We start from the raw sequence: 72089 nt of genomic DNA, 5'->3' as shown, positions 1-72089 counted from the left end.
GGTGACAAATGTCTTTAAACAAACGCGGGCACCTGAGAAACGCCAAGACAGGCCTCCATCATATTAGTATGGTTATAAAGACTCACTTAGAATATAACAGTGAATTGTTTAGAAATAAACATAAGTACAGCTTTCGACTATAACCACAATTGTTTGGATACTTTAAACGAAGCTTTTACCACACAAGTATTAGGGTTTTAATACTACTATTTTACACATCAGAAAATATAGGATTTTCTGGGGAAACGATTTTATACAATTTCGAAAACGATAAACTAACACTCACAAGCAACTATACTTGATTGAAAACGAAACTTACAACAATTTTGACAAGAAAATATTGGATTTTCTGGTTTTTCCAACTATCGCAGATTTTTATACAAAATGCTTATGAACTCACCAACACATTTTATGTTGATGCTTTTTAAACGACTTGAATTTTCAGGAAATCGGTAAGCAGGTTTGTGAGCCGCGGATGTTGAATTATTTTGAACTTATTCATTATTGTTTCTTCTGTGTAATTCAAAAACATAAACATGATGTAAAACGATGCAAGTTTGATATATTGATGTATGATGTTTGGATTTGATATGTTTCATTTATATTCAATTGTTATGATACTGCACAATGAAGTCACCCGCCTCCGGACGTTTCCGCCGTCTAGTTTGGGGTTGTGACACTCTAAGCAGTACTGCATCTTTAACTGCTCCAAGAACATTTCCCAAGAAATTTTCAGGGCTTCTCCATGTGGCATCGTGTTTGCCAATAACTTTCACCAGCTTAAAACTCCGGTCTTTAGTTGTCTGACCGCAAAAACAGTTTTGTGCTTGTCGCTACAGTTGCAGCTTTCAAATACCATCTCCATTTCGGAGATCCAGTCTATAATCCACCATGTTTTGGGCTTCCAGCAAGACTTGGCGGTTTGGCACCCAGGAAATTCTTATACATAGGCCCATCTCTGTTGATTTCCCTCTCCAGTTTATTCCTTTCTGCCACTATGGGTTCCACTTGACTGACAGTACGACTGTAATTTCCTTCCTCTGACTGACTATCATTTAATTCAGGTTGTTTAACAGGCATTGAAGGTTCATTCATGTTGTTCAGCAATAGTTGCCTCATTTCTTCCCTTTGTTCAACCATCATTGTCTGAATCATGGCTTGTACTCCAGCCATTGTGACTCGCTCTGATGCGGCTTCTACTATTGGCACCTACTCAATCACTTGCGGTTGAGGTTGCTGATTCCTATTCGCGTTTCCAGCTCCACTTCGGGTTCTTGCCATTTTGATCTATACACCAAATAAGGCGAATTTAGATCTTTATTCACCATAAAATTTTAAATTCTCCTTATCACTTCGAAACGTTTACATGCTAGTTTTAATATCGTAGTCGTACGCTTAGAATCCTAAACACATAATGTTTCCAGATCCGGTCGACAACATACCATAGATCCGAACAAATAATTGCATATATGGCAAACATATAACATTTAACACATAAAAGTATTTTAGGCATCTTTACTAAAATATACTAGTGGTCGTGTCTAAAATATGGTAGACACTCATCTCACGATCATCACTTAGCATTCTAAGTTTAAGTCTAGAAATCCTACAAATTCCTAATTCGCTTAAACTAATGCTCTGATACCAACTGTGACATCCCCAAATTTCTCGGCCAGAAAAGACCGATTTATTTTATGCTTTTAAAATAAAATCAGAGTAATCTTTTTAAAAGATATTGCGGAATTTGTCCCAAAAACAAAACATGATAAAAATTTATCAAACATTTCTTAAAGAAATATATATTTTCATTATATATCAAAACCTCGGGATGTCATGTTCCGATATAGACCAAAAGCATAAACAATATATTATAAGCCTTACAACAGATATTTACATCTACTGGCCTATAATCCAAAAATCCCTCATCATCATCCAACTATGTTCCGGGTCCACTACCTGTAATATAAAAAATTGAGTGGGTCAGGCTTAGGAGCCTGGTGAGCATATAGGGCTTTCAACCCACAAATAATAATAAATTTATTAAATTCATCAACCAAAAATAAATTTATTAATTTCATCAACCAACAATAACCCGGATTACTCGTTTCCGTTATCCTCACTTTACGTCCCTAAACACCTATCATAAGGGACCTAGTCTAAGGATTTTCATCGGGGTGACAACACTGCTTTAGGGATTCCTCAGCAATTTATGTCAAATAAGGTGACCATGTGGGGGATGGAGTATACAATTGAACATGAAGTTCACAAACACCTACAGGTTGCGAGCCTGCTAGCGTTCCACTGGACTGTCTAGAAAGGTCTGTGGTCATCATCTATACTCCGCTAGATGACTGAAACAACAGCAATATCGAGGCCTCTCATCATTTTAACACACATCAATTATTTCATCTACCCATATTTTACCCAACATATTTGTAGATAAAAATAAATATACAGTTTAAAACTTGTATAAGACATTTATTCAACACCCATCTCAAATAAACAAACAATATAATTACACATAGCATGTATTTTATAGAAAATACATCATATTTATGTGTAAGATGAAAGTGACTACACACTCACTTTATTTAACGATAATCGGGCAGCACTTCGTTTCTTAAAACGATCGTTTCCGATAAAACCGGGATGTTTTCCCAAAAACCGGACTTCACGTGGGCAGAGTTTCGTCTCGAAAAACTCTTTTGTCAGGATCTTCGGGCTTGCTTACGATGCTAGGATGATATAATAGGCTTGGGGGTATTTATTGTAACAAAAAGGAAAGTAGAGGGTGAGAGGAGTGAAAATTTGTAACATAAATACGGCTGGCTTCGATCACTATTTATAGTGGATGAACATTCGAGTTACGTTAGGCGTAAGTTTAGGGTACGCGGGGCGTACTCCTTATTCAACCAGTACGCGGGGCGTACATCATGTACGTTGGGCATACGAAGGGATCATATCGGACGCGTCAAGGCTAGGACACGTGTCTCTCATGCGAAGGAGTAGGGAGGATGACTGACTCCAGAACACTTACACGAGTACGCTGGGCGTACTCCGAATTTTTAAACTTCAAAAATTCGTAACTTTCGCATACGATCTCCGTTTTTGACGTTCTTTATATACACGCGTAGGTGAGACCGTGCTCTACAACTTACGTTTAGACTCGTCGGCTAATTTTGATTTTATTTATAAATTTATATTTTTAACAGGCCGGGACAGGAAAAGTCCGTTAAAAATTCATAACTTCTTCATCTTACGTCCGTTTTCGTCTGTCTTTTTACCGTTGAACTACTATTAACAAGATATTTGATTCTTGTTTAGGTTGTTTCGGCTAAAAATCATTTGATCTAAAATTCGAGTTTCGGGCTGCATATTGTTAAGCTGAAACTTAAAAAATCATAACTTCCTCATACGAAGTCAGATTTGGACATTCTTTTTATGCACGCTCTCGGTTTAACGTATACTACGACTTTCATTTAGATCGCTAAGGATAAAAAGCACTTTATCGAAAATTCACTTTTTACGTCATACAGCGTCGTGCCGGTTCTGTCGCGAAACTTCGACATGTCATAACTTCTTCGTTATAACTCGGATTTCGGTATTCTTTATATCTCCGGAATCCTTGTTTCAACCACTAAAACTTTCTTTATAGATATCGGCTTTATCTAATATTTTATTTTTTATGCTTATTTTTATCCTTAATTCATTAAATTATAATAATTAAGTATAAAACACATAATACTCAAATAATACATGTTATTATTTCAAAACCAATTACAAAGGTTGGCCTAGACTATTACATCATCATTAATGCCTAGCCTAGAAACACGAGCGTTACACAATTCATATCAAATCATTTCAAACATAGCTTTACTAATATGCCATGTATCCTAGAGGGAAAATCCATATGTACTCACTTGTCTGGTTAGTGACAACTATATTTAACTTTGGCCTTTAGGCTAGTGTTGCCTCTCATTCAGACAAAATACCAAGTTCTACAAAACTTGTACATATTTACTAGGAGCTTAACTATCATATCTCCATAATGATCATTCACCTTACAACTAATTAATCTCGGTAAACATTTGTTACCAAGCTAATAAAGCCCATAATATAACTGCTAAACAACTTAACCCCGTAAGTCGTTAGTCTGGACTCACATATCTGCTAATTCCATAATTTAGGGTTTATAACACTCGTTAACCAAACCAAGAATTCCACTATCGAATTAATCTATCAAGATTACCACCGAGTCCACAATAGCATCACATCATGAACTCTAATAACCAATTCGGGTCCTAACAACCGTTCACAATTAACATTATGTGAACATCTTTACATTCTATCAGAATGAGGGGATACCTTAGCTCATTCAGCAATCATACCCTCGTAAACTGATCTCATGATTCTTCCATGTAATTCGTTATCGTCCCTTACCAATTGTGGTTTCGATACAAAAAAAACTATCGAAGAAATCATTTCATTCTATATATATTAGGTTGAAACGCACACTTACACGTCTCTTCACCTTCATGGACACACTAATTTGGATGGGTTTTCTAACATCTATACACACTAGTTATGGAAGCGTAAACATAATAAAACCTTATGTGTACATGCACCCTAATAGATCTAGGTTTATTCTCTTATAGTGTAAGGCCCGTAAATTCGGGCTAGACGTTTAAGACATAGTAAATAATCTTAGGTAAAGATGTAGTAGTCGTAATGACGATCTCGTAGATATAAGGAACGCTTAAACATGACTTCGTATGAAGAAGCTACGCTTCTTCGAAGTTTCGCGATCAAACCAACACAGCTATGTGTGTCATCAAAAGTGAATCGGGGATATATTACTTATTAGCCTAATTATTCTAAATGAAAGTCGTAGTAATCGTAAAGGTGATAACGTACATATAAAAACACCTAAATCTGACTTCGTATGAGGAAGTAATGATTTTTCGAAGTTTCAGCGCAACAGAGGAATCGAAATTTGGATCGGTCAATTTTTAGGCAAAACAATCCAAACAAGAATTAAAGATCTCGTGAATAGGAGTCTGTCAATATAAATACAGTCGAGAATGGATGTCGTATAGAAAATTTATGATTTTTATTCAAATTTTAATAGTCCAAGCCCTCTAAAAATATAACTTTAAAAATAAAGTGAGAATTAGCTGATGAAGTCTAAATGAAAGTTGTAGTGCCCGTCGATACCTACGCATGGATATAAAGAACGTAAAAAACGGAGATCGTATGAGGGATATGATTTTATAAAGTTTTTCGAGAAGCCTCACACGCAGGTAGGTTGCACGACGAGCACCTTCTAGAAGCAGGGGGTGTGGACCAGGAGAAATTTGACACGTGTCTGCAGGCCGCATGATCGACGTTGCCATAGTTTGCGGCACGCCTTGCCTGTGTTTTGTCTATAAATAGCAAGCTTCAACTCCTCACTTCCTCACACCCATCCAGACCTTCTCTGTGGAAATTTCCACCCTTTAGTCCCACATTTCTTTAGATTTTAGGGATATTTAGCCAAGCCCTGAGGTGTTAGAAAATCCGACAAATAGAAGCTTTCGTGCTGGAGTTCTGCTTGCGACTTTCCACTTTTCGCTAAGAAATCTATGTAAGCTAAGATGCACTTACTAAACTTCAAGTGTAACTTATATTTATACTCATAGTCGTTATTGTGAGTCTATAAATAAGATTTATCAGTAATTCAATGTCATAATACTGATTGATCTACTTACGTGGGTGATGTCTAGGCTAGATTTAGTGAGGTGTTTAAAGTGGAATTTCCAGACGTTGGTGATCAATCAGAGACTAATGACTATGAAGGGTTTCTTGATCTGGGATTCATGCCACAAGTTGTTGTTCCTGTTGTTCTGTAGAATGTCATATACACTGATTCTCACTTTGAGGGGGAGATTCCTCAAGGAACAAACAACGACATAGAGTCTGATGATGATCAGCCTAATCCTCGAAAGAGCAAGGCTTCCTTCTCAGGGGGAGCCCATGACGCTAAAACTGGAAGTTCTTCTGCTGATGATCCTTCAACACATCCTCCTTCCAAGAAAAGTAATCTTATTGTTGATCTGAATGAATTGGCTAAAGTATGGGGCATAATTGTTGAGGAAATAAGAGAAATCATGATAGAGAATAATGCCGCAATTCGAGAAAGAAAAGAAGCCAGAAAAAGAGAACGTCTGTCCTCCAAACTTGCTCAGGCTCTAGTTTCCGTTGGTGAAAGTGTTGATGTTCAAAGCACGAATGATCAAGTCAAGAAAATCCAGCTATTCAATAATAGTGTGGACAAACAACATAGGGTTTCAGAGCTGAATGATAGGATCAACAAAAAGAAGTTTGGAGATGTTCTGACTCGTAAACTAAAGCCTGATCCCATTATCAGGGTGAGATGCACCAAACCAAGGAACGAGTCTCTGAAGCTTCACTTGGTCAGAAAGAAGATTGCGTATGAATACACTGAGGTTGTATTTCCTCACGAGTTAGTCAAATTTGGCTACAACGAGTGGATACAAATTCAGGAACTAATAGAAAAACATAAAGGTATTCATGCTCAAGAGGTGAAGTTAGAAATTTAACAGCTACTCAACAAAATCAAGAAGCTGAATCTTGTGTCATCAACTGGTCCTTCTAGACCATCCTCCACAGGAAGAATAGGTGCCCTCACACAGTCCAAGAATACTAAGTTTCTTCTTCCATATGGCACTCGTTACACAACAATGAACTGCCAGTGGATGTTGAACCAGTTCTATACATGTTCATTCAAGAACCAGAGCATGGCATATTCTATCTTGATAGTCAAAATCACTTGTACTTTCAACGCACTGATGATCTTCATGATGCACCCATTGATCATTTGTTTCATCTTCGCATGGAAGGACTTAGTCATATAGAACTAGAAAGAGGATATCGTGTGTTGATCTCTCTGGAGCTTAGTAAAAGATTGGAAGAGCTTAAAATTGATGAATTCAGATGGGTTAAGCCTGAGATTTTGAAAGAAACCGACAAGTTCTATAATGGTTCTTTTGATGACTCTGAAGAAGAAGATTAATTTTGACATCATCAGATAGGGGGAGATTGTAAGGTCACACCTTATGATATGATGAGTCAAACACTCTACACGCTAACTGTCAGCGTCAGCATCAACATCACCATCAGCGCTAGCGCCAGCGCCTCAAGTCTTATCAGCTTCAACGTGTAGTTATACAATCTGTGTAATATTTGTATATCGGGTAATGATATAGATATGTATAGAATAGATAGCATATCTGATATCTTTCTGATGAGGATCAGTTCTTAGTATAGATTAGATACAATCCCTTCAACCAAGGGATATACTTGTATAGATTAGTATATATTCATCATTTGGGTAAAACGCTAATGTGAACGTTTGAATGACCGTCTTTATGACAACCCGTTTTCTTGGTGAAAACAAACCCTTTCTTGCTGAAAGAAATTTTGGTGAATCGTCTTTGTTCTTTATTTGCTTAGTAATTTTGTTCTTGTTTGTTATACTTGAAGTGTATCCGATCGACACAAATCTTCAGGGACCAGTCATCTAATAGAGTATAGGTGACGACCACTGACTATTCTAGGTAGTCCGGTGGAACACCAATTCGGGGTTTTAATGATCATACTTTTTAGGGAAAAGGAAATTTGTTCATTCGGGTACTCTATCCCCTCAGGTTTGCCTTTTGGACACGTAATGCTACGGATTCCCCAAATCGGTATTGTCTACTCACAGAGATCCTTTAGGGTAGGTCTCTTGGGATTAGCATTAGGAAGTTGAGAGTAAGAATAACGAGAATGGATAGTTAGGGAATGATTGTTTATTGTGAAAATATATAATTATAATATTATGGGTTAAAAACTCTATGTGCTCACCAGGTTTCCCAACCTGACCCACTCAGTTTCCTTGTATCATACGTAGCAATACAAAGATACTGATAGATAATGTAATTATCTACGGAGAGATTCAGGGAGATGTAGATCATTAGTATATTGAGACTTTGTAAGTCTCCGTTTACGCTTATGTTTCTTGTATCATTTATGACATCCCAGGCTTTTAAAATATAAAATCTTCTGAAATGCCTTGATTTTGATACTATATAATGTCAATGATATTTTGGGACCAATTTTGCAACAACAAATGTTTTAAATAAGCATAAACAAAATTTTTTAAAAAGGTCGTGAAAATGGGGATGTCACAGTTGGTATCAGAGCATTAGTTTAAGAGAAATAGGAACTTTAGGATTTCTAGACTTAAACTTAGAATGCTAAGTTATGATTGTGACGTATGCATCTATTATATTTAGGTATTTTACCTAAATTAACACAAGCACTAGAATACTTTAGGATGAATGCCTAAATTGCTATTATGTGCTAAATGACTTATGTTATAACATGATTTAGGGTACCTGCCTAACTCGAATAGATCTATGGTCTGTTGCCGACTAGATCTAGAAATTTTGTGTTAAAAAAGTATAAATAATAGAACTAATATGAAATTTTTGGGAGAGATAAGTTGGTCGTATGTGTCACAACATAACTAAAATCTTCCTTATCATAATAAACTCGCCTCTCGGTGAGTTGAACACCTGCTTTGGTATATAGAACAATATGATGATCATGAGAAGCGGTAGAGTCGTCAATAATGAAGAAGTTCCAACACCTTAGAATGTCAGAGCATGAGCTGCTCAGCTCACCATTCAAGATGTTCAAACAATGATGCAATATCTGCTCGATCAGCAACAACGTGAGTTTATGGATCTCCTAACTCAAGGGCTAGCGAATGCTAGAGGACGAGCGCCAATGATCAACGAACCGATAATCGTTGATCAAGTCAACAATGGACCAGTTCCCTTTTGTCCAACGACGGTCCAGGAAGGAAATTATGACTCGAAAAGCCATCAAGGACCACTCCCTCCTCCGGAAGACTCGGAGATCTGAAGAGGTGAGGAACCCAGAGGTTGCTGCAAGTATAAGGATTTCATGACTTGCAAGCCTTCATATTTTAATGGAAAGGAAGATCCAGTTGGAGTCATGGACTAGATTTCAAAAATGGAGTTGGCCTTCATCACTTGTGGTTGTATGGGCAAGTTGCAAACCACCTATGTGGTGAGACAATTCATGGGAACATCGCTTCATTGGTGGAATACATTAGGAAAAACGATTAGCCCTAACAAGCCGCTGCAGCAGACTTGGAGTGAATTTTTGATCCATTTCAAGAGAAAATTCTGCTTAGTTGAAAACATGTTAGAGTTGGAGAATCAACTCCTTACTTTGAAGAAGGGGAGTATGACTGTGGAAGAATACACCAATGTTTTCACCAATAAGATGGAGTTCTCCCTACGCGTTGTTCCAGACAAACTAGCCAAAATTGACAGGTACGCCAAAGGGCTACCATGGGAGTACATAGTGCCCGTCAAACAACCTCCTACTTTTGAGGTAGTTGTTTGGGCTGCAAGAGAGGTTGAAAGCATGATAAAGGTGAGGGCTGCCGAAAAAACCGATGTTGGAGAAAAGAGGAAATTTGATGGATCTTTTAGAAACTAAAATAGCAAGGGGAAGAAGAATAAGTTTTCGAAGTCCAGACCCAACAATAAATATGGAGATAACAAGGAGTCAATGTGGTGCGAAAAATGTAAGGTGAAGCACACAGGACAATGCAACGAGGTTGTGACCTACTACAAATGTGGCAAGAAGGGTCACTATGCTAACAAATATATAGCTAACCAAAAGCTATGCTTCGAATGTAGAGAAGCCGGGCATTTCAAAGACGACTGCCCGAAGAAGAAAGGAGCTACGAAATCAAGTGCGCCAAAGGCAATGGCAATCCATATAATATTGGATGCAGAAGCAGGTGATGTCTAAGGAAGACAAGAGAAGGAAGCCACTTCTCCAAGGATCAAGACTCAAAGTAATCATCCTATATAGACAATAATAGTATGTGTAGCCTAATATAAGAGGCTTGATGTATGGATAAACATTGTAATCAATTTCAGAAGTTATAAAATTTCTTGTTCAGTGTGTGACAATAAGAAATTATGATTTCAACATAATGGGTTGGTTAAGCATAAATTCTGGTATAGTGTTCCTTGTCGGCAGGACACTACATGAGAAAGAATCTATAACAAAGGTTACGAAGTGGAATTGGGGTCAAAGATATGCATGGGAAAAATTGTAGCGGAGTCTAGGAAATTGTTGTATATGATTACTTAGACACATCTTTATATGTTAAAATTACTTTTGTGATCTTTAGGGAAATAGTAACTTGGGGCTGCAAGACAATTCTTGGGATAAGTATGAATAGGTGTGGAAGGTAATATGGACCCGTACTACCGGAAGCATAGGATTTATACTTGAATCAGGATGAGTCACAAGGCTACCAAGGCATTAGTAGTCATATTCGTTTTGTTTGTGTCCGTCGTTACCATTGTTTCGGTAATGACTAAGAAGATGAATGTTATTCTGGTCCTAGTGGTCGTAGCAAATCAAGCTCAACTAAGATAAAAACTACGAAGTAAGTTACTTCATTGAGGGAACGAAGTGGGATGTAGCATTCAACTTTAGTCAAAAGATTTGGAAGGAAGGACAATCGAAGCGATCGACAGGAATATCGACATCGTCGTTGAGACTAGGCATCCAATAGCTAGAAACGTTACCTATAATAACGTGGTTATACTACATTAGAACATGAATGAAGGTATACTCCATGCTAGAGTCTGACTCAAAGAGACCTGAGTCTAGCTAATGCATCATGCAATAGAAGGTCATATGGGTATGATCATTTGATATGTTACGGTAGTGGGAGTAAAAACCTTATCTTGGGCGATTAGTAGTTAGGATGGGAAAGTTACTCGCGGGATCATCATCCAACTCTGTTTTGCTGATGATACCGGGACATAATCATCCAAAAGGGGAGATAATACTGACACCCGCAGATTTGAGCTAGTCGATTAAGATATATTAAATGTCAAAAATAACTTTTTGATAGAAGACTATTTACGATAAATAGTCTTAAACAAAGTTATAAAATACGTGACAAGGATTCCATGCATATAAAAACTCCCAAATTTGAATTTGTATGAAGAAGTTATCATTTTTTTGAAGTATTGTACGCGATTTTGTACATCAGTGTACGACCCATAAACCGAAATGGAAACGGTCAATTGTTAGGAAAAACAATCTGAACAAGAGTTGAAGATCTCGTCCATACCTATCCGACTATATAAAGACAGTCGAGAACAGATCTCGTATGAGAGAGTTATGATTTTTACATGGATTTTAACAGTCAAAGCCTATAAAAATATAACTTTAAAAATAAAGTCAAAATTAGCCGACAGAGTCTAAATGAAAGTTGTAGATCTCGTCGATAACTACACTCGGATATAAAACCCATCGAAACGGAGCTCGTATGAAGAATATACAATTTTTTAAAGAAATCAATTTTTTTTGCATTCATAGACAAGATGTGCGGTGTGCATATGAAACCATGGGATTGCGACACGTGGCACTATCGATCGATCTACACGTTATCACTTCCAACCATATGCGCGGCACGCAGGAACATAGTGTGTGACACGTATCAGTTTTTAGGCTGTAGAAACCCTTGTTTCCTGCCTCATTTCTCATATATCTTCTCTCAATTCTCTCTGAAAATCTCTCGTGTTTCTTAGCCCTTTTACTCCCTAGTTCCCGGTCACTTTAGCGAAGCCCTTTGGTGTCAAATAACTAGTGAATAGAAGCTCCCGGATTAGAGTTATGCCTGCATATTTCCCGGTTTTTGTTAGATTACTTTGTAAGTCAAGCTATGCTTATTTATTTGAAGTGTAACTTTTAATTATAGTCATATTCGTTATTATGAACCTATAATTAAGATTTTTCAATGATTCTAAGTCATTATACTGATTGATCTACTTACGGGAGTAGTGTCTAGGCTGGATTTAGTGAGGTGTTTAAAATGAGATTTTCAAACAATATAGTCTGTATACCAAACGGACCCTACCTCCGATATGATCCTACGTGGTTGTTCCTTACGTGATAGATCTTGATGTAGACATTAAGATTGTTGAAGAATCTATACTATCATTATTCATAAGGAATATCATACTAAGACTTAGTATAATCATAGTTAGGTCACCTCAAGGGGAAAAGTCAAGGTGTTAGCGAAGCTCTGCTCAAATCACCAGTCATCCACTTTATCAAGTGAGTGCATAGTTACTTTCAGCTTACACATAGATATGAAGTATCTATTAATTGCGATATGTGTTTACATTCTGTGTACTTGATTATTATGCTATACTATGATATGATTTTATTTGTGTAAATTACTTTATCAAATTCATATTGGGTAGTGAGGGTTTTGGGGAACGATAAAATAATGGGTTGTGTAACATCCCATTTTTCCAGTAGCTTCAAATTCATCCCTCTGATTTTAATTATGTCATTTTGGCCCTTGATTTTGAAGGAAGTGGCAAAAGGAGGCCCTAGTGGCAAAATGGTAAGTTTGGAAACTTAAGTAGTACGCCAGGCGTACATGTGGTACGCTAAGCGTACTAGGTGCGCCCTAGTACGCTGGGCGTACGTCTGCCAGGATGGAACCCTAACTTTTAGGGTTTGTGGAGTATTTAAACACCTTATGGACCATACCCTCCCATCTCTTTTAGCCTCCGCACCTCCCTCAGCCGCCATGAGAGAACCCTAGCCTCCTAGTGATCCTTCTTGAGCTCATAAGTGTGTTTTTGGTGCTTTCAACAAGGAGCTTGTGCATCAAGGAGCCAAGGAGGGAAGATTGGCTTGTAGATCTTGGTTCATCATCTGTTTTGGGAGCTCCAGAAGGTAAAAAGCTTGGAACTTTATTCTTGTATGACATAGATCTAGTCATTTTAGCTTTATGGAAGCATTCTTGTCCCAAAAGTCCCAAAATGGTGCATGTTATGATTTGGACGAAATGAGTTGTCCTTTCAGACCTTAGAAGAGGTCCTAAGTGATAAAAATGGTGTCCCAATAGCTATATTTGTCACATGCATGAAGTAGGAATGTCTTAATGGATTAAGACCATGTGTTAAGAACTTTCTGGGCGTTCAAAGTGATAAAGTTCGAGACTTTATAGTCCCATGGCACATTTGGTCGATGGATCTGGAGTTTGGGCTTAAGTGCTTAAGCCATTAATCACTTATTAGGGTTTTGGTGAAATCCCGCGTACGCCCTACGTAAATCCAGTACGCCCAACGTACTGGGTCAACCACCCCCATGGTGGTCAACATCAGGCGAGTACGCCCTACGTACCAGAGGAGTACGCCCCGCGTACGTCCTCTGTTGGGCCTTTGACAATTGGGCTTCGGGTTTTGGGCTGTTTATGAACTAGTTGGATTTGGGCCTTTGCTGGACTTTATGAATATTATGTTTTGGGCCAAGTTTTGAAAATGGATCTTGGAATTAGGCCCAGTTAGGGGTTGGGCCCAATTTGGTAAATTGGGCCAATAATGGGCTTTGCATAAGGACTTTCAAGGTTATGGACTTGGCATTGGGCCTTGGCCCAATAAAGAGAATGAACATGATGTATTGTGGGGATCCTTAGTCAAGATTGTTATGTTGTGTAATGACTTGGTATTTATTATGTGATAGTTCGGGATTTCTGGTGAGATAGCGATTCGGGAGTTCGATTCTTCAGTTCAGATCGGCATTGCGAGGTGAGTTATTCTCACTATATCAATAGGGTCTAAGGCACCAAGGCCGACCCTTTATCGGATTTGTATTCGGGTAATTGCTTGATATGTTTATTGATCTGCTAGATCTACATCCTGGTAGTTAGGATGATATTATGTTAGTGACCTAGTTTAGGTCGATATCCTGGTATATAGGAGGATGCTATGTTAGTGACCGGTTAGGTCGGTATCCTGGATATAGGATGGTTGCTGTGATAGTAATCTGTTAGATCGGTACGATTATCTGTTATATAGATGCTAGCATATGATATTTATACGCACATGATTGTTTGATTGGTACGGGGGATGGGTTGAGGCAGGTCCTGCTTCGTGTTGTAGGCCAACAAACCCGTGGCGGACCGGATAGAATGCAGGCCCAGGAGGGCACCTACTAAGGCCAAAGGCCCGGCGAGCAGTCCGGATAGGCTGAAGGCCCCGGGAGGGCGGTCCAGACGTGCCGAGGCTCGGAGAGTGGGCCAGATAGACTGAAGGCCCAGTGCGGGCAGTCCAGTCATATTGTAGACTCAGAGAGTGGACCAGGTGGACTGAAGGCCTGGTGCGGGCGGACCAGTCACACTGTAGACTCAAGATGCATGTTTGTTTTGTGTTTGTTATATGATATGTCTATGATTGTATGAGGTTGGTATTTTGGGGGTAACTTACTAAGCCTTCGAGCTTACATTTATCAATTATTGTTTCAGGTACAACGGATGACCGCAGGAAGGCGAATGTGTGAACGTACACTCCCTCATATTTTGATTTGGATTTCTGGGATACTCTGATATGAAACTATTTTGGAAACTTTTTTGTAATAACTTTTAGTATTTGAAATGTTTTTAAAAGTTTAAAATTGGCATGATTTTTATGGGTGTTACAAGTTGGTATCAGAGCCTTGGTTTGAGTGAATTGGAGGAACACTCGTGTGAATCCAGTCTCAAACTAAGGAAAATGTTTTCAAATGTTTTAAATAGCCTTCAAAATAAGAAAAGGAGGATTCAGAGTGTACGATCAGTCGGAGCCAGTAGGTAGACCCCAAAATACCATGCATTTATTTGATTATGTGATATGTTAGAACAACATGCTAGTACTAAGATAGGGATCCTCAGGAATCGTATGATAGAATTGTCTGATCTTTGATGCCTTATCTTATGTAGAGTACCTTATTGATTGTTTATGACTCTTTCGTGTGTGAACTAACTATTTCGTGCATACTATAAGTCACATGCTACATGGGTTAAATGGTCTTAGGGTAAGGGGTTTGGTCCTGCTGCGCAGCTCTTGTCTGAGTCCAACCGTTGTAGGATTAAATCTTTTAGCCTAAGATTGTTTAAGCCGTGCGGCATGTGATTGTATTCATGCAATAGTTAACTGGCACCAATGGAGGGTCGTGTGACAGTTCATGGATGGATGGGTTGTTTGGACGTGTCCGCCGATTATGAGATATTTAGCCTTCCTCTAGGAGTGAGGACTGAGCGTATGCCATGCTTATGTATAGTTTTAGGGCGTTGTGGTGATACTTGAGACAAATATGGGTAGGTGTGGAAGGTAGTATGGGACCGTACTACTGAAAGCACATGACCCATACGCGTAGCAAGGAAGTCACAACCCTTACGGTTTTGGTTGGGAGTTGGTTCCCGGATTGTTATGAGGAGTATCTGATATCTTTTCGGTATGTTTTCAGCATGGTGGTTACACGACGATTCGTGACTGGATCCGAGTCAGGATCAGGAGAGGGCGGACAGGAGGCGCCGACAGCGCCCGAGACTATCGGCCAGATGAGGCTAGACGAGATGGATTTCATGATCCAGGAAATCCTGCATGATGAGGTTGCTGCTATGTTCCGGGCTCAGTTGCCGGAGATTTTTGGGTCTATCAAGACCGCTATGGTGGAGTACTTTGATGATCGGTATGCATCCCTCACTGAGGCGGCTGCTGCAGCATCCACTGCAGCTGTATCAGCGGCAGGATTGGGAGCCAGACAAGTTTTTCAGTACCGGGACTTCGATAACACGAAGCCCCTGACTTTCGATGGGATTTAGGACCCTATCATAGCCATGAGGTGGCTATCGGACATCGAGGGGTGCTTTTTCACATGTTCCTGCCCGACTGACCAGAAGGTCAGGTGTGCCCTGAACATGTTGAGGTCCGGGGCGAAGGATTGGTGGAGGTTGATGACAGGGTCTTATTCGGATGAGCGGAGAGCTGCAGTTTCTTGGGATCAGTTTAGGGAGATGTTCCGCTCCTGCTACATTCCGCGGGTCGAGCGTGAGCAGCTAACTCAGGAGTTCTTGGAACTGAAGCAGGATATGGATTCGGTGACGGAGATCACCCGTATGTTCACTAAGTAGGCGATGTTTTGACCGAAGTTTACTTCCGAGCAGGCTCAGATGACACGATATCTGAGCATGCTCAAGACTGACATTAGACAGTTCGTTGCTACCCAGCTATGTGATACGTTACTGGATTTACAGGAGGCTTCCAGGCAGCGGGAGCTGGAGATTGAGTTATAGTTGTGAGAGCAGAGGCAGGCCCCGTTGCAGTCTCAGTCGGCGCTGAAGCGGTCCAAGGCTGTTGATTCTAGGGTTGGAGGTCAGAGCGGCCACACTTGTGAGAAGTGTGGGAAGGGTCATACCGGAGTTTGTAAGTCCGGTGGTGAGTGCCGGAAGTGCGGAAAAGAGGGGCACTATGTGAGGGATTGTCGCCAGCTGGCCCCGGTTCAGGACGTGAGGATTTGTTATCACTGCCATCAGGTTGGTCACGTGAAGGCCAACTGTCCACAACTTGTTACATTGAGGACTACTGCCGTGGGTCAGGGTAGAGCAGAGCCTCCGAGGGGTTAGGGACGTGCCTTCCAGCTTACGGAAGAGGAGGTCAGGACAGCGCCAGATGCGGCAGCGGGTACGTTTCCATCTCTGATCTTACTGTTTATGATTATATTGTGAACTTTTCCACCTCTTTCTGCATGAGTCATTAGAACATAGGAGGGTTAGGGGAGTTTAGTATCGAGGGGTTGTAGACGGTTAGTATCCAGGGGTGTTGGGGAATGGGGAGTTAGGACATAGGATCACCACTCCAGGACTAGTAGTTGTGAATCGAAGATGTAGAAGTGTTTAGCTGGGATTCAGTTTCTTTTGAAGTTCAGTTGAGTTGTGTTTTGGTTTCGCCGCCAGTAGGTAGTAGTTAGAGTCCCAAGTGGGGGAGAATTGGAAATTCTCAGATGGAGCATCAGCCATTGAGGGTGCTGTTAGCTGCCAGGGTTCGACAGTGCATTCAGCACGAGTGTCCGGGCTATTTAGCGTATGTGGTAGACACGTGGGTCAGGGAACAGACCACGGTTTTCCGAGAGGGTTGACGATCGTCACGAGTCCTAGGGTTAGGCCGGGGTTAGAGTCTGCGGAATGGATCAGGAGTTCGGTGTCACACCCCGCTAAAGCGGAAACACGAGGCGTTGCAGTATAAAGGGTTTCATAGCAAAAGTTAAAAGACAACACCAACCATAGTATTAAAAATCATTACAAATTTACAATGGGTTTGAACAACTTTTAAAAGAAATTACAATGTAAATTGAAATACAACACATGCGAATGTTCCTAAAAGTGATGTGTCCCTAAGTGCCACTTACTCGATGAAACCTGAAAAAGCATGTAAAACGAGCGTCAACTATAAAAATAGTTGGTGAGTACTCACAGATAAAAAAAAATAATAATATTGGTTTCATGAATCGAAATCAAAGTTTTGATAAAAGTTTCCATAAATAGAAATATATTGCAAAAATGAGTATTAAGTTTGCATAAACAAAGTTCGTTGTTGTAATGAGAAACAAAGTTCATTGCTATAATTAATAAACAAGTTTATTGCCATAATAAATAACAAGTTTGTATGTGTATGAGCAAACAATGAGTTCCCAACCAAGCCTATGACTGATGCCCTATCAAGATCTATGCTTATCGTTCCATAGATTATATGGTATCATGCACTCCAGCAATCGGGCGAGTGAGGAGGTGTCAATTCCTAATAGCGCTATCCACAATGACCATTGGCTCAAAGAGTTAATGGTTGGAGTAAAGTATAAGGGAAGGGACTTAAGACGATAAGTTCTCATGTTTCGTGTTACATAGACATACATAGCAGAATATAGCAAATTATAGCAGAATATAACAATCAAGTTTAATACAATTCAATTTAAATACAATGAATAATAAATAGCTTTTTAGACATGCTTTTCCACCCCAAAACATAAAAACCGAAAATAGGGGAGTGGTGAATACTCACAATATGCAAAATATAGCAACCAAGTTTATACGAGTCAATTAAATACAACGAACATAAATAGTTTAGGACATGCTTTTCCACCCGAAAACATTTAAAAACCGAAAATAGGGGAAGTCGTGAATACTCACAATGCATTGAGATTATGCAAATGGTGCCTTGAACTATGTTCCACTTGTACCACTACCGATTCCTACAATAATGATATTCGCTAGTGAGTCTCTAATCGAAATCTAACACCAGTATACTTACTACTACAATAGAATTATGCCAATATTGTGTCAAAATTTAATATTGATAAACTACAAACATTTTTCTTTGAAAATTAAATTTCAATGAATCAAATGTTATATAACAATTTAAGTGGAAAATTCTCATTATTGAAATGCTAATATTTAACATTTTAAGAGGTGTTCCAATGATCAAATATTCAAAAACTAAATCAATTAAGCTCTAAAATTTCCCAAACTTTGCATTTCAGTTTTAATTGAAGTCAAAGACCTTAAGTTAAATTTTCTTGAATTTTTTTGATTTGTCTAACTATTTTTCACCATTTTAGTTTCTTGAATAACCATAAAATCATGGATAAATACTAAACGGTTAGTAAAAATTACAAAACTTCAGATTTTGGTTCCAACGGTATTAAAAGACTCCCAGATAAATTTTCATGGATTATAGATATGTATAACCATTTTTCTTATATTTAATTCTCTAAATAGATAAAAATTCATGAAAAATAGCAATCAGTTAAGAAAATACCCCAAACTTTTTTTAATGCTATTATTAAACATACTTAAGCTGAGAAAAATATAAAAATGGATTTCCAAACTACTTAACCCAAATTTATGATTTTTGAGCATTTATTCGAATAAAAATTGAAATAAATAGAAAACAGTTTCCAAAATTGCCCAAAATTTTTGTAACACTTTTATTATACATGTAGAAGCTGTGAAAAATATAAAAGATATTTTTCAATTAGTCTTTCTATTTTTCTTTGTTTTATCCTCTTAAATAATCATTAATTGGAGAATAATTATTAAACAGTTAAAGTAAATTACCAAAATTTTTGTAAAGTTCCTTTACAGTGTAAATAATCTGGGAAAAATCCCAAAGGTGGTTTTTATCTACTGGAATCCGATTTTGTGTATTTAAGTGTATTTAATCTTAGAAAATAGGAGAAAAATAGTATACAGAGGAGAAAAATCATCAAACTTTGTATGTAGTATCCAAACATACTACAAGGTGTTCTGGTAAATTTTCATGAATTTTGAATGAGCAGAACTATTTTTTCTATTTTTAGGCCATTATAAATACAAAAATCGGGGAAAAAGAGGAATGCATTATGAAAAATTCTAAAAATAATTTTGTGAGTCTTATACCTCTGGTAGCAATTGCGAAAATTGTTATATATCATTTTCACATTTTCTAAAGTGGTTTTATGATTTATTGGGACTAAACAAAAAGAAAGTTCAAAACCACACTAAACAGTAACAAAAATCGATGAAACTTAATTAGAAGTCATTATTTAGCATAGGGGTCATCCACGAATTTATCTAGGATTTATAGAGCCCTGAAAGTATTTTATATGATTTATTGCCCTATTTTCTTGCATTAATTATAATAATTCGAGAAAAATGAACTATTTTCTAGAAATTTACAGATCATCTTGTTTTGTTGATGGTAATCTGGGAAAAATCGGATTTGGTCAGAAAAGAAGTTTTAGATATTTATTTGGAAATAAATCCTTCATGAACATATGTGAAAGCTTTTAACAAGAAACTTTGATCATCAAGCATCTAAGCTTGAAGATCATCACATGCATGTTGGTTTGAAGACCATTCATTAGTTTGAAATGTTCAAAAATCGTTTTTGATAGAAAACATAGGGTGCATGTGGTGTTTTTCCACCAAAACATGTAGAAAATTGCATTTCCTTGATTTTAACTTAGGTTTAGGTCCTTGGATTTCACCATTTACAACATGCATGTTGTTTTTGGGTGAAATCCTACCACCATCATCATCAAAACCGTGAGTAGGTGCAAGTGTTCATGATTTTACAATAGAATGGAGTAGAAGATGGGAGAAAATCCATGAAAAACAAGTAAAATTTGAAGGAAAAGAGAAGGAAAATGAATGATTTTCGGGTTTACCTTTAAAAACACCTCAAGATGATTAAGATTTAGAGTTCAAGGTGTGTTCTATGACCCATTTTCTGGAGAATTTCGTGGTTGATGGAGAGAGGAAGAGAGAATAGAGAGAAAATGAAGTGAGGGAGTGTGAGAGAGAAAGAGATGGAGTGGGTGTGTTGGGAAAGTGATTGAGTGTGTTGGGAAGAGGAGAGAGAGAGAGAGAGAGAGAGAGAAATCCGACTTTTGAGGGTATAATATCCCTCTCTCTTTCATTTGTCTTTATAAATTTTAAATATTTTATAAAAATATCAAATATATATAAAAGATGCAACTTAACCAAGTTTTTATGCATAAAAGTGTTGATTTTTGGTTTATAAATTAAGGGTAAATGTTAATGAGTTAAATTTTATTTCCTTAAATGCATTTTCATAATTTTAATTATTATAAGATAATATTAGAAGCTTCATAATTATTTTTATAGAATTCTTAATGTTAAAGTTTATAAATGTGAGTTTTTAGGGCATTTAGGGTTTTTGAGAGTTTGTAAGTCTTTGGATATCAAAATTAATTAAATTTTGAGACTTCAAACTATTTTAGATTTTCATAACTCTTATTCAAGTTAGAAACAATATTTATAATTTATTTTTACCGGTTTATTGGCATTCTATGTAGTGATTCCAAGATTTAAGCGAAATTGAGGAATCAAGTATACTAGTCCTAGTTTTCAACTCTGACTTAAGTTCCAACGAGACCAGGACCTAATTTCTACCACTAGGTCAAGTGCATGATGTGTGTATATGATTCATGAAAAGGTGTTCGAGTCAAAGAGTGACGTAAATATGGATATTCACTACAGTTAAGTAGTTGTAGAATTCACATATCAATGTGAAATCTAAGTACACTATCCTTCGATTCTACTGGTTTCCAAGTTTCTAGTAGGTTATAACTTAGCTTCTAGTTACTCAGTCTAGTATGTGTCGTGCCTATACATGCAACTAAGTTTATCAAATCTAGAACTGCCTCGAATTTTGACGGTTGTCACAGTCTCCCCCGGTTGAAAGAATTTCGCCCCGAAATTCAATTCGTGACGTATTCTATTAGAAATTAGCCGAACATAATTGTATAGTTGGAGAGGTGGTCACTTGAAAAGCTCTTTGATTATTTTGGGTGAATTCCTCAAGGGAAGGGCCCAACTCTTTAGCTATAATCAAATTAATGTTTCCCTAATTCAAGTTCTACAATCTAGATTGCGAGAAATTAGGATCATGGAAATCATGATCCAACCATGGCGACCTAGTTGAAAAAGATTATATAGTTAGATATTATCTAACTTAAAAGAACGTTATAAGTTTTGCTGACGCACCAACTGCATTGAGCGTTAAATCCGCATTGATCCTCAAGTCGCATTCTAAATTGGCACTAAGTGTAAATTTGTCGCCTGATAAAGAAGAGATTGGGAACAATTTGTTCACTTCCGGGTTGGCTACTAAATCTGGAAAAGATATATTTCGAAATAAGAAGGGGTAGCATGAATGAAAGGGAAGCAATCGAGGGTAAGTTCCTAAAAATACGTACTAAGGGTAGGCAACGAAGTTTTGGTACATCTCTAATGTAAAGGCTAATTAAGTGTCGTCTACAAAATAAGTTACGAAATGATTGAGGATCTCTGAGGCTATAATTACTACTACGATTACTCTTACAATAATAGAACTATATTCAAAGAATATATATATTTAGAGAGTCAATGTTGCAAATGGAGGCGATTAAATCACATTGTGTAGATAGCATTTTAAGTGTTTAGAAGTGATAAAAATCTCACTGTTATCAAAATGTGTGTTTAGAAATGATAATTAATCTCACTATTATTAAAATATGTAATAATTCCAAGATAATGAAAATACATGTTTGGCGATCAAACGAAGTAGTAAAATAATATAAAGATTAATTAAGGTTACAGGTTTAAGTCATCAATAAGGGAATTTATACAAAAATATTTTGATTACTCTTTTGAAAAATTGTCTAATTGTCTAAGTCAGGACAAATTCAAGCTTACGGGTCAGCCTATTTATGAAAACAAAGTTGAGAGTTTAGGAACTCACTGAAAATTACAAAGTAGAATGCTATTTTAAGAAATGTGCAAAAATATCGATCATTGAAAATAGTGGATTCTTAATTTAGTGTTTCTACAAAACAATCATTTAGAGAATATATAATAGTAAAATTCAAGACTTTTGATGTATTTAAAGGAAAGAAGAAACATAAGGAAACATATCATTCACATATATTTTTCGGATATAGAAAAATTATAAGCATAAGGGTCTTCATCTTGTGTATTAATTATAAGGAAAAATATAATGAAACTTGCATTTTAAATCAAGTTTCCGAATTTAGAACGAAAGAGCAAATGTAAATACGGATCACTTGTTTATAGTAGATTTCAAAATAAAAACAAGATGTATATGATAAAAGGCGTAATTCAATATATCAAAGTTGACCAAATCAAAATTATGTCTCACGACTATACACATATTAATCGCTCAAAACGAAAGCGTAGACTTCTAGACTGTATGTGTACGAACATGATACCACGAGAAGCAAAATAGACAGAAACAAAGTTAGTCAATGTATTATGTTATTATCGTGGGTGTGCAATATCTAAAATTAGAAGGAGAGCAAGAAATCAAGTGCGGGGGATAAAAAAAGGAAGGTACCAGCGACAATGATTGCTATTGTTAAAATTTTAAGAATAATATGTATAGGTAGATTTAAAGCCAAGTCGAGATATTTTTCAAACTTCAATATTTGATGTATGTTGATGATTAAATAGACATGTGGGAGTTTTAAAGTGTTTCCTAAAAATTTATGGATTATCTATTAAGTTAAACTCCATTTTTGAAAAAGAAGAAACACTAAAACTTGTAATTGAAAAATCTGACAGCTTTGACCTTTTAGACTGAAGTTCAACCGTGGTTAAAATGGATAAGGTAAAGAGTTAACATATTTAGATGAATAATTGCTCATTGTCAAAAGTGCGTCGCTGGAAGTTTAAAAGTGAACACTAAGTTTTGCAATGCTATAAATTTTAGAAACTTTGTAGATTATAAAACTAATTTGAAATTAAAATAAACAAATGAGGTGTGTTGGAAATTTAGGAATTAAAGATATCTTAGAAACATGTGTGAAGTAGAAAGTTGTGAAAATATCATGTAGTGTTTCAAGAAAATACATTAAAGTAAAGTACAATGCTTAAATGAGAAAGTGGTCAACCAAAACAAAAGTGGTTTGAAAGATCCGATGAAACTTTTTCATATAATATGAACCTCAATGTAATATGTTTAAGTTTTATAGCATAGAGTTTAAACAATTTTATAAAAGAAAATGTTTCTAAGTTTTTCGAAAACGTGTCAAAATGGTAAGCAGGGTTTAAAAATGGTTTATATGCCCTTAAAAGCACATCAATCCATTGAAATGAATTTGAAATGAAATTGAAATAGCAAGGTTAAAACCAATATTGGTTAAATTGAGTTTTGAAGAAAAGTGTTAAGTTAAAGCAAGTTGTCAAAAGATTTTTAGCAAGAATATGGCTTACATTGCTAGGAAATGTCTACTAAGTTGAATGAAGTCGTTATAAAATATTTTATCGATGATAAATAAAACCGATGAAACGAAATAACTTTTTGATGGAAGATTAAGAAATAAGGAATAAGTATGTTAGTGTAGCTGATCGTACCTAAATACTAAGGTGAGTACAAGGCGAGTACCGATGTCTTTTCCCCAAGATAAAGGACAAGAAAAATTGTTAGTAAAACATTTTATGGTGTCAATGCAGTTTATGACCTTTTATAGAGGTCAAAGGGACATCTTATGTTAAGTTTTAAGCTCAAGGTGGAAACAACGTAGAGCCAAATCGTAGCGTAGTAATAAGGTCTCACGTATGGGTTAAACCTTCGTGTCTCCTCGTGAGTTGAATCCGGAATGCCCACCAATGGTATACAAGTGATTACTTAGTGGCGACTCATCTACCTCCTTACGCGATGCTCCAATTATCATTCGTGTCGATATCGAAACGCTTTTTCAAAGTTGTAACTCTAATACGAAGACGATGAAGAGGTATTGAGGAATAATTGGTATAGGTTTCGACTTATGATTATTACTAGTGTATATCTAGCTACTAATCTTACATCTAAAGTCAATAGCTACCAAGGAATACTCATTCTCAATACTAAGTGCATTGCTCCTAGAGTGGCTAGTGATATAACCTAAGTGGTTAACCTAGCACTTGATAAGGGATAAGAATATTTCTAAATAAAGGCATTGTTATAGAAGTGCACTTAGTTTCTAAGTGTATCTAGATGAATGCCTATAATATGCAATGCCCGTACGCACACCGAAAAATTTTGTTTTTCAAAAGTTTAAGTTGAAAAGTGTTTTGAACATAATTCTACTATAACCGTTTCCAGCCTCACATTAACTTTCCTTAATTAAGCATAGTTGGCCATGCTATAGTTAATTAAAGTCCAATAATGCGTACTCGAATTAGTTATACCAGTAGTATGTTCTATATTTTAAAAACGTTTAGAAATTTTTTGGCTATAGTTGTGGTTTTCCAAAGGAAAACCGGTATTCTCTATAACCTTCGGCTCTGATACCATTTTCTGTCACACCCCGCTAAAGCAGAAACACGAGGCGTGGCAGTATAAAGGGTTTCATAGCAAAAGTTAAAAGACAACACCAACCATAGTATTAAAAATCATTACAAATTTACAATGGGTTTGAACAACTTTTAAAAGAAATTACAATGTAAATTGAAATACAACACATGCGAATGTTCCTAAAAGTGATGTGTCCCTAAGTGCCACTTACTCGATGAATCCTGAAAAAGCATGTAAAACGAGCGTCAACTATAAAAATAGTTGGTGAGTATTCACAGATAAAAAAATAATAATAATAATATTGGTTTCATGAATCGAAATCAAAGTTTTGATAAAAGTTTCCATAAATAGAAATATATTGCAAAAATGAGTATTAAGTTTGCATAAACAAAGTTCGTTGTTGTAATGAGAAGCAAAGTTCATTGCTATAATTAATAAACAAGTTTATTGCCATAATAAATAACAAGTTTGTATGTGTATGAGCAAACAATGAGTTCCCAACCAAGCCTATGATTGATGCCCTATCAAGATCTATGCTTATCGTTCCATAGATTATATGGTATCATGCACTCCAGCAATCGGGCGAGTGAGGATGTGTCAATTCCTAATAGCGCTATCCACAATGACCATTGGCTCAAAGAGTTAATGGTTGGAGTAAAGTATAAGGGAAGGGACTTAAGACGATAAGTTCTCATGTTTCGTGTTACATAGACATACATAGCAGAATATAGCAAATTATAGCAGAATATAACAATCAAGTTTAATACAATTCAATTTAAATACAATGAATAATAAATAGCTTTTCAGACATGCTTTTCCACCCGAAAACATAAAAAACGAAAATAGGGGAGTGTTGAATACTCACAATATGCAAAATATAGCAACCAAGTTTATACGAGTCAATTAAATACAACGAACATAAATAGTTTAGGACATGCTTTTCCACCCGAAAACATTTAAAAACCGAAAATAGGGGAAGTCGTGAATACTCACAATGCATTGAGATTATGCAAATGGTGCCTTGAACTATGTTCCACTTGTACCACTACCGATTCCTACAATAATGATATTCGCTAGTGAGTCTCTAATCGAAATCTAACACCAGTATACTTACTACTACAATAGAATTATGCCAATATTGTGTCAAAATTTAATATTGATAAACTACAAACATTTTTCTGTGAAAATTAAATTTCAATGAATCAAATGTTATATAACAATTTAAATGGAAAATTCTCATTATTGAAATGCTAATATTTAACATTTTAAGAGGTGTTCCAATGATCAAATATTCAAAAACTAAATCAATTAAGCTCTAAAATTTCCCAAACTTTGCATTTCAGTTTTAATTGAAGTCAAAGACCTTAAGTTAAATTTTCTTGAATTTTTTTGATTTGTCTAACTATTTTTCACCATTTTAGTTTCTTGAATAACCATAAAATCATGGATAAATACTAAACGGTTAGTAAAAATTACAAAACTTCAGATTTTGGTTCCAACAGTATTAAAAGACTCCCAGATAAATTTTCATGGGTTATAGATATGTATAACCATTTTTCTTATATTTAATTCTCTAAATAGATAAAAATTAATGAAAAATAGCAATCAGTTAAGAAAATACCCAAACTTTTTTTAATGCTATTATTAAACATACTTAAGCTGGGAAAAATATAAAAATGGATTTCCAAACTACTTAACCCAAATTTATGATTTTTGAGCATTTATTCGAATAAAAATTGAAATAAATAGAAAACAGTTTCCAAAATTGCTCAAAATTTTTGTAACACTTTTATTATACATGTAAAAGCTGTGAAAAATATAAAAGATATTTTTCAATTAGTCTTTCTATTTTTCTTTGTTTTATCCTCTTAAATAATCATTAATTGGAGAATAATTATTAAACAGTTAAAGTAAATTACCAAAATTTTTGTAAAGTTCCTTTACAGTGTAAATAATCTGGGAAAAATCCCAAATGTGGTTTTTATCTACTGGAATCCGATTTTGTGTATTTAAGTGTATTTAATCTTAGAAAATAGGAGAAAAATAGTATACAAAAGAGAAAAATCATCAAACTTTGTATGTAGTATCCAAATGTACTACAAGGTGTTGTGGTAAATTTTCATGAATTTTGGATGAGCAGAACTATTTTTTCTATTTTTAGGCCATTATAAATACAAAAATCGGGGAAAAATAGGAATGCATTATGAAAAATTCTGAAAATTACTTTGTCTGAGTCTTATACCTCTGGTAGCAACTGCGAAAATTGTTATATATCATTTTCACATTTTCTAAAGTGGTTTTATGATTTATTGGGACTAAACAAAAAGAAAATTCAAAACCACACTAAACAGTAACAAAAATCGATGAAACTTAATTAGAAGTCATTATTTAGCATAGGGGTCATCCACGAATTTATCTAGGATTTATAGAGCTCTGAAAGTATTTTATATGATTTATTGCCCTATTTTCTTGCATTAATTATAATAATTCGAGAAAAATGAATTATTTTCTAGAAATTTACAGATCATCTTGTTTTGTTGATGGCAATCTGGGAAAAATCGGATTTGGTCAGAAAAGAAGTTTTAGATATTTATTTGGAAATAAATCCTTCATGAACATATGTGAAAGCTTTTAACAAGAAACTTTGATCATCAAGCATCTAAGCTTGAAGATCATCACATGCATGTTGGTTTGAAGACCATTCATTAGTTTGAAATGTTCAAAAATCGTTTTTGATAGAAAACATAGGGTACATGTGGTGTTTTTCCACCAAAACATGTAGAAAATTGCATTTCCTTGATTTTGACTTAGGTTTAGGTCCTTGGATTTCACCATTTACAACATGCATGTTGTTTTTGGGTGAAATCCTACCACCATCATCTTCAAAACCGTGAGTAGGTGCAAGTGTTCATGATTTTACAATAGAATGGAGTAGAAGATGGGAGAAAATCCATAAAAAACAAGTAAAATTTGAAGGAAAAGAGAAGGAAAATGAATGATTTTCGGGTTTACCTTTAAGAACACCTCAAGATGATTAAGATTTAGAGTTCAAGGTGTGTTCTATGACCCATTTTCTGGAGAATTTCGTGGTTGATGGAGAGAGGAAGAGAGAATAGAGAGAAAATGAAGTGAGGGAGTGTGAGAGAGAAAGAGATGGAGTGGGTGTGTTGGGAAAGTGATTGAGTGTGTTGGGAAGAGGAGAGAGAGAGAGAGAGAGAGAAATCCGACTTTTGAGGGTATAATATCCCTCTCTCTTTCATTTGTCTTTATAAATTTTAAATATTTTATAAAAATATCAAATATTTATAAAAGATGCAACTTAACCAAGTTTTTATGCATAAAAGTGTTGATTTTTGGTTTATAAATTAAGGGTAAATGTTAATGAGTTAAATTTTATTTCCTTAAATGCATTTTCATAATTTTAATTATTATAAGATAATATTAGAAGCTTCATAATTATTTTTATAGAATTCTTAATGTTAAAGTTTATAAATGTGAGTTTTTAGGGCATTTAGGGTTTTTGAGAGTTTGTAAGTCTTTGGATATCAAAATTAATTAAATTTTGAGACTTCAAACTATTTTAGATTTTCATAACTCTTATTCAAGTTAGAAACAATATTTATAATTTATTTTTACCGGTTTATTGACATTCTATGTGGTGATTCCAAGATTTAAGCGAAATTGAGGAATCAAGTATACTAGTCCTAGTTTTCAACTCTGACTTAAGTTCCAACGAGACTAGGACCTAATTTCTACCACTAGGTCAAGTGCATGATGTGTGTATATGATTCATGAAAAGGTGTTCGAGTCAAAGAGTGACGTAAATATGGATATTCACTACAGTTAAGTAGTTGTAGAATTCACATATCAATGTGAAATCTAAGTACACTATCCTTCGATTCTACTGGTTTCCAAGTTTCTAGTAGGTTATAACTTAGCTTCTAGTTACTCAGTCTAGTATGTGTCGTGCCTATACATGCAACTAAGTTTATCAAATCTAGAACTGCCTCGAATTTTGACGGTTGTCACAGTCTCCCCCGGTTGAAAGAATTTCGCCCCGAAATTCAATTCGTGACGTATTCTATTAGAAATTAGCCGAACATAATTGTATAGTTGGAGAGGTGGTCACTTGAAAAGCTCTTTGATTATTTTGGGTGAATTCCTCAAGGGAAGGGCCCAACTCTTTAGCTATAATCAAATTAATGTTTCCCTAATTCAAGTTCTACAATCTAGATTGCGAGAAATTAGGATCATGGAAATCATGATCCAACCATGGCGACCTAGTTGAAAAAGATTATATAGTTAGATATTATCTAACTTAAAAGAACGTTATAAGTTTTGCTGACGCACCAACTGCATTGAGCGTTAAATCCGCATTGATCCTCAAGTCGCATTCTAAATCGGCACTAAGTGTAAATTTGTCGCCTGATAAAGAAGAGATTGGGAACAATTTGTTCACTTCCGGGTTGGCTACTAAATCTGGAAAAGATATATTTCGAAATAAGAAGGGGTAGCATGAATGAAAGGGAAGCAATCGAGGGTAAGTTCCTAAAAATACGTACTAAGGGTAGGCAACGAAGTTTTGGTACATCTCTAATGTAAAGGCTAATTAAGTGTCGTCTACAAAATAAGTTACGAAATGATTGAGGATCTCTGAGGCTATAATTACTACTACGGTTACTCTTACAATAATAGAACTATATTCAAAGAATATATATATTTAGAGAGTCAATGTTGCAAATGGAGGCGATTAAATCACATTGTGTAGATAGCATTTTAAGTGTTTAGAAGTGATAAAAATCTCACTGTTATCAAAATGTGTGTTTAGAAATGATAATTAATCTCACTATTATTAAAATATGTAATAATTCCAAGATAATGAAAATACATGTTTGGCGATCAAACGAAGTAGTAAAATAATATAAAGATTAATTAAGGTTACAGGTTTAAGTCATCAATAAGGGAATTTATACAAAAATATTTTGATTACTCTTTTGAAAAATTGTCTAATTGTCTAAGTCAGGACAAATTCAAGCTTACGGGTCAGCCTATTTATGAAAACAAAGTTGAGAGTTTAGGAACTCACTGAAAATTACAAAGTAGAATGCTATTTTAAGAAATGTGCAAAAATATCGATCATTGAAAATAGTGGATTCTTAATTTAGTGTTTCTACAAAACAATCATTTAGAGAATATATAATAGTAAAATTCAAGACTTTTGATGTATTTAAAGGAAAGAAGAAACATAAGGAAACATATCATTCACATATATTTTTCGGATATAGAAAAATTATAAGCATAAGGGTCTTCATCTTGTGTATTAATTATAAGGAAAAATATAATGAAACTTGCATTTTAAATCAAGTTTCCGAATTTAGAACGAAAGAGCAAATGTAAATACGGATCACTTGTTTATAGTAGATTTCAAAATAAAAACAAGATGTATATGATAAAAGGCGTAATTCAATATATCAAAGTTGACCAAATCAAAATTATGTCTCACGACTATACACATATTAATCGCTCAAAACGAAAGCGTAGACTTCTAGACTGTATGTGTACGAACATGATACCACGAGAAGCAAAATAGACAGAAACAAAGTTAGTCAATGTATTATGTTATTATCGTGGGTGTGCAATATCTAAAATTAGAAGGAGAGCAAGAAATCAAGTGCGGGGGATAAAAAAGGAAGGTACCAGCGACAATGATTGCTATTGTTAAAATTTTAAGAATAATATGTATAGGTAGATTTAAAGCCAAGTCGAGATATTTTTCAAACTTCAATATTTGATGTATGTTGATGATTAAATAGACATGTGGGAGTTTTAAAGTGTTTCCTAAAAATTTATGAATTATCTATTAAGTTAAACTTCATTTTTGAAAAAGAAGAAACACTAAAACTTGTAATTGAAAAATCTGACAGCTTTGACCTTTTAGACTGAAGTTCAACCGTGGTTAAAATGGATAAGGTAAAGAGTTAACATATTTAGATGAATAATTGCTCATTGTCAAAAGTGCGTCGCTGGAAGTTTAAAAGTGAACACTAAGTTTTGCAATGCTATAAATTTTAGAAACTTTGTAGATTATAAAACTAATTTGAAATTAAAATAAACAAATGAGGTGTGTTGGAAATTTAGGAATTAAAGATATCTTAGAAACATGTGTGAAATAGAAAGTTGTGAAAATATCATGTAGTGTTTCAAGAAAATACATTAAAGTAAAGTACAATACTTAAATGAGAAAGTGGTCAACCAAAACAAAAGTGGTTTGAAAGATCCTATGAAAATTTTTCATATAATATGAACGTCAATGTCATATGTTTAAGTTTTATAGCATAGAGTTTAAACAATTTTATAAAAGAAAATGTTTCTAAGTTTTTCGAAAACGTGTCAAAATGGTAAGCAGGGTTTAAAAATGGTTTATATGCCCTTAAAAGCACATCAATCCATTGAAATGAATTTGAAATGAAATTGAAATAGCAAGGTTAAAACCAATATTGGTTAAATTGAGTTTTGAAGAAAAGTGTTAAGTTAAAGCAAGTTGTCAAAAGATTTTTAGCAAGAATATGGCTTACATTGCTAGGAATGTCTACTAAGTTGAATGAAGTCGTTATAAAATATTTTATCGATGATAAATAAAACCGATGAAACGAAATAACTTTTTGATGGAAGATTAAGAAATAAGGAATAAGTATGTTAGTGTAGCTGATCGTACCTAAATACTAAGGTGAGTACAAGGCGAGTACCGATGTCTTTTCCCCAAGATAAGGATAAGAAAAATTGTTAGTAAAACATTTTATGGTGTCAATGCAGTTTATGACCTTTTATAGAGGTCAAAGGGACATCTTATGTTAAGTTTTAAGCTCAAGGTGGAAACAACGTAGAGCCAAATCGTAGCGTAGTAATAAGGTCTCACGTATGGGTTAAACCTTCGTGTCTCCTCGTGAGTCGAATCCGGAATGCCCACCAATGGTATACAAGTGATTACTTAGTGGCGACTCATCTACCTCCTTACGCGATGCTCCAATTATCATTCGTGTCGATATCGAAACGCTTTTTCAAAGTTGTAACTCTAGTACGAAGACGATGAAGAGGTATTGAGGAATAATTGGTATAGGTTTCGACTTATGATTGTTACTAGTGTATATCTAGCTACTAATCTTACATCTAAAGTCAATAGCTACCAAGGAATACTCATTCTCAATACTAAGTGCATTGCTCCTAGAGTGGCTAGTGATATAACCTAAGTGGTTAACCTAGCACTTGATAAGGGATAAGAATATTTCTAAATAAAGGCATTGTTATAGAAGTGCACTTAGTTTCTAAGTGTATCTAGATGAATGCCTATAATATGCAATGCCCGTACGCACACCGAAAAATTTTGTTTTTCAAAAGTTTAAGTTGAAAAGTGTTTTGAACATAATTCTACTATAACCATTTCCAGCCTCACATTAACTTTCCTTAATTAAGCATAGTTGGCCATGCTATACTTAATTAAAGTCCAATAATGCGTACTCGAATTAGTTATACCAGTAGTATGTTCTATATTTTAAAAACGTTTAGAAATTTTTTGGCTATAGTTGTGGTTTTCCAAAGGAAAACCGGTATTCTCTATAACCTTCGGCTCTGATACCATTTTCTGTCACACCCCGCTAAAGCAGAAACACGAGGCGTGACAGTATAAAGGGTTTCATAGCAAAAGTTAAAAGACAACACCAACCATAGTATTAAAAATCATTACAAATTTACAATGGGTTTGAACAACTTTTAAAAGAAATTACAATGTAAATTGAAATACAACACATGCGAATGTTCCTAAAAGTGATGTGTCCCTAAGTGCCACTTACTCGATGAATCCTGAAAAAGCATGTAAAACGAGCGTCAACTATAAAAATAGTTGGTGAGTATTCACAGATAAAAAAAAAATAATAATATTGGTTTCATGAATCGAAATCAAAGTTTTGATAAAAGTTTCCATAAATAGAAATATATTGCAAAAATGAGTATTAAGTTTGCATAAACAAAGTTCGTTGTTGTAATGAGAAGCAAAGTTCATTGCTATAATTAATAAACAAGTTTATTGCCATAATAAATAACAAGTTTGTATGTGTATGAGCAAACAATGAGTTCCCAACCAAGCCTATGACTGATGCCCTATCAAGATCTATGCTTATCGTTCCATAGATTATATGGTATCATGCACTCCAGCAATCGGGCGAGTGAGGAGGTGTCAATTCCTAATAGCGCTATCCACAATGACCATTGGCTCAAAGAGTTAATGGTTGGAGTAAAGTATAAGGGAAGGGACTTAAGACGATAAGTTCTCATGTTTCGTGTTACATAGACATACATAGCAGAATATAGCAAATTATAGCAGAATATAGCAATCAAGTTTAATACAATTCAATTTAAATACAATGAATAATAAATAGCTTTTCAAACATGCTTTTCCACCCCAAAACATAAAAACCGAAAATAGGGGAGTGGTGAATACTCACAATATGCAAAATATAGCAACCAAGTTTATACGAGTCAATTAAATACAACGAACATAAATAGTTTAGGACATGCTTTTCCACCCGAAAACATTTAAAAACCGAAAATAGGGGAAGTCGTGAATACTCACAATGCATTGAGATTATGCAAATGGTGCCTTGAACTATGTTCCACTTGTACCACTACCGATTCCTACAATAATGATATTCGCTAGTGAGTCTCTAATCGAAATCTAACACCAGTATACTTACTACTACAATAGAATTATGCCAATATTGTGTCAAAATTTAATATTGATAAACTACAAACATTTTTCTGTGAAAATTAAATTTCAATGAATCAAATGTTATATAACAATTTAAGTGGAAAATTCTCATTATTGAAATGCTAATATTTAACATTTTAAGAGGTGTTCCAATGATCAAATATTCAAAAACTAAATCAATTAAGCTCTAAAATTTCCCGAACTTTGCATTTCAGTTTTAATTGAAGTCAAAGACCTTAAGTGAAATTTTCTTGAATTTTTTTGATTTGTCTAACTATTTTTCACCATTTTAGTTTCTTGAATAACCATAAAATCATGGATAAATACTAAACTGTTAGTAAAAATTACAAAACTTCAGATTTTGGTTCCAACGGTATTAAAAGACTCCCAGATAAATTTTCATGGATTATAGATATGTATAACCATATTTCTTATATTTAATTCTCTAAATAGATAAAAATTAATGAAAAATAGCAATCAGTTAAGAAAATACCCCAAACTTTTTTTAATGCTATTATTAAACATACTTAAGCTGGGAAAAGTATAAAAATGGATTTCCAAACTACTTAACCCAAATTTATGATTTTTGAGCATTTATTCGAATAAAAACTGAAATAAATAGAAAACAGTTTTGAAAATTGCCCAAAATTTTTGTAACACTTTTATTATACATGTAGAAGCTGTGAAAAATATAAAAGATATTTTTCAATTAGTCTTTCTATTTTTCTTTGTTTTATCCTCTTAAATAATCATTAATTGGAGAATAATTATTAAACAGTTAAAGTAAATTACCAAAATTTTTGTAAAGTTCCTTTACAGTGTAAATAATCTGGGAAAAACCCCAAAGGTGATTTTTATCTACTGGAATCCGATTTTATGTATTTTAGTGTATTTAATCTTAGAAAATAGGAGAAATATAGTATACAGAAGAGAAAAATCATCAAACTTTGTATGTAGTATCCAAATGTACTACAAGGTGTTGTGGTAAAATTTCATGAATTTTGGATGAGCATAAATATTTTTTCTATTTTTAGGCCATTATAAATACAAAAATCGGGGAAAAATAGGAATGCATTATGAAAAATTCTGAAAATACTTTGTCTGAGTCTTATACCTCTGGTAGCAACTGCGAAAATTGTTATATATCATTTTCACATTTTCTAAAGTGGTTTTATGATTTATTGGGACTAAACAAAAAGAAAATTCAAAACCACACTAAACAGTAACAAAAATCGATGAAACTTAATTAGAAGTCATTATTTAGCATATGGGTCATCCAAGAATTTATCTAGGGTTTATAGAGCTCTGAAAGTATTTTATATGATTTATTGCCCTATTTTCTTGCATTAATTATAATAATTCGAGAAAAATGAATTATTTTCTAGAAATTTACAGATCATCTTGTTTTGTTGATGGAAATTTTGGAAAAATCGGATTTGGTCAGAAAAGAAGTTTTAGATATTTATTTGGAAATAAATCCTTCATGAACATATTTGAAAGCTTTTAACAAGAAACTTTGATCATCAAGCATCTAAGCTTGAAGATCATCACATGCATGTTGGTTTGAAGACCATTCATTAGTTTGAAATGTTCAAAAATCATTTTTGATAGAATACATAGGGTGCATGCGGTGTTTTTCCACCAAAACATGTAGAAAATTGCATTTCCTTGATTTTGACTTAGGTTTAGGTCCTTGGATTTCACCATTTACAACATGCATGTTGTTGTTGGGTGAAATCCTACCACCATCATCTTCAAAACCGTGAGTAGGTGCAAGTGTTCATGATTTTACAATAGAATGAAGTAGAAGATGGGAGAAAATCCATGAAAAACAAGTAAAACTTGAAGGAAAAAAGAAGGAAAATGAATGATTTTCGGGTTTACCTTTAAGAACAACTCAAGATGATTAAGATTTAGAGTTCAAGGTGTGTTCTATGACCCATTTTCTGGAGAATTTCGTGGTTGATGGAGAGAGGAAGAGAGAATAGAGAGAAAATGAAGTGAGGGAGTGTGAGAGAGAAAGAGATGGAGTGGGTGTGTTGGGAAAGTGATTGAGTGTGTTGGGAAGAGGAGAGAGAGAGAGAGAGAAATCCGAATTTTGAGGGTATAATATCCCTCTCTCTTTCATTTGTCTTTATAAATTTTAAATATTTTATAAAAATATCAAATATTTATAAAAGATGCAACTTAACCAAGTTTTTATGCATAAAAGTGTTGATTTTTGGTTTATAAATTAAGGGTAAATGTTAATGAGTTAAATTTTATTTACTTAAATGCATTTTCATAATTTTAATTATTATAAGATAATATTAGAAGCTTCATAATTATTTTTATAGAATTCTTAATGTTAAAGTTTATAAATGTGAGTTTTTAGGGCATTTAGGGTTTTTGAGAGTTTATTCCCAACAATTGATCTTCAAGATTCCGGGTGTTACATTTTGGTTATATATTCAATGGAATACAGGCCCCTAAACAGGGGGTATTGAAGCCGAGTTTTATGTTTCATCATGTTTGCATAATTTTAGGGCAACTTTGAACTGTCATAGCGTCTTTGTTATTTGTCTGATTTGTCTGATTTTTTTTTTGAGCTTGTAGTTCACAACTTAAACTACTGTTTACATAGTTTATATGCATTTTTTGTTGTATATTCATTGATATATAGGCTCGTAAACATGGCGTATTAAAGTTGTTTTTTTAAACTAACATTTACATTTCTAATACCTTAAATAATTACAAAAACAACCCCCTAAGTTTTTAAAAAAAGTACCAAACAATACGGTTTATTCGGTTCTTTTCGGTTTTATTCGGTTATGTTCGGTCCTTAATCATATGGTAAATGTTATTCGGTTTATTGGGGTAATAACCAGACCGATTAGTACCCGAACTGAACCAGACCCGTATTGGTTCAATGGGCCTAGTTTTCAGTTCCTCCAATTAGTCTTATTCAGTTTTCGGTTTATTCAGGTCTGGTCAAGTTCGGTCCTGTTCCGGCCCGAAGAACATCTTTGCTTATAACAACCACCTTTGCTTAGATGAAAGGACCCGATAGTAGGAATTCATCTTTTCCTTCACACCCAAGAAATCTTATAGCAAATTCAAAAGAAACTAAGATATCAAGTCATCCGGTAGGAAGGGAGAAGAGAAATTGGCGAAATATCAAGTCAATGAGCAAGGAAGAATGTGATCCTAACATCTTATTAATTACTTTAGTTCCTTACCCCTAATACATCTTCAATCCCATGTGGGATAGATACGTATTTCGAATTCCCTTATCCCTTTGGGATTCTGAAATATTCCAATTAGTTAACTTTTTATTAATTAAAACTATTTAATTAATTCCAAAATAATTTTCGGTTAATTTATTAAATCATAATAAACTAATAAACTTAATTTTTTTCCCTAATTCTTTATTGTTCAAATGGGTCATGAGAGCAATCTAAAATGACTTTTTTATTATTAAAAATATTACCAATAGTTAATGATCTTCGACATTTCTTTCAACACATAAACGATAAACCCAATATGTCATGTGTCCCCTTACATCTCATATTCACCTAGAGTAGGTTACCTCTCTTAAAATAGCAATCTACATTAACGTGTACATCAAGACTAGATCTACACATCGTATAAAACATGGTTAAGTACTTAAATTTTCGAGACGTTCCACAAGGTGTCAAGTATATTTCACATATATTACAACATCATACATCGGTACTGTTTGTGATTATATCTACAACTTTGTAGATCGATAGAGACAAGTATCTTTCTTTTTGATTTGTAATAACTCTATAAATAACACACAACCCATCCTCTTCTTGTATCCTCAGTTCCAACAATAGGCAACACAGTACTATTTGATTGTTTCATAGAAAATTTTCAAGGAAATTGTGTTTTAAATAAGAAATGGACATGGTGGTTGTGATGATCAGTGAGTACTAACTCAGTAATGATGGATGGTGGAAGTATATAACACGAAAAGTAAAAAATTCCGACACAAAAGTGGATTCTCTTTTCGGGTCTGGGCCTCGGGTCGCACACCCACCCCTGCTTTCATTATACACGCTACGCATGCTCTCTTTTCTCAGACAGATAAACACAATGAAGCACATTAGATGTCTACAAGATTATGAGTATTTATTGAGTGTCTATAGATGCCCACTTTTCCATCTTCTGTTGCATGCTCCCAGCAATGTCTGTAAGTCTATCTATCCCCCCTTCTCTCTCCCTCTCTCTCTAGATGTACATGTATGTATAATTATCTGGTTGAAATGATTGGTAATTGCAGATGGTGGAAGTGAGAGTTCCAAACTTGGACTGCCATGGCTGTGCTTCCAAGCTGAAGAGAGCTCTCTTCAAGCTCAAAGGTACACAACACAATCTTTTTTTCGATGGTTATGGAATGAAGCTGGTTCGATTAGCTATAACAGAATGGTGGTGTGGGTGTGGGTGTGGTGTTTTCAGGAGTGGAAGAGATAGAAATAGAAATGGAGATGCAGAAGGTCGTGGTGAAAGGCTACGGCTTGGAAGAAAGAAAGGTGTTGAAAGCCATCAAACGAGCAGGGAAAGCAGCCGAACCATGGCCATATCCGGGTTACTCCTCCCATTTCGCTTCTTTTTACAAGTACCCGACCCAAATCGCAAATCAATACTATTACAACAGGAATGAAGCTGCCGGACACAATCTGCACGCCTTCTTTCACACCCCTTCGGTTTATTCCGTCGCTGTTGCCTCCGATGAAGCTGTTGCCTCACTCTTTAGTGACGACAATCCTCACGCATGCACCATCATGTGAAAGGGCGCATTTGATTGTATGTTATTTAATTAATCTAGTTTTGAAGTTCATTATTTTTGTAACTTAAGTTGAGATGAATTAAGTTGATACATTTTGATTGATTGGTTGTTGTACGTCTTTACCAAAAGGGTTTATGTGTATGCTTGGAGTAAATGAATGAGCTACTCATACTCCCAAGTCCTATTGAAAGAGAACTTGCATAAGATGGTATAATGGTGTCAGACTCGCTCGCTGTAGAAAAGCTTTATGTTATGTATTTATCGTCTACCGTTTGGTGTAAGTAGTAAAGTAGATCCGTATTGCATTAAACTCTTTAGACCTTAGATTGTCATTCTATTATTCTGCTTTCTATTAAACTCTTTAAACTTTAGATTGTCCTTCTATTATTCAACTTTTTCTTGGGACGTTAAAAATATAATAATTTTTAAAGGTCAAACTTAACATTTATGGTATTTGGATAGTTTCTGTATTTTTAGTTATTATGCAGGGTGTATTGTGTATTTATTTCTGGAGCAGGCTCGTTTCTTGACTCGGTTTAGATATTCTGTTTCAAGTTTGTATCGATCATTATTCTCTCTTAACACTCTTAGTTTTCTCTCGGTTGTAAACACGATCATGGTTTTTTATTGTTCATCTTCTTCTAGGGTTTCTGTATGATTTGTATACAATTTGAGTATGAGTGAACATATAGAGATTTTTTCGGTATAAAAGTACATGTATAACGTTTTGGTTCGTTTATGAGATGAATTGTTCAAGTTGGGTGAATTATCTTGTCTTTTTTACATGGTATCAGAGCCCAATAGTATCAGAGCCCAAGGTAGCTCCGATCATCGTTTCCGATCATCGTTCTCGTTTCAGAGGTTAGCTATTCTTGTGCTCCTTTTGTTTCCGCAATTATTCTTGTTTTTTGTTCGAAAAAACGTTTAGATCTAATGCTTCTACGTTAAATCTAGGTTTCAGTGTTTGTTTTGTAAACGGTTTCGGATTTAACTCCTTCTGCGTTAAATCTACGTTTCCGTCACTGATTTCTCTTTTGATTACTTTTGTTTTTTGTTCTCGTTACTGCGGTCTGTTTCTTGATTTGCAGATCTTCTAGAGAACTACTTGATCCTTTTGGATCTGGGAAGGTTTGGCGCTCACTGCGTAGACGAAGGTTCTTCTTCGTCTTCATAATAGTCGTTCAATCTCTGTTTAGGTTTTGAAATAACTCTTTAGAGAATGAATTCTGATCTGAAATAACTCTTTTATGAGAACGGATCTAATCTGAAATAACTTTATAAGACAACGAAACCTAAGTGAAACGACCATCATTTTCATCTCTTCTGTTGCTTTGGACCTCTGTAAGCCTTTCTTGTTCCCTTCTTCTCTCATTCTAGCTATAGTTGTGGTAGATCCTGGTTGTCTTGAGTACACCAGTTATTTGCTTGCATTTCTTGTGTTTTCTTGGCTCTGTATTAATTGTATTGGGCCCCAACATATCGTGGTGACCATCCCGACGCTAAATCAATACAATTGTTTTTTTTTTATTTCTTGTGTGTTCATTGCTTTCTTTATCTGTGTTGTTTTTCTTGCCTGCATAGTTGCTTGTCATTATGACTGGTCCTGCTGATATCCCTAGTGGTAGTGGTAAAACTGAAGTTACTATTGATTTTGATGATCCATTGTATATTCATCCTTTAGATAATTCTTTCACAATAATTATAACTATATAACTAATGGGAAATGAAAATTTTCGTTTGTGGAGAAGTTCTATATCTAGGGCTCTTAAAGCCATAAACAAATTAGGTTTTGTTGATGGAAGTATGGAACTCTTAAAAAGAACATTGTAGATCAAACTAAGGCCTTAAAATAGGAAATAGCTAACGCTATTGTTTGCTCTTGGATTCTCCCTTCTATATCAGACTCCATTTATGCCAGTCATTCTTAGTCATTCTTATTCTGAAGTACCTGAAGAAATTTGGAATAGTCATTTTGAAACTTACAATAAGGATGATGGTTATGTGGTTTTCAACATACATCAGCAAATAAGTTCTTTAAAACAAAATGGAATCTCTTTGTCTAACTACTTTAATAAGCTTGATGCATTGTGGAAGGAGTTTGATGGTCTTATTAGTCTTACTAAGTGCACTTGTGAGGCTGCTACTAAGCTAAATAATCACTCTAAACTAATGAAACTTATGCAGTTTCTAAGTGGACTTGATGAATCGTATAGTCAAGTAAAAAGCCATATTCTTCTTATGGACCCATTACCTAATGTTAAATATGCTTTCTCTACAATTTCTCATGAAGAATATCATCAAAGAAATGGATCCTTGTCCAATTCTCAACCCCTACCTAAATCACAACATGTTGCTTTCAATACTAAAGTTAACAATAGGTTTAATTCTTGTAACTCAAATAATAAAAGTAGAAATCAATATGTTCGGTGTAAACACTGTGGTATAAAAGGACATTCAATTGAAAAATGTTCCAAAATAATTGGCTATCCTAAATATTTCAAAAATAGAAATGATTCCCTTAGTTAAAGTAGTCGGAATAAATCTTTTTTCGGTAATTCTTCTACTGTATCTCGTGGGTTGTCTAATTCATCTACCCTATTTGAGTCTTCTAAAGAGTCTGAATATCACCACCTCACAAAAGAACAATATGCCAGATTCCTTCAAATGATTAATGAAAAACAATCAAATATGGAGGGATCTGATGGACAACATGGCATGTACTTCTTTGTTTAATGTTTGTAGTTCCGCTTGTAGTTATCAAAAATGGATTGTGTATTCTGGAGAAAATCAACATATGATAGCTTCAGAATCCCTGCTTCATGACACTATAGATGTGTCTAATTCCTTAACTCTCTTTGATGTTTTTTCTGTTCCTGAATTCAATGTGAATATGTTATATGTTCACAAGGTTTGTAGAGATAGTAATTGCAAAGTAGTGTTTAATGAACATAGTTGTAAAATTCAGGGTTTATAGTCAAATGATATGGTGGGGAATGGTAGAGAATCTAGAGGTCTCTATTACATAGATAATGCACCTTCAAGTAATGTCATTGGTTTTTCCAATTCCGTTGTTTGCTATGTGTCTAAACTTACTTGGCATAATAGGTTAGCTTATCCTTCAGAACAAGCTTTGTTTTCTTTTAGACATAAACTAAAATTCAGTAATGAGGTTTTACCTCCCTATGATATTTTCCATAAGGCCAAATAAACTAGAGAGTCTTTTCCAATTAGTCAACATGTTACTTCCAAGCTTGGTGAGCTTATCCACTTAGATGTTTGGGGTCCTTATAGGGTGACAACGTCATAAGGGTATAGGTTCATTATGACTATAGTGGGTGACTATACTAGAGCTACCTGGGTTTATCTGTTAAAATCTAAAAAAAAAAGTTTTTGGTTGTGTTTATGTTTTCTTTAACATTTTGATTAATTTGTTTGAAGTTAAAATTAATGTTTTGAGGTCAAATAATGGTACTGAAATTCTTAATAATAAAATAAAATCTTTTTTTAATCTAAAGGTGTTATTCATCAAACCTCATGTGTTCACACTCCATAACAAAATGGTGTTGTGAAGAGGTGTAACGTCCCAAAAACAGTGATAAATTTTTTCATTTCAAAATCAATAGTTTCAAACATCAAGTTGTTCCAAAACATTCACAATATACAATATCAAAATCATCAGAGTAATATTATCCAAAAAGTGCGGAAATCATGAAGGGAGGATGTCGTGCCATCACGCCGGGCTCTTCCCCTAAGTACCGGAAGTACCTAAATGTAACACCCGAAAATTTAAGGAGCAACTTTGGGTATAAATCACCCTTTTGGGGATTGGACACGACGTGTTGGAGGCACCAACACAGTGTGTCCAGATAAGAAAAGACGTGGGTCTCATTAAGTGAAACACGACGTGTTGCCTCCTGGAACATAGCGTGTTGGTCGCTGGAAATGAAACCCTAATTTTTCGGGTTTTTCTCCCTATTTAAAGGAAAGTGGATGCTAGAGTTTGTTCACCCTCAGCCCCCATCATCCCTCAATCCCTGAAAGAAGCCCTAATCATCTTTCCCTCTCATTTGTGAGCTAGTGTGGTGTCTTTGGAGCCAAATAAGGAAGAAGTGGGAAGAAGGAAGCAAGATCTAGCAAACAAATCCCTCATCCTTCAGCTTGGCATTCTTCTGGACCTTTGTAAGTGTCCAAGATCCGATTTTTATCATTCCATATAGCTAGATCTTGATTTTTGTCCCTATAGCTTCTTGTTCTTGAATGTAAGGGTGGTTAGATCTCATAAAGTTTGCAACTTTTTGAATCTCCAGGTCAAGGTGACCTTGTAGAGTGTTGGATCTGGCTTATGGTTGAGTTTTGATGCCATGTATAGAGTTTAGTTCATAATCCTCATTTTTTTACCTAAAATGGGTTCAAGACATGCATTGGTCATGCATGTCAATAAAGCACCGACCTTTGGGATGGTTTTAGTGCTAGAACCTCTTCTGGAAAGTATTGGGAATCATCTTTAAAGATTAAGTACTTATTGGTTAAGTCCTTGCCTCTCCAAGTCTTGTACTTGGGTTTTGGACCTTTTGGAGTAGTCGCAGGGGATAAAGTTGGAAACTTTAACCTTCTTATTATCATTTCAGTCCAGATATGAGCTTTGGAGTTCTGGGAATTGAAGGAAGCAATATAATGGATTAATCTACTGGAACTCTGGCAAACACGAGGTGTTTGCAAGTCAACACTACGTGTTGGCTGGGGTTTTTCCCGACTGTTCGGATGCGAGAGGAACACGACGTGTTTCCAAGTCAACACGACGTGTTGAAGTCAATATGGACTGTTGACTTTGACTTTTGTCTTTGACCAAGTTGACCTAAAGGGTATTTTGGTATTTTGGGTTTTTGATGGTTATTGGTCACTTGGATGGATAGGTATTGGTTGGAGCTGAGATTCGGAGTCGGGACCTCATTAGCTATGGATCAGATCGAGAGGTGAGTTTTCTTCACTGTGCTTTCGGGTCGAAGGCATCAAGGTCGGCCCATTGGTTTGATGACCTGATATTCGTTGATATGTTGAGTATGGATTAGATATGCATGCTAGTTTGATATGCTAGTTCGGTAGATCTGTAGGACTGCCTATGACACTGTTTGTATGATTATCTGTATATATCGACGTATTGGGTTGGGTTGAGGTTGTACTGCTCCGTGTGGTAGCCAACAAACCCTGGAGCAATCCAGATATGAGCTGAGGGCCGGGGATGGCATACCAGACGCATACCGAGGGCTCATTAGCATTCTAGATATGAGTTAAGGGCCGGGTTGGGCATGCCAGACTCATGATGAGGGCTCAGTAGCATTCCAGATACGGGCTGAGGACGGTTGGTATGCCAGACTCGTACTGAGGGCTAAATGTTTTTATGCCAGTCTAGTGACTGATTAGGCTAGGGAGCAAGCCAGACATAAGTTGTGGGCCCCTGGGGCAGGACAGACTTATGTTGTGGGCTCAGGAGCCAGCCAGATATAAGTTGTGGACCCGATAGGCAAGCCAGACTCATACTGTGGGTTTAGGGGTAATCCAGTCTTTTAGTTGTGGACCCATTGCATGCTGTTATTATATATGTGCTATTTTTTTGGGCGTTGGTACTTTGGGGGAACTCACTAAGCTTCGTGCTTACAGTTTTGGTTTATGGTTTCAGGTACTTCAGTGGACCGTGGCAAGGTGAAGGCGTGACCGTACACATCCTCGTGTTTTCGGAACTTATGATTTCTGGGAAACTCTGATAATGGAAACGTTTTGAAAACTATGTTGTAAACAATTCCGGTTTTAAATAATGATGCCTTATCTGTCATAGAATCCTTGATTGATTGTGGTATGGCTCTTTCGTGTGTAAACTAGCTATTGAGTGAATACGCTAAGTCACATGCTACATGGAGTAAATGATCTTATGATAAGGGATTTGGTCCTGCTGCGTAGCTCTTGTCTGAGTCCAACCGTTGTAGGATTGAATCTTTTAGCCTAAGATTGTTTAAACTATATGGCATGTGGTTGTATTCATGCAATAGTTATTTATCACCAATGGAGGGTTGTGTAGTAGTTGATAGTAGGGTGAGTTGTGTGGGGTCAGTCGGTCAGCTGCGTTATGCTTAGTTCTCCTCTAGGAAGTGAGGAAGGGGCGCATGTGTATGAGTGGGTGCAGTTCATGACCGGATAGCACGTAGGATGGTTAGCCACTCTTGAGAGAGTGAGGGCAGAAATAAAGTGTATCCAAGATGTTGGGAGATAGCGATCAAGAATTTCGTATGAGGATCTGCCTGATTTTATTGTGTCTTAGTATCAGTCATCTCCGCTGCTCGAATGCGGCTTGCTTTGTGCTTTGTGGAACTCTTAAGTGATGCGAGCTAGCTACTAAGTGAATATGTCAAGTCACATGTGACAGAGGTTGGATAATCTCAGAGTAATGGATTTGACCCTATTGCGCAGCTCTTATCCGAGTCCAACCGTGGTAATGATGAGTCTTTTATTCAAAGGATTATCTGAGCTTTGTTGCATGTAATTGTATTTATGAAGTAGGTTACTGGCGTTATGGAAAGTTCTTCAGCAGCTGATGGCAGTGTGAGGTCGAAAACCTAGGAAGCTTAGGGAATGATTCGTTGGGTTTTGTTGTGCCATTAAGCGATCATGTGGAGTATCAGTTTGAGAAGGTGACTTAGAGGATTCAGGATGACTCTTGAGGAAAGTATGGATAAGTGTGGAAGGTAGTATTGGGCCTGTAGTACTCAAAGAACAGGATCCATACTCGAATCTGGGAGAGTTTTGGAGAGTCTAGGAAGCCTGTAGAACGAGGATTCTTGGGTATGTTCGGATCGTTTGAATGTTGTTTTGTTGTATGGCGTTGAGCACTCAGGAAAAAGGGCTTAGATTCTGGTTCCAACTCAGGGGCAGGTACTGAGTCGATTGTCGAACGGATGCAGGAGTTTATCACGTCGGAGGTTACCGTGATATTTTGGAATGGGCTTTTGTTGATCTTTGAATATGGTTGCTCAGGCATGGGGAATGGCATGGTATTTGTCCGGCCCTAGTGGCGAAATTGGTTTGGATTGGTCGGGCAAACCTTTATGAGCTTGATGATTTTGAGGCTTCGAAGGTTTTGCTCAAGGTCGTTATTTCGATTCGCGAGACTCAACGATGGATCCACCGTTATGATCGATTTGAGGATTTCAGTTGGACGTAGACTGGTTGATTGATGGTTTGGTATGTCGCTATCAATGGAAACAATTCTACCCCTTCAGTCTTCCGGGTTCGGAGGAGGAGTGATCAGGCTAAGGAATTTCAGTGTTGGGATGTAAACCCAACATGGGAACTATTGGTCGCAGTGTTTGGGGACAAAAGGTTAGCATGGTGGCGTGCAGGTGGTTGATGTGGTATGGATGTTTTGTGATGCAACCAAGGGTCCGTGTTCTTTGGATATAGGCAGGACAGGTACCGGTTTGGCGGTTGGAATTGCCGGCAAGGAGTGTAAGTTGTGGATCATAAGTCAGTATTGGGTTATGCTCTCGTAAGGGAACCTCAATGTTAAGTAGTCATGATTGGGAATTTCAGAGGCCTTCAGCTGAAATTATGGATTCCCTCTGGATATGTTTGATCTTTATCTGGAAGATCATCCTGTGTGTATTATTCATTTACGGGGTCAGGAATGGTTGTACTTGGTTGAGCCGGTTTGAGGTATGGTTTGGTTTCAACGCCCTTGGGTGGTAGTTCGAACCCTAAGTGGGGGAGAACTGGTATTCTATTTGGTAGATCATCGATCTGTCCGAATTCGTGGTATTGAAGGGTGTCTTGTTCGGTTCTGCGGTGCAAGTGTGTGGAATCTCGGTTTGGGATTTGGTTAGATCAAGAGCATATAGTAGGTGGCGATCAGACATATGGGTCACGAGGTTCATGGGTTGTATCTCAATAGAAAGTGGTTGGTCAAGGAGCTCGTTGCAGCTAGTGGCTTCTTTTTGTGATATCAATGAATAACTAAGGAACCGTTGGGATCACCAAGGTCGAGTATAGGTGGCAGAGGGAAATTTTCATTTAGGTGTGAGGATTTCTAATTGTAGTCTAGCTTGGGCAGATATTGATCAAGGAATTAGTTTCGAAATTGCTGCGTTCAGCCCCACAAGGGTCTTGGTTCATTCGATTTAATGGCTTGTTCACGATTATTGGTCACATCGTTGTCATTCGGTAAAGGATTTGGAAGGTTTTAGTGTGGCAGTTGAAGTTCTATGGATATGTCAGTTTATCGTCAAATTTAGTATGTTTTATGTTCCTTTGGTCTCTGGGTATGCTTACCCTCACAGATGGTATGGAGTTTTAGTCCATAAAAGGCTTGGGTTTGGTGACATTCAGGATCACTTTAGAAGTCTTCTCGAGTTGTTTGCGTATTGGAGGGATCTGTTCAGTCTCAAGAAAGTATGGGATCTTGTTTCGATCAATCATAAGGATGTCTTTGTTAATGATTGAGGTTCGTCATTCGTTAGAACACTGGTATTTCTGCCTTATTTGGATGAGGTTATAGGTCCCCTAAGAATGTGCATGGTGGTAATTCTTTGTGTGTATGAGGGTTGGGAAAGATAGCCTTGGGGTTTGGATCGAATTATTCACATGGTTCTTTTGGGTGATAACCCTTGAATTGGATCAAGGGTGCAACCGTTATCCTGTTTCTTGGTCGTGGACGACCATGATTGTGTTGGCTTTGCATCGATAGCAGCCAGTTTGTGAAAGGAATTGGATTTGGTGTAGTTATGGCTTGTTGTGCGGTTAGCGCTGAGATGGACGTTGTTAGGTCCCTATAAGGCAGTGGAAAGAGGTTGAGAATCCTTTGGTCATGGTGTGAGTCGCGAGTTCAGGCAAAAGATGTAATGTCGACAAGATTGGCATTATGGCGCGAGCATTCCAGACATGGGTTGAGGGCCGGGTAAGACATTCCAGACTCATACTGTGGGCTCGGTGACAATCTAGACCTATGATGAGGACCTTTTAAGGGTATTCCAGACATAGGATGTGGGGCCCAATGTTCATGATTGTTGATTTCTTCTGATTATGGTACTTTCGGTATCGGGTGATTTGCTAGTTGGGGCTACACCTAAATGGTTAAGGATTGGAGATAAATGAGGAATTTCTGGAATTCTCATCTTTGCTCATAGGATCAGTGGTTAGAATGATGTGTCAGGAAGTCACGAGTTAATTAAAGGTTTGGTGCATCCTATGGATTTGGGATTAGTGGAAAATTCGCGAACGAGGTGTTTGGGTTCATTTCAAATAATGTATTGGATTCCGGATTTTGAGCTAAGTAGTGATGGTTGTACTTTATCAGTTAACGTCAGTAGGATCAAGGAATTATTTGTCGTCAGTATGTGAGTCATGCTTTGAATGGGTTCGATTAATGGAAGGCCATCGTATGGCAAGGTCGACTTTTATCAGGGATCAATAAGTAGTCAGAGGTATATGTTTTCGGGTATCTGTAGATTTGTTCAGGTCGGATAGGTGGTTCGGTTCGGGTTTTGGGGTTGATTCTTTGTGGGATTAGTTTTGATTGGTTCTGTTTGTCTTGGAGTCCGACATTGTTCAGGGTTTTCAATTTCAGGTACATCAGTTGGATACTCGTTGGCTTAAGGAAAAGTTGAGGTTTACTCTTCGTCGGGGTTTGTGATATCTTCTATTTTGGGTTCGACATTAGTAAGGGTGGGTAGTCATCTGAGCGAGGTGACTTCCCTAGTCATTTTGGGATTCAGGGAGTCCAGTCAGGATCGTTAAGTCAGTAAAGGAGATAGTGAGGAATGATTTCGAGGACGAAATCTATTTAAGTGGGGGAAAGTTGTAACACACGGAAATTTGAGGATCAACTTTGGGTATAAATCACCCTTTTTGGGATTGGACACGACGTGTTGGAGGCACCAACACGGTGTGTCCAGATAAGAAAATATGTGGGTCTCATTAAGTGAAACACGACGTTTTGCCTTCTGGAACACGGCGTGTTGGTCGTTGGAAATAAAACCCTAATTTTTCGGGTTTTGCTCCCTATTTAAAGGAAAGTGGAGGCTAGGGTTTGTTCACCCTCAGCCCCCATCAACCCTCAAGCCCTGAAAGAAACCCTAATCATATTTCCCTCTAATTTGTGAGCTAGTATGGTGTCTTTGGAGCCAAATAAGGAAGAAGTGGGAAGAAGGAAGCAAGATCCAACAAAAAAAATCCCTCATCCTTTAGCTTGTCATTCTTCTGGACCTTTGTAAGTGTCCAAGATCCGATATTTATCATTCCATATTGCTAGATCTTCAGTTTTGTCCCTATAGCTTCTTGTTCTTGAATGTAAGGGTGGTTAGATCTCATAAAGTTTGCAACTTTATGAATCTGCAAGTCAAGGTGACCTTGTAGAGTGTTGGATCTGGCTTATGGTTGAGTTTTGATGCCATGTATAGAGATTAGTTCATAATCCTCATTTTTTTACCTAAAATGGGTTCAAGACATGCATTGGTCATGCATGTCTATAAAGCACCGACCTTTGGAATGGTTTTAGTGCTAGAACCTCTTCTAAAAGTATTGGGAGTCAACTTTAAAGATTAAGTACTTATTGGTTATGTCCTTGCCCCTCCAAGTCTTATAGTTAGGTTTTGGACCCTTTATAGTAGCCCTAGGGGATAAAGTTGGAAACTTTATCCTTCTTATTATAATTTCGGTCCAGATTTGAGCTTTGGAGCTCTGGGAATTGAAGGAAGCAGCATAATGGATTAAGCTGCTATAACTCTGGCAAACACGGAGTGTTTGCAAGTGAACACGGCGTGTTGGCCGGGGTTTTTCCAGACTGTTTGGATACGAGAGGAACACGGCGTGTTTGTAAGTCAACACGATGTGTTGAAGTCAATATGGACTGTTAACTTTGACTTTTGTCTTTGACCAAGTTGACCTAAAGGGTATTTTGGATTTTGGGATTTTGATGGTTGTTGGTCACTTGGATAGATAGGTATTGGTTGGAGCTGAGATTCGGAGTCGGGACCTCATCAACTATGGATCAAATCGAGAGGTGAGTTTTCTTCACTTTGCTTTCGTGTCGAAGGAACCAAGGCCGACCTATTGGTTTGATGACCTGATATTCGTTGATATGTTGAATATGGATTATATATGCATGCTAGTTTGATATGCTAGTTCGGTAGATCTGTAGGACTGCCTGTGACACTGTTTGTATTATTATCAGTATATGTTATTATATGTATATGTCGGCGTATTGGGTTGGGTTGAGGTTGATGAGAATTATGAACATTGGTTTGACATGCGGAATTAAAGAACACACAAAGAACACGGTGATTTTGGTGTTTAATAGATGCATTTGATTATGAAAGGTGTTTACAAAAAAGGATCTAGATATAAATCTACATAATTAACACACACTAACACTCTCAATGTTACATCTCTCAAGCACACCTCTACATGTGGAACAAACCCACCTTATATAGAGGTGTTTACATCTCTCTCTCTCTCTCTCTCTCTCTCTCTCTCTCTCTTTATCTCTATCTCTCATGTCACAAGGCTACTTTACCACATGCAAGTGGGTCTACAAAAGTCAAACCATTTACAAAGTCATACATGGATAACTTTGTACCCAACATTCTCCCCCTCAAAGTTAGGATTGGATGACCCGCTTCAAATCTTCCAAACTCGAGCAACTTCACGAACCGAGCCTCAAACGTGACACATGTAGAGATGAACATCAAATCTTCAATTCTTCCATGATTCTTCAATTTGGGTTCTAGAATATGAGACCATACGAACCGAGCATCAACAGATAATTAGGAGTTTCTCAATCTCCAAATAATCACCCTAAAGTTGAGCATAAAAGCACACCCCAAAAATTTTCAATAAGTCCAAACCCATCATGAACCGAAATCACTTCCGAATCTCCAATCGAATCATTTCATAAACTTCAAATACTCGAGGTCACTTCGGTCTTCAAGTTCGAATAATATGAAAAATTCAACTTTCAAATTTCCATATCTAAATCTCTCCCCCTTTTTATAATCGAAAAATGATTATAAAACCAAAAAGGGAATGAGAAAGTGCTCAATTCAGAATTTTTCTACCCAAAACTCCCCCTTAACACATGGCATAAACATTTTGCTTCAATCCGGAAAATCCAAAAAATCTTCAATTTTCAGCTTCGTTTACGGACCGCCTTTGACAAAATTTTACAAATTTGAGTAGAAATTGTCAATTTCAAAATTCTGCTGTGATTCGGTGCGCCCAAAACAGCCTCAAATGCGAAAATTTACCCCAAATACGAAACTGGGCATAAAGTGTTAATTCGCATCAACTATAGGGACCTGATTCAAAAAATATTCCCATTTCCCAGAATTTTTAGCCTAGTTGCGAAACTGGGTAAATTCTGCCAACTTGCGAAAACTGCAGGTATGCGAAATGGAAATTCAGAATTTTGCACAACTTTTGACCCATTGCGACAGTGGGTTAAAATTGTCATTTTGTTGAAAGTTGAGGGACACAAAATGAAACAATTTGTTTCTTCTCCACTTGTTATCAGATGCGAATGAACAACTTTCGCATATTGAAACATGGATGCAAACGAAGTATTCTGATCTCATAAGCAAACCCAAGTTCTCAACACACGTCAAATACACACACCATGTATGCGATCACGATTTTGACCTCTAAACCCAATCATCCAATTGCGAATCTTGTTTGACCATCAACCTAATCCTTCCCATAGTGAAACTTCCAAACCCAATTGTTTTCTTATGCGAACTCAACTGAGACCCAAATCACGACTTTGTATGCGAACATTCTTGACCTTCAGACCAGTTAACCAAATCGCATTCTTGTTGATCTCTAACCCCTAAACGTGATTGTAGATGCGAATGACCCAAATTAATTCATATGCCTTCGTTTCAATTCTGAGTCGGTTACGAGACCTATTCACCACACCACAATCAAAACAATGAGTAATTGTTCCAATTTTGACTTTCATCTTTGACCATCGAAATTGTTCATAACAGTAAAACAACGATTCTTTGAACAATATCAGATCAAACGCCCATTTTCAACCAAAATTGCAATCGCTCTTCATCTGTTCTTGAATGTTCTTCATTAGTTTATCAATTTCAATCCAAATCAACGATTTCCGAGTTCAATCAAAATCTCCAAACCAAGAATCATTAGTTCATCGATCAAATTTAATCAATAACCAAAATCGATTTTGAAGCAACATTGATTCTATCATCTTAATCAAAGATCTAATGTCCAATTTCTTAGCAATAACTTGATCATCACTGATTTTTGTAATTGAACAAATCGATTCACAAGTTTATAAGAACAAGTAAAGTCAAATCGATTAACACAATCGTTGAATAAAAAAACAGAACTCAAGAACTCGAAGTTTAAATCGAGAATCAAGAAAATCAATAGAGTACAACCCTTTTATGCATACGAAAAAGAACGAACACACTTAATACTCATCTTACAGATTAAATGAATGTTTTGGGCTTCTTGTGATAAGATATCGAAATTAGGCAAAAAAATGGACATGAACAGTAATTGATTCTCGTTTTGGGCTCAAGATATGGATCATTGTTAAATCAAAATATTTGAACAAAAAAAATGACTCGATGAACATGAACAGTTACAAGATTTGGACAATTTATCTTGATTCAAACTAGCAATTACAAATTAAGAATCGAATCGAACAAAAGAATATGAGATTAGATTGGACTTGATCAATGAAAAAATTATTGGATCATAACAAGTGGGTTTTTCAAAAAAAAATTGATCCAATGAGTCAAAATGATCAAAAAATTCAAGAACGCAAGCACGAATCAAAGAGATTTAGAGAGATCATAGAGAGACTCACCATAAATGCTCCAATTGTGATGATTGTAGCCAAACCGAGAATCGTTTCTTCAAAAAATCATGTTGATCTTCGAAGACCCGCTCTGATACCAATTGATGAGAATTATGAACATTGGTTTGGCATGCGGAATTAAAGAACACACAAAGAACACGGTGATTTGGGTGTTTAAGAGATGTATTCGATAATGAAAGGTGTTTACAAAAAAGGATCTAGATCTAAATCTACATAATTAACACACACTAACACTCTCAATGTTACATCTCTCAAGCACACCTCTACATGTGGAACAAACCCACCTTATATAGAGGTGTTTACATCTATCTCTCTCTCTCTCTATCTCTCATGTCACAAGGCTACTTTACCACATGAAAGTGGGTCTACAAAATTCAAATCATTTACAAAGTCATACATGGATAACTTTGTACCCAACAGAGGTTGTACTGCTCCGTGCGGTAGCCAACAAACCCTGGATCAATCTAGATATGAGCTGAGGGCCAGGAAGGGCATACCAGACTCTTACTGAGGGCTCATTAGCATTCCAGATATGAGCTGAGGGCCGGGTAGGGCATGTCAGACTCATACTGAGGGCTTAGTAGCATTCTAGATACGAGCTGAGGACCGGTTGGTATGCCAGACTCGTACTGAGGGCTAAACATTTGTATGCCAGATTTCCAGTCTAGTGACTGATTTATGGGAAACTCTGATAATGGAAACATTTTGAAAACTATGTTGTAAACAATTCCGATTTTAAATAGTGTTTTGGAAACAATGGTTTTTGTAAACACCTCTTTAATAAATGGGTTGTTTTGAAAGTTTAAATTTGTTGAAATTTTTGGGAAATTACACTAAAACCATAAACATAAACTGTAAGCACAAGGCTTAGTGAGTACCCCCATAGTACCACATACTAAACATATAATTGGGCCTAGCCCTGGGGTATATTCCAACCCAATAATCAAATATCGGCCCTGCCCTCAGGTATATTTCAACCCGATCATACGATAGTGGGCCTCGCGCTGGGGTATATTTCAACCCGATCATATGATAGTCGGTCCCGCCCTGGGGTAGATTTCCACTTGAACATGCAACAATGGGCCCCGCCCTGGGGTATATTTCAACCCAACATGCAAACACATATAAGTCACATAACAGTTATCATCCTATGTAACACAATAATAGGCCGACATTGGTACCTTCGACCCATGGATACAGTGAGAATACTCACCTCACAATCAGATGAAAAAGTTGAATCAACACGCTGCTCTGGAAACAAACACTACCGGTCACCTTTACAAATAACAGTGACCAAAACTCAGACTACAGCTCAAAATACCCAAAATATCCCTATGCCAAACTTAGCCAACTCCTAGTCAAATTCAAAAGTCAACCCAGTTAGTCACCACGTCGTGGGCTCCTTGGCCACGTTGTGCCTACAAACCGACAAAACAGGTGGGTCTTGACCAAGTCACAACGTCCTAGCGACCTCAACCACGTCGTGGTGGTCTGGACAGCTTAAACCATTAATTCATTTCCTTCAACTACAAGAGCTCCAAGGATCTGATCTGGTCCTTCCCATGGTCTTGATAGGTAAAGTTTCCAACTTTATCCCTCAAACCCCTCCATAAGCTAAAGTCCGAACCCAAACCACTAATGGTAACTTAATGCATCAAGATTCTCATTAAGCACCAAATCCTTAGAGTTGCAACTTCAAAGTTTCCAAAAATATTTCACATTCCAAAGAGAACTTAAAAATTAAGGCTTTAAGGACTTGCATGTCTAATACATGCCTTTTCCATTTTAGGTCAAAAATAGGGTTTAATGACCAAAACCCCATGCATAACATCAAAACTTGATTATAATTCAGATCCAAGACACTAAATGCTCTATTTGACATGGAGATTCATAAATTTGCAAACTTTATGAGATTCCATTACTTAAGTGCATCAAAACATGGAAAAAGGGGCAAAAACAATAGATCTAGCCACATGACAAGAAATGGTTGAGTCTTGGACATTAACCAAGGTCCAAGAGATATGCTAGCTGAAGAAAGGATGCTTGACAAGCAACCACCTCACCAAGAGCTTCCTTCTCCTTCTAAAATTCACCAAAAGGCACCAATAATGAGCTCACTGTTGGATTAGGTTTCTAAGCCCATAACTATAATTGGTATGTACTTGACCCGATAGTAGCATGGTCCATTTTGGGTTGCATTCACCAGAACAATTTGATAGGATGGATAATTGAGAAAGAGGTTATTTGTGATTTATTAATATATTATGAGTATAATATATTAATTAAGAAATCATATTATTTAATTAGTATTGATCAAGAATTAATTTGGAATTAATTTAGTGATCAAAAGAGACTAATTAAATTAACAGGGAGGGATTAAGTAAATCAGTGATACATATAGTTTGGGCTAATGATCCATGTTGATTAGAGATGGACTAAATCTATGTGAGAGTCCATTAAGAGTTAGTCCATTAGGCTAATGAGTTATTGGATCAAAAGCCTAAGTGAATGGATTAGTGTTTATAAGTGACCCTTGGAATTCTACACTATATATGTAACCCCTTCAACCCTAAAATCGTGACTTGTGTTCCTTTGTGTAACCCTAAAATCGTGACTTGTGTAACCGATAGTAGCATGGTCCATTTTGGGTTGCATTCACCAGAACAATTTGATAGGATGGATAATTGAGAAAGAGGTTATTTGTGATTTATTAATATATTATGAGTATAATATATTAATTAAGAAATCATATTATTTAATTAGTATTGATCAAGAATTAATTTGGAATTAATTTAGTGATCAAAAGAGACTAATTAAATTAACAGGGAGGGATTAAGTAAATCAGTGATACATATAGTTTGGGCTAATGATCCATGTTGATTAGAGATGGACTAAATCTATGTGAGAGTCCATTAAGAGTTAGTCCATTAGGCTAATGAGTTATTGGATCAAAAGCCTAAGTGAATGGATTAGTGTTTATAAGTGACCCTTGGAATTCTACACTATATATGTAACCCCTTCAACCCTAAAATCGTGACTTGTGTTCCTTTGTGTAACCCTAGCCAATTTTGGTGGTTTCTAGACTCTCTCTCTCTCTCTCTCATTGTCCTCCAATTGTTGGTGGTGTTTTGTGAACCATTTGAGGCATCACGCTTGAGGTTCTAAGCTCTTGAAAGGCCAAGTTCTACAAGCTACAACAAAGAGGTAATCATCTAACTTATTTTATGTTTAAAATATCAATGTTGTATGCTAGTTAGGATTCATGCTTTGGAAAATAAAAAATTCCATGTATAACTAGAGAAAACTTAGATCCAAAGCATTAGGCTTGTATGTGCACCATAGGAGTGTTATAGTACATAAAACCCAACAGTTGTATTAGAGCCATGGGTGTTTTCTGTTATATTGATGCATTAGTAATTTTTCAAAGCAGAAAAAAATCGTTTTTTTGGACTCTGCCTGATGACCACGAGGTGGTCAAAATCACCACTAGGTGGTGACTGGTCTGATGGCAGATTTCAGATTTCTTGGCTTAATTTGGATTTGGATAATTACTAAAAATTGTTTTGTTGATCAAAATTCGATTTTTATGTAATGAAAATAATTATCCTCAACTAAATTAAAAGATAATGATCAAAATTTAAGATAATTATTAGATTATATGATAAACTAATTATTTGTAAATTTTGAATTGTGATTATCTTTTCAAATTTTAAGATAATTACTTGATTTTGTGAAAAACTAATTATTTGTAGAATTTGAATTGGCTTGCTATATGAGTTGCATTAGGTCAAATTGGTAAAAGATAAATATATATGATTATTTTATTAGTTTAAAATTTGATCTAAATGTTTTTTTGAAGAGTTACAAAACTTTCCTTCAAGTTTTGGAACTCAAAAGTTTTTTTAGGGAGTTACAAAACTTGCCATCAAGTTTGGAATCCAAAAGTTTTAAAGAGTTTCAAAACTTGCCCTCAAGTTTTGGAATTTGAAAAGTCTCATTAAATTCTAGAACTCTAGTAATTGAAAGTTTTCAAAAGGTGCAACTCTTGGTTTCGTAACTTAAAAAATTAATTGAATAGTTTTAATTTTGAATTTTATATTTGGAACCTTGATGTTTTTTTTAATAGTTCAAATTACACCCTTATGGTTTTATTAAATTAATTAAGTATTTAATTAAAAGAGAGAATTATTAAATCCATAATGACATGGTTTAAGTTTAATTAAATTAAAAGTCTAATTTATTAATAGATTAAACCACTTAGTATTTTAAATGTGTAAAATACACCCTTATACTATATAAAATTAAAAGTTTGATATATTATATATGTATAAGTTAAAAGTCAGCCTTACCGTTAGTAGGCCTCATTCACGAAGCTGGTCTATAAGGGGTGTTTAAGGAAGCGGGCTGTAAAATGACCGTCATTGGGTATACACTCTTACCCACTGTACCCTTGACCAATGGAAGGTCGTTAGCCGAACGGGTTTGATAGGACATTTAAATCCTCATTAAATCTATAATGAAATATAAAGTAACTAAACCTTTTATAAATTCTCAATCTTAGTTACTTTAGGAAAATGTGAATTTGATGCTAACCCATGAAATTGCACATTGCACCTTATTGGTCAGTTATTGGAGCGTGTGTGGTTAACCGACTCACTAATATGGACTAATGAAGGATGGCAATGGGTTTCTCGTGAATTATCATTGATCAATGGAGCGTGTGTGGTTAACCGGCACATTGATTAGGTGATTAATGACATCGAGAGTACCAAGCTAATTTGCATGGTTATTCACACCTTGTTTGTGATCCTCGGTATCCCAGTCACAAACTTGAAGGGCATAATCGAGATTAAACATGCCATTGAAAAGTTCAATGAATCTCAAAGAATCTAGGAATTTCAATTCATTTAAAACCTAATGTTCATTTTCGTTTTTCATGGTGGAAATTGGCAAATCGTCATTTACCTACCTTCAAATATTTTACAATTGGATTACGGCATCCCTCTTCCGAATTGTAGAATATTGTGTTGGGTCCTAGCCTAAATATTTCATTTGGGTGTTATATTAAGGACTTAAATAAACTAATTTGAATTTCTCTCTTGTAGATGTCTAATTCTGACAACTATGGTCTTCTCGAATCTTTTAAAAATAGCTTCCCTCATGAAGATGATGTTTCACGCTTCGATCGTGAAAATGGAAATCATTCTTCACTTCCTCCACCTCCTCCAATTATTCTCCCTAACCCACATGTTTGTCAACTTGAAAAGTTCAAGATCACTCAAGCCCTATTGGCAAGAAAACATGAATATGGAAAGTATGTATGTGCTCACGTCTTGGACATAAAGCTACATATTGACATGCTGGGAATGTTGGGTGTCGTGTTCCCAAGGAAGCTGGCTGTTGACTTGGTTCTTCATTCACTTCCTAAGTCATATAGTGAGTTTGTTAAAGACTACTATGTGGCAGACCACGACGATACCCTTATCGATCTTACTTATTTGCTTATTGCTACTGAATCAACAATGATTTGGCGCACTGGTAAAGCAAACTTGATTGGAAGATCTACTTCCCAAACTTCCATGGACATTGAAAATGGCGACAATGGAAGTCCAGAAAAGCTTTCTCTTCCCAATGGAAAGGGATTGGCTAAGGTCAAAACCGTTTGATCAAATGGTAAAGAGAAAGGCTAAGTCTGTGATTTTCCCGTGTACCATTCCGAGAGAGTCTGTTTGTTTCCATTTCCAAGAGAAGGTGCATTGGTTGCAAAGCTTCCCTGACTACCTGAGAGATCTAAGAGATGGTAAAATTAAATTGTATGGTTCTACTTCAGGTAAGTTCACTGTCTAACTCTATTAAGTTCCTACTTGTAGATTCTTAATACATGATGTGATAAGATTGCATTTTGATGTTTTGTAGGATCGAAAAAGAGAAAGGAAGCTTAAAGGAAGAATGAGCTGATTCTGATCGCGAAGAGATGGATTTCAATCGCACGGTTCGATGATCGGATTTTTGAGCTGCTACTTAAGAGTTATGATAGATTGCTTAGGAATAGATAGCAACATAGTCTCATTTGTAATTGTATTGTAAGGACAAATTTTTCCGCACCTTTTTATAAATAAAGAAATTTTGATTTTATTTTATATTTCCTTGTAATGGCATTTGTGAAAATTGTTGTTTATATGTTTCTATTTATAGCAATATTGAAAATGGTTTGATTCTTAGTTATATCAATTGTGGTAGTGTCGTAATTTTCTAGGTAAGGAAAGATTCTCATCGCCAAAGTTTCAATTGGATAGAAACATGGAATCATATGATGTATGAAAATCTTGGTACTTGGGAAATTAAGACTAATTCCTTGTTTACATATGTATGTAAGTCAAGTGAAAGATGAAAGGATCTAGTACACATTGATGTGTACTAGTCAGGTCCACCGCAAAGGACGATAAAGTATATTCGTCATGATTTACTGAAAGTTCAGTAAATATGGTTATGCTTACAAGCTTAAGTGTAATTCTAATACCTTGAGAAGTTTTAATGTATAGCATAACGAATAAGAAGAATCAATTAGGGAGAAAGATAAAAGTTTCTCCAATCTGAAAGGAAATGAAAGAACTTTAGTATTGTGTTTTATGATCATCCTAATGATTATGGAACCATATCTCAATTGATCCTCTAAGGACACCTTAGTGCACTTGCATGACTAAGAAGAGGAATCAAGAATTGTTGGAATGGTTAAATCAAAAAGGTGAGTCATACTTCGTTCCAAAATCGAGTCTTAGAGTCACATTCCAAGATTGTGCCTTGAGTGACATAATCTTAAGTAGGTTTATAACACATCATGAAATGTGAAAGGTGTCTTACTCTTGTACATTTGAAATTGGTAATTGTGATGTCTTGGATAAGACAAAGACCAACTAAGACCAATTATGTGAAGTGTTTTCTTGATAAGAACTCACACTAACTCTTGAATATTTGATTGTCGAGAAATGTTCCTTGACAGAGAATCTTATATGTAAAGAGGTCATTGAGAGTCTTAATCGTCCTGAATAGGTTCAAGAACTAATCAAGAATAAACCTATTGTTTATCACTAGCACACGACTTAAGGTTTATAACCTATCGTGTTGACATATTCTTGTTTCTGTGCCTATTCCAGTCAGTTTGACTATGCATGTGAGTTCTATGAGTTCTCATTTGAATGCATAAGGCAAAACACCTTGATCAATGGAAAGTACATTGATTTGTATAGGTGAGCTGCTCAACAACATGGAAGCAATGGTAGGACCCTTATGCTACTAGATGGCGAGAAATTAAGATTGAACTAGTTCAGTCCATATGAGTTCAGATTTGTCACAAACCCTGTCTTGTGATTATGGTTTTGACAAATTCACATGGATAGAAACACATACACCATTAAATCTAAGTGGTAAAGTTTTCTCTCCGCTTCATGAAAATGATTGTGAGGAAACACTTTCACTAAGTAGATTTTAAAGAGTTCATAGTTGTGTAATTGCATTATCAAATTCGATTATGATTACGAAATCCCTCTTCATAGTTCGAATTGTGACAAATGGCAAAAGGTTTGAACATTCGGGACTTACTGCTATAAGTTCTAAAATTGTTTAGACACACATGTGAGCTTTCTAATGAAAGGTGTATAAGCTTGTGAAGTCTAAATAAAAGACTTTTAGAAGCACCAAGTATCAGAAATCTAAACTTTGGAAAGAAAATCAATAAGTATTGATTTCTAGAATTCCAGCTGATTTCTGGGTACATGTCAAAGCTAGTGGGAGCATAAATGTTATGCTTGTAAGAATGTAATTATTATGCTAGTAGGAGCACAATTATTACGTTAAGTATTGCGAGTTAGCAATGCTAATTATAGAAAACAAAAGTTTACAAAGTTGCACAGTTTGAAAAAAAATTGTTTTGCTATAATTAAGGGAGAGGAACTCATACTTCATTTCAAATCTAAAAGATTAGATTGAGATTTTAATAGATTTTAGTCATGAACATATATGAATGTTATGATGAAATGATTCAACATAAGGAAATCCTATATATGAAAATGTTATAGCGAGAGATTGGTAAAGTATCATGTCTTTATGTAAGACATTATGAATCGTGTCCCATATGCTTCGGGTATAGGATCGATTACATATGTTATAATATTTGTGTGTTCTGAATTTTCCAAATGCCCAGGGCATTAAGAAGGAAAATGGACCAGAACCGTATATGACCAAAGTTGTTAAACAACTATTAAGGACAATCCAAGGTTCGCCAAATATTGATTGCTTATGGATTGTTGGAAGTATAGCAATGGATGGACCATATTGACATGATTGTCACATGGCAAATATGGAAATGTTTCCATAATGGGAGTTGGATATTAAGAATCTATGTGTAAGTTAGAAACTTTCATGAAAGAAGGATGTTCAAAGGAATGTACTTTGAATATGAGACTTGGTATCTATGGAATTGTCCAGTAACAATCTCCAGTGGAGTAATTTGTAATATCATTGTCTAAGTCTCTGTGACTTTGGTGCATTGACGTTACAAAAGGATCATTGGATGATAGTTTAGAATCTAACACATTCTAATAGTGGTGAGAATTTCATATTCTTACACTTGTGATAAGGATTTGGAATTATGAAATGAGTGTGATTGGAAATGTTTACAATTGATCTATTTCACAAAGTAAGGATCATAGGTAAACATAGTGTGCATGCTTGGAGCATGGGATAACTATTGTTTTAATTCAAGTATTAAATTGATTAGTCGAAACATTATACATTGAATAATGTGTAATCAATATGGTGATTAAATAATAAGTGTTTTATTTATATTCAAAAGTTTTGAGACCATATTGGATTCGATTATTCTTGTGTTTCACTTCGCATGTTTTACTTCCCGAATAACTAGGTTATTCAAACATCCAAAGTCAATCATAGTTTGGAAGTAAGTAATGAGGTAAGATTGTCATGAATCTGACTGTAGATTGTCTAAGTGCTTAGACATAACACATGTTTGCTGCAGTGTTCATGAGTACTCCTGTAATAAGATTTGAGTATTGGATTAAACCCACGCTCACGTGAATCACTTCATGGATTTTATCACGAGTGATTGTGAGATGATAATATCTTATATTCTTGAAACGGAGACATATAGTTGTAGTTTACAAGTCGGATGCGCATTGATGATATGTAAACGCACCAGTAATTTGGTGTTATAAAGCATATTGTTGTGTGTGATTTGATGAGTAAATAGAGCAAGCGTATTAGTCGAAGTTTATCCGTTCCTTTTACCCTAAGAGGGATAAAAGCGATATCCGTGGGCCCCTCGATGATTTAGTGATGACACCCTTAAGCGCTTGGCCAAGCCTGGACTGATTTGATTTGTTCAATTAGTCAGTCGTCATAAATCGGAAATCGGGAAACAACACAGGAATAGAGAGAATGATTATAATCCATGTCTCAGTTCATACGATATCTTTTAGAATGGAAGACTATATGATCACTTATCTAATGGGCGCGTCAGAGTTCGACAGCGGTTTTTGAGAGATACGATTGCTAGTCGGTTTTTGAAGTCGTACTTGCAGTTATAGTTATTAGACTTATCCAAGTGGGAGACTATTGGATTAGGTGTCTAAGCCCATAACTATAATTGGTATGTACTTGACCCGATAGTAGCATAGGCCATTTTGGGTTGCATTCACCAGAAAAATTTGATAGGATGGATAATTGAGAAAGAGGTTATTTGTGATTTATTAATATATTATGAGTATAATATATTAATTGAGAAATCATATTATTTAATTAGTATTGATCAAGAATTAATTTGGAATTAATTTAGTGATCAAAAGATACTGATTAAATTAACAGGGACTGATTAAGTAAATCAGTGATACATATAGTTTGGGCTAATGATCCATGTTGATTAGAGATGGAATAAATCTATGTGAGAGTCCATTAAGAGTTAGTCCATTAGGCTAATGAGTTATTGGATCAAAAGCCTAAGTGAATGGATTAGGATTTGCAAGTGACCCTTGGAATTCTACACTATATATGTAACCCCTTCAACCCTAAAATCGTGACTTGTGTTCCTTTGTGTAACCCTAGCCGATTTTGGTGGTTCCTAGACTCTCTCTCATTGTCCTCCAATTGTTGGTGGTGTTTTGTGAACCATTTGAGGCATCACACTTGAGGTGCTAAGCTCTTGAAAGTCCAAGTTCTACAAGCTACTACAAAGAGGTAATCATCTAACTTATTTTATGTTTAAAATATCAATGTTGTATGCTAGTTAGGCTTCATGCTTTGGAAAATAAAAAATTGCATGTATAACTAGAGAAAACTTAGACCCAAAGCATTAGGGTTGTATGTACACCATAGGAGTGTTATAGTACATAAAACCCAACACTCACAACTTCAATGGAGGCTAGGGTTAGAGTTTCCGAGGTTTGGAGGAAGATGGAGGCTGAAACCGTAAGCTTAATGTTCCTTATATAGGGTACAAAGCCTAAAATTAGGGTTTTCACTAAAACACCTGCCACGTCGTGGTTCCTCACGACCACGTCGTGGCGGGTCATTTAAATCCTATGACCCAAGTGTTCCGCCATGTTGTGGTGATGCTCCACCACGTCGTGGCCACCCTTTTTTAAAGTAAATACAAGAAAGTTGAGTCATACCTGGACAAGATGTTACAAGAGGAAGCATAGGCACATTTTAAACATGGATGGATCATTGATTTTTTAATCTGGTTTACCTCTCAAGTTCTGGGGAGATGTTGTTTTTGTTGGATTTAGTGTCTAAGCCCATAACTATAATTGGTATGTACTTGACCCGAGAGTAGCGTGGTCCATTTAGGTTGCATTGCACCAGAACAATTTCTAAGGATGGACTTTTGAGAAGAGGATATTTATGATTTATTAATATATTATAAGTTCTAATATATTAATATGAAATCAAATTATTTAATTAGTATTGATCAAGAATTAATTTGGAATTAATTTTGTGATCAAAAGAGACTAATTAAATATATGGGGATTGATTGTGTAAATCATTCATTCTAATAAAATGGGCTTATGATCCATAGTTCTTTATGTTGGGCTAAACCCATGTGGTGACCCATGGATACTCCATGGAGGTTAAAACCCATGGAGCCTAAGGAATGTGGAAAGTCATGCACATTAGGGTTTACATGGTGTAACCCTAGTTGTGTCACACTATATAAGAAACCTCATGGCTACCAAAATCAGCACTTAAGTGAGATACAAGAGGGCTAGCCGATTTAGTGTGTGCAAGACAATCTCTTCTCAAGTTCTCCATTGTTGTTGGTGTTGTGTGAAGCATTTGAGTCATCACACTTGGGGTGCTAGGATCTTAAAGGCTTAAGGTTTCAAAGCTACAACAAAGGTACGTCATCTAACTAGATTTTGTAGTGTATATACTCCATAGTATGCTAGTTCATGTATAATAGAGAAATCATAGATCCAAGGCATCTAGGGTTGCATGTAGACCATAGGAGTGTTAGAATGCTCAAAACCCTTCAGTGGTATCAGAGCCTAGGCTTGTTTTCCATTATACTTGATGCTACTTATTTTCAAAGCTTGGAAAAATCGATTTTCTGCTTTCTGGACAGTGAACTCGCCGAGTCCACTGACAGACTCACCGAGTCCACCCTAAAAACTGACCAACTCGCCGAGTCAGTTCATGCACTCGACGAGTTGGTGCTCCAGAATGCAGAATTTCGAGTTGTAAAGCCAGAATTGGACTAGAATCATTACCCTAAACTGTTTTTGAACAAATAAACCTGTTTTTGATGTGGTAATGATTGTTCTTATCCAATTTCAAAGATAATTGTCAAGTTTTCATGTTTTGTATTAGTTTATATGATTAGGTTAATTGCATAAAATTTGTTTGATATGAATTATCTTGTTCATATGAGTTTAATTGAATCATGTATGAATTATTTGATTATTGTGTTAATTAAAATAATTGGTTAAATGCTTTTAATGGACTCCATAACTTGTCCTCAAGTTATGGAAAATGAAAGGTTTTTCTTTTAAGAGATCATTAAACTCATATGTTATGGAAATGAAAAGTTTTGACATGTTTCAAAACTTGCCCTCAAGTTTTGGAATTTATAAAGTTACACTTTTGCATACTTTAATTCCAAACCTTAGAATTTTAAAAGTTTAAAATTCAACACTTATACTTTATAGTATTATATGTTAATAATATATATATATATATATATATATATATATATATATATATATATATATAAGATCAAGTCAGTCTTACCGTTAGTATGCCTCATTCACGAAGCCGGTCTATAAGGGGGTATAAGGTTACTACCTATAAAATGGCAGTTTAATGGGTATCCACTCTCACCCACCGCTTCCTTGAGTGGTGGAGGGTCGTTAGCCGAACGGGTAGGATATGACTATAATTCTCATTAAGTATAATGATAGTAATAAAGTAACTAAACCTTTTATAAATTCCCAATCTTAGTTACTTTAGGAAAATGTAAAATTGATGTTAATCCATGAAAATTGCAGTCTGCACCTTACCAAGTCGTTGATGGAGCGTGTGTGGTTAACCGACACATTAACTTGGACTAGTAAGGGTGGCAAAGGGTGGCTCGATTTTATTATAAGATCAATGGAGCGTGTGTGGTTAACCGGCACATTGATTGGGTGATAAAGTCGAGAGTACCAAACACATTTTGCATGGTTATTCACACCTTGTTTGTGATCCTCGGTATCCCAGTTACAAACCTGAAGGGCATAATCGAGATTTAAACATGCCATTGAATTGTTCAATGAATCTCAAAGGATCTAGGAATTTCAATCCAATTAAAACTTAATAACAATTTCGTTTTTCATGGTGGAAATTGGTAAATCGTCATTTACCTACCTTCAAATATTTTGCAACTTGGATTATGGCATCCCTCTTCTAATTTGTAAAATATTGTGTTGGGTCCTAGCCTTAATATTTCATTTTGGGTGTTATATTAAGGACTCTTTATCTAATCTAAACTTTGTTCTCTTCTTTTTCAGATGTCTTCCAACACTGCTTCTGGCTCAAACCCTACTGGCTCCTTCTCTCTCATGAATTTGTGTGGGAGAGCCATATTTGATGGTTCCAACTTCAATGATTGGATTAGGAACATCAGGATGGTCACTCGCTATGAGGACAAGGAATATGTCCTACACAAGGAGCTTAAGGAAATCGATGAGTCTTCTGCTACTCCTGAGGAGATCGTTGACTTTAGGACTCATGAGAAGGATGCCACAAAGGTGTCTTGTATCATGTTGGCCACCATGGCAGCTGAACTCCAAAATTCCTATGAGGACTTCTACCCTTTTGAGATGCACCAGGAACTGATGGAAAGATACCATCAGAGTGCTCGTCAAGAGAGGTATGAAATCATCTCTTCCATGATAACAACTAAGATGAAGGATGGTGAACCCATCACGGGCCACTTGCAGAAAATGCAAAGGTTTGTGGACCGATTGCTAAAGTTGAATGTGAACTTCCCTGAGGAGCTGGCTATAGATATCATTCTACACTCCTTACCTCCATGTTATGATCAGTTCCACATGACCTATCATATGAACAAGGAGGATGTCACACTTAGCAAACTTCAAGGGCTTTTGAGGACTGCCGAAAGTGGTCTCAAAGGTAAATCGGTTGTTACTACTCCTACCACCGCCCCTGTTCTGGCAATTGGGCAAGGGAAAGGGAAGAAGAGGAAGACTCCCTCAAAGAGCCACAAGGGAAAGTCTCATGATGGATCCTATTCAAGTGGGACCAAGGTTGGTTCAGCTGCCCCCTCTTCCATTCCTAAGGAAGCAGTGTGTTTCTATTGTCACGATAAAGGGCACTGGAAGCGAAGCTGCCCTAAATACTTGCAAGATGTCAAATATGGGAAGGTTAAGGCCACCCATGTAGGTATTTATACTATTCTATCTAATAACTCATCACATTCTTGTTCTTAGGTCCTTGATACAGGTTGTGGAAATCACATTTGTTCTGATTTGCAGGACCTAAAAAGAAGTAAGGATGTGGAGCACGGGAAGATAAACTTGATCATGGGGAATAGGAAGGTTTCACCTATCACCAAGATTGGAGTTTATTCTTTATTGTTGAGTAGTGGGTTAGAGTTAGATTTGAATAATTGTTGCTACTCGTCTGAAATGGCGAGAAATGTTATTTCCTTTCATGGTTTGTACAAACAAGGGTTTAGTTTTTCATTTGATAATGAATGTGGTGCTATCAATGCTTATTATAATGGTGTTTTTTATTTTAAAGCGTTACCTTGTAATGGTGTATATGAAACTGTGATGGTTGTAGAAAACTTAGGAAATAATGTGTTGCACATTGATTCTTCCAATGAATTGGATAAAGCATGCTTGTGGCATTGTCGTCTTGGACATGTCAGCAAGAAGCGCATATGCCAACTCTAAAAGGCTGGAGTTTTGACGTCATTCGACTTAAGGTCAGATGACACTTGCGAATCTTGCTTGCTTGGAAAGATAACTAAATCACCCTTCACTGGTACTTGTGAAAGGGGTGAAGGTTTGTTGGATCTCATACACACCGATGTGTGTGGGCCCTTCAGAACCGCCACAAGGGATGCTAACCGCTTCTATGTGACTTTTACTGATGATTACAGTAGATATGGCTATGTCTACTTAATTAGGCATAAGTTAGAAACCTTTGAGAAATTCAAAGAGTTTAAGCAAGAAGTGGAGAATCAGCTGGGCAGGAAGATAAAGATGCTCTGATCCGATCGGGGTGGTGAGTATCTTAGTATCGAGTTCCTAGACTATCTTAAGGAATGTAGGATTGTTTCACAATTGACGCCACCTAGGATACCACAGCTTAATGGTGTGGCTGAGAGGCACAATCGAACCTTGTTGGACATGGTTCGTTCCATGATGAGTCGAGCTTCGTTACCTATCTCATTTTGGGGGTATGCCTTAGAACTTCCGCCCATATCCTTAATCTAGTCCCAACTAAGAAGGTTGCCAAAACACCTCACGAGATGTGGACTGGGAAGGTTCCCACATTAGACCACATCAAGGTTTGGGGTTGCGAGACTTTCGTGAGGCATGAGACTCACGATAAGCTCGAACCTCGAAGTGAGTGGTGTATTTTCATCGGCTACCCACAGAAATCCTTTGGTTATCTCTTCTACAGACCGAATGACAATGTTGTCTTTGTTGCGAGGAGAGGAGTCTTTCGCGAGAGAGAGAGAGGGAGAGAGAGAGAGAGAGAGAGAGCTCATAGGCCAAGGAGACAGTGGGAGGAAAATTGACCTTGAAGAACTTCAAGAGTCAAGTGGGGAAGGAACCTCAAACACTAGCGATCAACCTGAGGAGGAAACTCCTGTCGATCCAATTGACGAGTCCTTACCTCTGAGGCGTTCTAGTAGAGTTAGAAATACACCTAAGTTTTATGGTTTCCATATTACTACTGAAGGTGATACATTTATCAGTGATAGCACACTGGTAAATTTGGATGAACCTAACAACTACAAGGAAGCCATGGCAGGCGCCAAGTCTCTAAATGGAAAGAGGCAATGGACAGCGAGATTCAGTCCATGTATGACAATCATGTTTGGAACTTGGTTGAGAATGTACCGGGTCGTAAGACAGTCGGGTGCAAATGGATCTTCAAGAAGAAGACCGACATGGATGGTAAGGTACACACTTATAAGGCGCGACTGGTTGCAAAGGGCTTTACTCAAACTCCGGGAGTTGGCTATGATGAGACCTTCTCACTAGTAGCGAAGATTAAGTCTATTAGGGTTATGCTAGCCATTGCTGCATTTCATGACTATGAAATATGGCAAATGGATGTTAAAACCGCTTTCCTTAATGGAAAGTTGGCTGAGGATGTTTACATGAGTCATCCAGAGGGTTTTGTCGATGCAAAGTACCCTAATAGAGTGTGTAAGCTTGAGAAATCCATTTATGGATTGAAACAAGCATCTCGCAGATGGAATCTTTGTTTCGATGAGAAAGTCAAAGATTTTGGCTTTTCGAGAAGCGAGGATGAGTCATGTGTATATGTTAAAGCTAGTGGGAGCATAGTTAGCTTTCTGGTATTATATGTGGATGACATACTACTCATAGGAAATGACATCCCAACCTTGCAGGAGGTTAAGTCCTGGCTTGGGAAGTGTTTCGCTATGAAGGACCTCGGAGAAGCTGCCTATATTATGGGGATAAGGATATTGAGAGACAGGAGTAAGAGACTAATTGGACTTAATCAAAGTACCTACTTGGATAAGGTTTTGAAAAGATTCAGCATGCAAGATTCCAAGAAAGGTGGCTTACCGATCCAGAGCAATGCCAAACTGAGTAAAGCTCAGAGTCCGAGTACAAAGGCTAAGATAACTGAGATGATTCGAATACCATATGCTTCCGCTGTTGGCTCGATCATGTATGCTATGACTTGTACTCGCCCTGATGTGGCCTTTGCTTTGAGCATGGTCAGCAAATATCAAGGGAATCCGGGCAAGGCTCACTGGACTGCGGTTAAGAACATTCTCAAATATCTGCGGAGGACTAAGGACTGGGTTCATACCCTTGGTGGGAGTGATGACTTGAGAGTGGTGGGGTATAGTGACGCCAACTTTCAGACCGACAGAGATAATTTCCGCTCTCAGTCGGGCTGGGTCTTTTCCCTGAATGGAGGAGCAATAACTTAGAAAAGTTCCAAGCAGGAGACAGTAGCTAATTCAACGTGCGAATCAGAGTACATAGCAGCAAGCGAGGCAGCGAAGGAGGCAATATGGCTGAAGAACTTCATTGGAGACCTTGGAGTTGTACCATCTATAAAGGAGCCTATGGAGATTTTCTGTGACAACGAGAGTGCAGTTGCCTTAGCCAAGGAACCAAGGGATCACGACATATCCAGGCACATCGACAGAAAATACCACTTCATTAGACATCGAATAGAAGAAGGAATCCTCTTGGCAAAGAGGGTATCGTATGATGAGAATCCAACAGATCCCCTCACGAAGGGACCGAGTAGGGTTAAGCATCTACAGCATGCGAGGCGCATCGGGCTGAAGGACGACATTAGTTTTAATGATTAGATAGCTTTCGAAACTTGTAATAGTTGAAATGTAATTGACATTTGATGCTTAAATAAAAGGTGTTTTTTATTTACTAGTATGGTAATGTCTTGTGTCAATTATTTACTATTGTTTCACTTTGCATGTTTTGACTTCCAGAATAATTATATTATTCAAACTATCCACAGTCAATCATACGTTGGAAGTAGGTATTGAATCAAGACTGTCATGAATTTGGCTTGTAGATTTGTCTGAATTGTGTTAGACATAGGAAAGTTTGCTGCAACATTCATGAGTGATCATAAGGTCTGAGTATTGGATTAAACCCGCACTCACTTGTATCACTTCATGGAATTTATCTCGAGTGATCGTGAGACGATAATATCATATAAGTCTTCAAACCAAGAGATATGAGTTGTTGACTATGAGTTGGTTGTGCATTGATAGTACGAAACCGCTTCAGTAACTTGATGCTATAAAACGTGCGGTTGTGTACAATTTGATGAGTAGTTAGTACAAGCATATGAGTCGAAGTTTATCTGTTCCTTTAAGTCCTTGGAGGATTAAAATCGATATCTTGGGCCCCTCGATGATTTTGTTTTGACTTATGTGTCGAGCCCAGTCAGAACTAAATTGATGTGTTCGATTAAGTTCTATGTCACACAAATCGGAAATCGGGAAACAAACTGTTGGACAATAAGTATGACGTAGTTCCATGTATTTGTCCGGCTGATATCTTGAGAACAAAGGATTATATGATCACTTATCTAAAATGGAGCGTCTCAGTTCGACAGAGGCTTTTAAGAGCTACGATTGCTAGTCGGTGTTTTAATTCGTACTTGCAGTTATAGTTATTAGACTTATCCAAGTGGGAGACTGTTGGATTTAGTGTCTAAGCCTATAACTATAATTGGTATGTACTTGACCCGAGAGTAGCATGGTCCATTTGGGTTGCATGGCACCGGAACAATTTGTAAGGATGGACTTTTGAGAAGAGGATATTTATGATTTATTAATATATTATAAGTTCTAATATATTAATATGAAATCACGTTATTTAATTAGTATTGATCAAGAATTAATTTGGAATTAATTTTGTGATCAAAAGAGACTAATTAAATATATGGGGATTGATTGTGTAAATCATTCATTCTTATAAAGTGGGCTTATGATCCATAGTTCTTTATGTTGGGCTAAACCCATGTGGTGACCCATGGATACTCCATGGATGTTAAAACCCATGGAGCCTAAGGAATGTGGAAAGTCATGCACATTAGGGTTTACATGATGTAACCCTAGTTGTGTCACACTATATAAGAAACCTCATGGCTACCAAAATCGGCACTTAAGTGAGCTACAAGAGGGCTAGCCGATTTTGTGTGTGCAAGACAATCTCTTCTCAAGTTCTCCATTGTTGGTGGTGTTATGTGAAGCATTTGAGGCATCACACTTGGGGTTCTAGGCTCTTAAAGGCTTAAGGTTTCAAAGCTACAACAAAGGTAAGTCATCTAACTAGATTTTGTAGTGTATATACTCCATAGTATGCTAGTTAGGATGATGCCTTGGAAAATTGAAAGTTTGCATGTATAATAGAGAAAACATAGATCCAAGGCATCTAGGGTTACATGTACACCATAGGAGTGTTAGAATACTCAAAACCCTTCAGTTTTAACTAGTGTTTTCCTTATAAATAGAACTCCAACTTTTGTTTTAAGTGGTGTTTCTCTTTATGATATTGTTTATAAATCTTATCTTAATTTTGATAAACTTAAAGTATTTGTATGTTTATGTTTTGCATCTAAATTTAATAATTCTGATAAGTTTTCGGAATGGGCTGAAAAAGGCATATTTCTTGGTTATTCATCTGAGAAAAAAGGATATAAAGTTTTAAGTGTGGACTCAAATTTTGTTTTTATTTGCAGGGATGTAACGTTTTATGAATCAATGTTTCCTTTCAAGCTTAAGACTCCTATTTCTGATAAGTCTAATGTTACCTTGACTTATAGTGATCCCTTTTCCTATGATGAGCCATTATTATCTAGTAGTTTACATGAAAACACTAATGTAGATGACGTGAGAGTTAACCATCATCAGGATGGTGCTAGTGCAGACCACAATCTGGATGCAGACCATTTTCAGGGTGAATCCTCCTCTAAATCGGATGTCAGCAATCAGACTGGCGAGACACATGTGCCTTCTGCTGGTGGGTCTATTCCTAGCTCATTTACCTCGGCTGAGGGAAGTAGTTAGTCTATTCTTAACCCTTATGATAGTCATTCTTTAGGGGTCACTAGATCTGATCGTGATGTGAGTTTACCTGCTAGTTCTAATGACTATATTGTAGAAGGCAAACATAAATTTGAAATTGAAAAAACTGTAAACTATTCATTGCTAAATTATGAATTTTTTTGTTTTGTGTCTAATTTGAATAAAACCTTTGAACCAAAATCTTATTCTGAAGCTGTTTTATATCCCAATCGGTTCAAAGAAATGAATGAAGATATGGAAGCTCTTCATCGAAATCATACTTGGAACATCACTAATTTACCTAAAAATAGAAAACCTATTGGTTGTCGTTGGATATATAAACTTAAATAAAAATCTAATAGGGAAGTAGAAAGACATAAAGCTAGATTGGTGGCTAAGGGTTGTAGTCAAAGGGAAGGTATTGACTATGAGGAGACATTCTTCTGTAGTCAAAATAGTTATAGTTAGACTTATAATCAGTAATGCAGTTCAAAATTATTGGTCTCTTTATCAGCTAGACATAAACCATGCTT

At 36.2% G+C, this 72089-nt stretch overlaps 1 protein-coding gene and 1 long non-coding RNA gene across 3 annotated transcripts; both read left to right on the top strand.

Moving 5' to 3' along the window:
* Positions 1 to 37633: 37633 nt before the first annotated feature.
* LOC145132902 (heavy metal-associated isoprenylated plant protein 31-like) lies at positions 37634 to 38434 on the top strand. 2 transcript variants are annotated; one of them, XM_079067854.1, is made up of 3 exons: positions 37634 to 37731; positions 37826 to 37904; positions 38002 to 38434. In XM_079067854.1, exons 1-3 carry the CDS (start codon positions 37639 to 37641, stop codon positions 38331 to 38333), a joined length of 504 nt encoding a protein of 167 aa, XP_078923980.1. In that variant the 5' UTR covers positions 37634 to 37638; the 3' UTR covers positions 38334 to 38434. The 2 variants fall into 2 exon arrangements, with proteins under 2 accessions (XP_078923980.1, XP_078923981.1); XM_079067855.1 differs by having other exon boundaries at positions 37634 to 37735.
* Positions 38435 to 38816: 382 nt separating this feature from the next.
* LOC145132249 (uncharacterized) lies at positions 38817 to 58360 on the top strand. Its single transcript, XR_013717958.1, has 3 exons — positions 38817 to 39486; positions 44010 to 58050; positions 58137 to 58360. It is a non-coding gene; the product is annotated as an uncharacterized LOC145132249 (long non-coding RNA).
* Positions 58361 to 72089: the final 13729 nt, after the last annotated feature.

Source organism: Lactuca virosa, chromosome 8 (genome assembly GCF_052849685.1).
Source record: "Lactuca virosa cultivar CGN04683 chromosome 8, Lactuca_virosa_CGN04683_v6, whole genome shotgun sequence".
In the NCBI taxonomy this organism is placed as follows: Eukaryota; Viridiplantae; Streptophyta; class Magnoliopsida; order Asterales; family Asteraceae; genus Lactuca; species Lactuca virosa.
The sequence above is the reverse complement of the archived record's forward strand: the minus strand, read 5'-3'. Positions and strand labels throughout refer to the sequence as shown.

Coding starts and splice junctions, on each gene's coding strand:
- LOC145132902 (XM_079067854.1), top strand. CDS start 37,639: ATGAAGCACATTAGATGTCTACAAGATTATGAGTATTTATTGAGTGTC. Junction 37,732..37,825: donor TGTTGCATGCTCCCAGCAAT/GTCTGTAAGTCT, acceptor TGGTAATTGCAG/ATGGTGGAAGTGAGAGTTCC. Junction 37,905..38,001: donor AGCTCTCTTCAAGCTCAAAG/GTACACAACACA, acceptor TGGTGTTTTCAG/GAGTGGAAGAGATAGAAATA.